Below are 72089 nucleotides of genomic sequence, written 5' to 3' on the forward strand. Positions count from 1 at the left end.
TACATCAACAAGAGTTCTCTTTATCAACAACATATCAATTAACTAGATACAAATGATTTTAACAGCAATAAGCATGGTTCTTAATTCAAGCTTTAATCTATCACACATAATACATTCAATCAATAAGATTACATCCAATACCTTGGTTATTAATCTAGACAAACATTATAGAAACTAGCCAACAATCATGGTAACAGACAACATAACAATCAGATTAACAACTGAAATCATTGTTTTAGAACAAGGAATAACCTACAAGAACAAGGAGTTCTTGGATGATGAAGGTTTTGATCTTTGATGTCTTGATGTTGAGCCTCTTCCAAGAGCTTGGAGTTCTCCAATTTTGCTCCTAAAAATCGTCTCTGTACTCTCTGGTTCGTAAGTTATGAAACAGTCCCTCAAAACAGTAGTTTTAAAGTGGAAAAAGTAGGTAAAAAGCACAAAAGTCGGCTGAAACCTACTACGGGACGGCGTCCAAAAAGGCTGGACGGCGTCCCGTCCTTAAGAGCTAGACGGCGTCTTCAAATCCAGGACGGCGTCCTGTTTCAAGAGGCTGGATGGCGTCCAAAAACCCCGGAAGGCGTCCAGATATGCTGAAATCCACTGTTTCGCTTTCTTTTCAATCCTCTTTTATTTGGACGAAGCCTAACACCTTGGAAGCTTTGTTTTACCATTTTAGAGCACTAAATAGACCTTAAGTCGTATCGGGATCAACCAATGTCATAAATCATCAAAACTCTTTGTAAATCACTCTTCCGTTACAAATTTGCGCATCTTGGATTATCACTTGTAGAAACGCCTTCATTATTCTCGATTCTAGAGCATTTTACACGATATTGCGATAGCTATATATGATATTATTGAGCAATATCAAAACACCCCACACTTAAACCTTGCTTGTCCTCAAGCAATTCTTTCTTTACAAAGTAGAACAATATCAAACATAATCACACAATATAGATTACAAACATTACATGAATCACTCGAAGCACACGAAACACACACGTTGATATGAAACACAACTCACGCTATATACACAATGGAAACACACGCTTTAAGTATAGCACACTTTTATTGAAATCACATGCATGCTATATACACAATGGAAACACACACACACATTTTTGGGAGATTAGAGCCAAGTATCCGAAAAATTTGACCCTAGGGAAAACAGGATCTTATGAAAACGTTTTATGGTTTTGAAAATATCATGCTAGTTTTTAATACTATGCACGTTTTCCGATTTTGATCGGATTTTCTGAATTTTTAAAAATGAGTGCGGGTTTCCCGCTATTGGTCAAGCCAATCCCTCCCACGGTACCTAACATTACGAGATGTCGGTAGAAAATAATGTGCGTTAGGAGGATACACATTACGTCCGGACATCATTGACAATTATGAGGTAATCATCTAATCCGTTAAATCAATCATGAAGATTGAGGTTTATCAGTCTTAAAAGCTGATATTTTACCTTTCTGGAGGTTATCCTTCCGGGGATCTGATAAATCACTAACATTTTGTGTATACATGGTGCCCCCCCGTTTTACTAGTTAATCTCCCTCATTGAGATAAACTTTGACTACCAGTTTCCCTATTTGACGTTGAGGCCTGGTAGATTTCCAGTCGATGTCAGTAATGACTTTTCAAGAGTTTTTGTCACCCTACAACTGGTCTGGAATACATCTTCTGAATTGAATCAGTAAGTGTGTCATTCGGAAGACTTTACTTCCTTGAGGATGGAAAAGATACATCCTATTGGTCATATCAAGTGGTCGGACGCAACATTGTCCTTGTTAGGAGAAACAATGAGGACCGTCCTTAGGGTTTTCGATCTGGCACGAGATCCGGTTTCCGACCACGCTATACAATCACCACTCTCTCACGGTTTACACTCGTTTTGGTACAAGTGACCTACAAGTTAGCTTACTAAACTAGTAGGATTTTCATTCAAATAATTGAATGATAGTGCAACTTCAAAGACTATTAATAATTTAAAATGTAAACCAACATTTATTTTCTAGATTTTAAGATCATAATGCGTATAACATGGTTTTTGGACTTTTAATCGTTTTTAAGGTTACTTGAAAATTTTAAAATTTTTATAATAAACGCCTTAATTTTAGTGAAACGAGTTCCCGATAAATTTCTATTCCCCACCCCACACTTGAGATCATGCAAGGCCCTCATTGCATGAAATCAGAAAAAGGATTAAATTTAGAGGATAAAGCGATAGGGTGATTGTAGAAATTTTCAATTTTTAACCTGCAAATCGTGGAACATGTAGACGGATGCCGCTGAACTTACTGCCAGCATAAGAGCATCGTCCATTCCGCGATTATCATCATACACACATCATAATATCAAATGTCGCTGAACTTAATGCCAGTCTTTGAAGTTCAATCACGCTGCACAAATTAACAAACCACACAATTTATAATAAAAAGAACGGTGTTTTTACAACCACAACCGTTCATAAATCCACACAATTAGCCAGTTATTACAAACCAAATATTGTCTAAAATCACACCACACAAATTAAATTGTCTCAAAACAAAGTACAAAATGATCAAAGGCACGCAGGCCTAGTTATCATACGGCCAAAAATAATTACCCGAACCATCTCTGTACGGGCGTCCCTGTGGATATTCCCGCTCAAATTTGTTCCGAGCATCCTGCAACGCAGCGGTAGAGTTATAAATCAGATGAGGGGGAGGTGGATGTTCAGGATCCGTGTAGTATTGGGGTGTCAGACGTGTCGTTCCATAGTACTGCTCGGGGTTGGAATAAAACAACTCTGAGTTATGGTTATTCCAATCAATACCATAACTGTTCCATCCCGTATTATGTACTTGAGCAATCTGGCGTTGCTCCATTCGTTGCTGACTATCCCACATTTGGTTGTTGTGCGTCCTTTGTTCGTTCGGGCTCAACCTCATGTTATTAACACTACCAACCAAACTGTCCCAACTTGATTGGGACGGATGCCACGGAACCTGATCACCAACGTTAGTCTGTACCTCCATTTCCGCCTCTTCTTCCTGCCGCTGTTCTTGCTGCATGCCACTGCCACTTGCGCCACCTGCGCCACCTGCCTCAAAAGGTACCAAATGCCCATTTCTATCTTTCATAAGAATTTCAGCATTAATATAAGAAACCTTTTTTAATGGTTTCATGATGTTCGTACACTCCTGTAATCTGCTGAAATCTATGTTAAAATGTCGAGCAATTCGGGTGATGTAGTGGCCTCCCAGAAGTGGCTTCTGTTGCCGTGTCTCGGTAGCAATGGCCAGGAAATAATCAACCCAGGAATGTCGGTATAGCAACCCCGCTTTATTTGGTCCATAATCCATAAATCCAACATTTTCACTTTCTCGTGACCCTCAACCCTCGCATTAAAAGTGCATGCGATAAGTCTATGAAGCAGTTTATCATCCCGGGATGCGATTTCGTTGTACATGTGCCTGCTTGATCTAAACTGTGCAGCCGCATTCGGCCTACAAATCCTTCGCCAATAAGAAACATCACTAAATTCATGCCGGCCAACATAATCGGAGGCCCGCAAGTATTCACCTAACTGGGTATCGGTGAGTTCCTCAAAAATACCCAAAACTCGGCATAGCTCAAAACTACTTATACCCCTGTACTCACCCCCTAAACGAAATCGAAGAAAGTCATTTGACAAATAATCGCTGACATTGTTAAACCGCACAGTTGAGTAGAATTCTTTAAGCAGCACCGGATAAATTGGTTCGTTGATGCTGAAAACTTGCTCCCAAGCGTGGGTGACTACTCTACCGTAGGGGATGGCGAGTAAGTTAGAAACATGGCGGCGCATACCCGCCTCTTCCAACGGGCCCCAGATAAAATACCAAGTGGCATTAATAGGCCTACGGTTTATCGTCTCAAATGTTTCTGTGTAGTCTTCGTCGTTTTGAACCTGTGTCAACCAAACTCGAGGATCATTTCGATCCTCCTCTTCTTCTTCTCCTGACGATGATGATGAATGATGTTGCTGTTGTGGTGGTGGTTGTCGTGGTGGAGCCAAACCTGCTGTCCTTCCTCTCTTTGCCGGTCCTCCTCGGCTTGAATGTCCCTGCAAAACATTAACACCAAACCAAAAGAACAAAGAAACCGTTGTGTTAATGTTAGCTAAAACATAACCGAGTAGCAAGAGAACTTAATCATTCCATTTCAAGTTCATAAGTATTATGACTCATTTAAGCAAAAGCGTATGTTCACAATTTTAAACCAAAGTCAACTATAGTCAACATAAACCCGTTAATAACTTTTCAAAAATGAAAATCACAACTTCACAATGTAGCATCAACTTATGACTCAAGGATTCAAGCATGTTGTGTTATAGGTCATAACATTTAAATTTGCATTCTAATGATATTCATCACAAATCATAACACATTTTTCGCAATTTTAGTTCAAATGACCTATTATAACATCATACATTATGGCATTCTATTCCATCAATTTACTTCAACAGGCCCATACAATTGAAAATCAAGCATACATACTTCATAAGTTCATTACAATTCAACAATATGCTAAAAATTCAAGAACATTCAAAAATGACCCGGCCAATTTGACATCAATATCACCAACACAATTAAATACTTCACAAGATTCATTAACATCATACACAAACTCAACATCATGAACTAATCACCCTAAATTCGGATTCAAATTCCACAAACCCTAAAATCATGAACAAACCCTTAAAAGCATGTAATCTTTGCAAAATAAACACATTATGGGCAATTAAACTACTAAGGCATGTTAATCTTAACAATAATCATGCAAATCAAACACCCCACACTTATCCTTCACCAATTTATAGATATAAACATACAATTCAAGTAATTGATAAAGAAAAGTGTAAAAATGGAGTATCCATACCCTAGAAAACATGATTTGAAGCTTGGATTTGAAGAAGAAATCGCGAAATTGAGGTAGAAATTAGGATTTTTGGAGAGTGTTTCGTGTTTGGCAGAGAGAAATGGATAAAAATGTGTTTTTGTGGTTAAGAAATGGGTTGGATAGGTATTTAAAACGTATTTTTTTTCTGAGTCAGTCACTCTAGACGGCGTCCAAGGTTTCATTTTGGGACGGCGTCTAGCGAAAGAGGACGGCGTCCAGGTCTTTAAATGGAGACGGCGTCCAGGAAAATGGGACGGCGTCCCATTGCACTAAAACTCACTGACCTGTTTTTCTGAGCCGCGCGTGTTTAAAGGCCAAACGTAAATCATTTTGTACCAAACTAAAATTTATCGTGCACACATTTCAAACCTATTTACAATTGTGAACCATTTTTTAACGAGTCGTTCACCAAACTCGTCCCCATTTTGATTTATGCTTTGTTCTTGAAGTTGAGGCTAACCTCATCCTCAATTTCTAGGGGACCATCAACATAGTGTTTGACCCGGTGGCCATTCACTTTAAAAGTATCACCCTTCCAGTTCACCATTTCAATTGTACCATAAGGGTACACCTTTCTAACCACAAATGGTCCCATCCATCGGGACTTAAGCTTTCCTGGTGATAACTTGAAACGGGAATTGTAAACAAGGACACGATCTCCTTCCATGAATTCTTTTGGATGTTTCAATCTTTTATCGAGCCATTGTTTGGTTTTTTCTTTGTAAATTAGAGAGTTGTCATAGGCTTCGAGCCTCAACTCTTCTAATTCGTTTAGTTGGGTCAAACGTAACCGACCCGCTTCTTGGTAATCCAAATTGCATGCCCTTAGCGCCCAATGCGCTTTGTGTTCAATCTCCAACGGGAGATGGCATGCTTTTCCGTATACCATACGGAAGGGAGTTGTTCCAATTGGTGTTTTGTAGGCCGTGCGAAAGGCCCACAATGCATCGTTTAACTTGATTGACCACTCTTTTGGATTTGCACCAACGGTCTTTTCAAGTATGTGTTTTAATGACCGGTTGGTGTTTTCTACTTGCCCACTTGTCTGGGGATGATAGGATGTTGAAATTTTATGGATCATATCTCTTCAACACCTTTTCCAATTGCTTATTGCAAAAGTGGGTGCCCCGGTCACTTATAAGAGCTTTTGGCGTGCCAAACCTAGAGAAAAGTTCCATCAAAAAGTTTACCACAACTCGGCCATCATTTGTTGGTAGAGGTTTTGCCTCCGCCCATTTGGAAACATAATCTATGGCAACAAGTATGTATAGGTAAGAATGAGATTTTGGAAAGGGCTCCATAAAGTCAATTCCCCAAACATCGAACACCTCGCATACTTGGATGCTTTGTTGAGGCATTTCATCCCGTTTAGTGATTTGAACAGCCCGTTGGCACGCGTCACAAGCCTTACAAAAAGTGTAGGCATCTTTGAATATTGTAGGCCAATAGAAACCGGCCTCGTAAACTTTCCTCCCCGTGATTTGGGGACCAAAGTGCCCACCTGTTGGACCAAGGTGACAGTCAAGCAGAATTTCGGTGCATTCTTTCCCCGAAACACACCGACGAATAATTCCATCCGCACATCGCCTAAATAGATAAGGGTCTTCCCAAAAATAGTATTTTAGGTCACTAAAGAATTTCTTTCTTTTCTGATGTGACCAACCTGTTTCTAGGTACCCCCCAACAATATAATTGGTGAAGTCAACATACCACAGATCTTCCACCTTCTCTACTCTCATTAGGTATTCACCGGGAAAATCATCTTTAATACTCGATTCATGGAGTACTTCAAGATTGGGATTTTCAAGTCTAGAAAGATGGTCCGCCGCGAGATTTTCAGCACCTTTCTTGTCCTTAATCTCGATATCAAATTCTTGCAAAAGCAAGACCCATCTTAGCAATCGAGGTTTTGCATCTGGCTTAGAGAAAAGGTATTTCAATGCCGAATGATCTGTGAAGACAATTGTCTTCGATAGGACAAGATAAGATCGGAATTTGTCAAAGGAAAAGACGATCGCAAGGAGCTCTTTTTCGGTTGTTGTGTAGTTTAATTGGGCTCCTTGTAAAGTCTTGCTCGCATAATAAATGGGTTGAAAACGTTTCTCAACCCGTTGGCCCAAAACTGAACCAACTGCAAAATCCGATGCATCGCACATTAGCTCGAATGGTAATGACCAATTTGGAGCTATGATTATTGGTGCGTTGACAAGTTTTTCTTTTAAAATGTTGAATGCCTTAGTGCATTCACTTGTGAAAACAAAGGGTGCATCTTTTTCAAGAAGTTTATTTAATGGCGTTGCAATTTTTGAAAAATCCTTAACAAATCGCCGGTAAAACCCGGCATGCCCAAGAAAACTTCTCACACCCTTTACGTTTGAAGGAGGTGGAAGGTTGGCAATGACGTCAACCTTTGCTGGATCCACCTGAATACCAACACTTGAGATTTTGTGCCCTAAGACAATGCCTTCTTTAACCATAAAGTGGCATTTCTCCCAATTTAGCACTAAGTTTGACTTCTCACACCTGATTAGCATTTTCTCCAAATTTAGAAGGCATGAATCGAAAGTGTCACCGAAGACTGAAAAATCGTCCATGAACACTTCCATGCAATCCTCAATCATATCGTGGAAAATGGCCATCATACACCTTTGGAATGTCGCGGGAGCATTACATAGACCAAATGGCATTCGGCGATATGAGAAGGTGCCATAGGGACACATGAAGGTAGTCTTTTCTTGATCTTCGGGGGAGATGGGAATTTGAAAGTACCCCAAAAAACCATCTAGGAAACAATAAAAGCTATTTCCTGCTAGTCTCTCTAACATTTGATCAATAAATGGTAGCGGAAAATGGTCTTTTCTCGTAGCTTCGTTTAACTTTCGATAATCTATACAAACTCGCCATCCCGTAACAGTTCGTGTCGTGATAAGCTCGTCCTTATCATTTGTGGTAACAGTTATACCACCCTTTTTAGGAACACAATGAATCGGGCTTATCCACGGACTGTCTGAGATTGGGTATATTAGACCTGCATCTAGCAATTTAATGAGTTCCTTCTTGACAACATCTTGCATATGAGGATTTAGCCTTCTTTGACGTTGCACCAAGGGTTTGGAATTTTCTTCCATTAAGATCTTGTGCGTGCAATAAGAAGGACTAATTCCTTTTATATCATGGATTTTCCATGCAATGGCCGGTTTGTGGGCCTGTAACAAGGAAACAAGACGTTCTTTTTCATGTTTAGAAAGAAGTGAGGAAATAATTACCGGAAGCTTCGAATCTTCCTGAAGGAAAGCGTACTCAAGATGATCATGGAGCGGTTTAAGCTCCAAAATTGGAGGTTCCTCAATTGAGGATCTACTCCGGTACTCGCTATCCTTGCTCAGTTTTTCTATTTCCTCCTCAGTTGGTTCATACTCATTTGCCATCAAAAAAGTGGCCATCACATCCATTTCTTCTTCAGTAAATTCGTCATCTCCACTTGCCAAATCGTATACACCTGTTTCGTCCGATTTGGGAGATTCTTGCAAGAACTCATAATGCGAATCTATGCTTTGCATAAAATAACAAGTATCATCTAAAGATTCAGGATATTTCAATGACTTGTCAATTGCAAAAGTCGCACTAGCTTCACCAATTCTAAGGGTTAATTGCTGGTCATAAACATCAATGACACATCTAGCAATATTCAAAAATGGCCTACCCAAAATAATTGGTATTCTTTCATCAACTTCCATGTCTAAAACCACAAAGTCAGCCGGAAAAATCAGATTCCCGGTCTTAACCAATAAATTCTCTATTATTCCTCGAGGAAATTTTATAGACCGATCAGCTAGTTGAATACCTATTCGTGTGGTCTTGAGTTCTCCAGGGCTAATTTAAGGTAAATCGAATAGGGCATTAAATTGATACTAGCCCCCAAATCGGCTAATGCCCTCATACAGTCAAGGTCACCCATTAGACATGGAATAGTGAAACTACCCGGATCTTAAAGCTTTTCGGGAAGTGTATTGGACACCAGCGCTGAACATCTAGCATTTAAAGTGACCGATGAAACGCTTTCCATCTTCTTACGGTTAGTAAGTAAGTCTTTTAAGAACTTAGCATACTTGGGCATACCTGAGATCACATCAATAAAAGGCATATTTATGTTTATTTGTTTAAACATATCTAGAAATTTTAACCTTTCGGCTTCGAGCCTTTCTTGTTGTTGTTTTCTCGGGTATGGGAGCGGTGGTTGATATAGTTTCACTACGAGTTTTTCCCGTTCTTCCTTTTCAACCACTTTTTCCGGCTCCTTAACCGGTTCATCATTTTGGTTAAACGGAACACTGAAATCAGAATTTTTGGGCGTTTTTGGAGCATCGTATGCTAAACCACTCCGTGTGGTGATAACATTGGCGTGCTCATTTCGAGGGTTCTTATTGGTATCGCCCGGTAAACTACCTGGTTTTCTCTCACTCAGCAAATTAGCTAACCCACTCATTTGTTTTTCCAAATTTTGAATTGAGGCTTGTTGGTTTCTAAACTGATGTTCATTTTTCTCGTTGGTTTGGTTTATGTTTGTGACAAGCTGAGTTTGTGATGCAATTAACTTTTCCAACATACTCTCCAAATTTGACTTTTTCTCTTCCTGTTGGGGTTTTTGATAAAAACCCGGAGTTTGTTGTTGGAACCCACTACTTGACCCTTGTTGGTAATTAGAATTTTGACCTTGAGGGTTGTAGGGGTTGTTAAAGTTCCGGTTAAATTTGGCTCTTCCTTGAAATTGATTATTATTTCTTTGGCTTATGAAAGCCACTTCTTCTTTTTGAGCCATGGTTAAACCGGCATCACAATCTTTTCCTAAGTGGAGACCACCACAGTATTCACAACCTACTTTCATACTATGGATTTCCTTGGTGATTTTGTCCATGTTTCGGACAACACCGTCTATTTTCACACTTAGGGAGCCTAAGTCATCATAAGCACCGGCGCTTTGGACTTGAGCATTACGAGTAATTGGGCATTCTTGATGCCACTCATGAGAATAATCAGCTAGTTTCTCGATTATCTCATAAGCCTCTTGCTCGGTTTTGTCCATAAGCGAACCACCGGCCGCTTGATCAATGGAAATTCGGGTTGCAACATCACAACCCTTGTAAAAGATTTGGACCTTTTGAAAGGTATCCAAACCATGGTTTGGACAACCTCTTAGCATTTTGGAAAATCGATTCCATGCTTCGTACAAGGTTTCCATTGGCTTTTGACAGAATTGGGTAATTTCGTGTTGGAGTCTCGCGGACTTAGAAGCTGGAAAATATTTCTTAAGAAATTTTTCCAACATACCATCCCACGTTTCTATCGTAGCCTCGGCTAATGAATCTAACCAACTTCGTGCTTCCCCATGAAGTGTCCATGGGAAAAGGCTTAAAAATATGGCCTGGTCAGTTTCTGGTTTAAGTTTGAAAAGAAGACATATCTCTTGAAAGAGACGAATATGTTCATTTGCATCTTCATTTGGACCACAACCAAATTGGCACCTGTTATTAATCATTTGAAGAATAGGTCCTTTAATTTCAAAAGTTACCTCACCAGTAGGCGGAGTAATAGCACTACCTTGTCCGGTCCGGGTTGCTTTCATCCTTGCTGCCATTGATTGGCGCGGTACCAACGGTCTTTCTCCTTCCATTTCAAAATTTGGAGGTTGAACGGGTTTACCAAAGTCTGAATATTGAGGCTTGGTTGTACTTGATTCTGAATCAAAGGTTTCTTTCTTTGATGAAGATTCAAAAATGTCAAGTACTTCTTTTGGAATTCTACCAAGCTTTCTATCAGGTTCTGTAAGTGGTGTAAGCAATGGAGAATCTGAATTTCGGGTATGTGGCATATGCAACCTATAATCTGTCAATCACACAACTAACAAAAACTATTAAACATACCGATTCTACAAAATTAAAATCAAACACTATTAATAATTTAAAAATAATTAAGAAACTACTTAATCACAAATTAGTTAATAATTCTATTTTGACAAAAAACTGTCCCCGGTAGCGACGCCAAAAACTTGATGTGCGAGAAGTGTCGTATAAAATAATATGGAAAAATACCGATTAAAGATTTCTACACACTAACGGGCAGTGTACCCGATCGTGTAGTAGTATAGTAACTGGTTTAGTTCCGTGTATCGTTCCAAGGACAGTTGTATTAGCCAAACTAGAATTAGAAACTATATTATGATTAACTAAGTAAATGAAACTTAAAGGTACAAGTTTTATGTTTTGGTGGCCATTTAACGATTTAGCCAAATCAGAGAAGGTTAAATGTAAAAACAATATTTTTGGTCTTTTAAATTTATAAGATGAAAATAAATGCAAAGAAAGCAAGTAAGATAGTTTTGATTTAAATCAAAGAGATGAAATGTTCATCTAGATATTTTACCCTCGGTATTGGATGTAAGTTTTGATATTAAGGCCTGATTGAATAATTATGTGTGTAAGTTATCTAATAGGTTCACTAAGAGTTCTCTTGAATAAACACGCAAACACAATCACAAGATCAAGGGTTCCCTTTTCACTATGGTTCTTGTTTTTGTAATCAAATAACTATTATAAGCATGCTAATCACCTAAATCGACCCGCCAAGAGTTCTCTTTAGCGAGTACTCAAACTAGAATTACTAAGTGAGGGTTCCCTATTACTTAGACCTTTTCGTTTGTGACTAGTTGATTAGCTAGATTAAAGACTTGAATAACAATTGTCTTTGCGTTCGCTATACACAATTCATTCCTATTTTGTTTAACCATTTTAATCTAGTTTACCCCCTTGGTCCGGTTTAGTAAACAATCAATCTAAGACAAGTTGATTGTAAATCAATATGATACATCAACAAGAGTTCTCTTTATCAACAACATATCAATTAACTAGATACAAATGATTTTAACAGCAATAAGCATGGTTCTTAATTCAAGCTTTAATCTATCACACATAATACATTCAATCAATAAGATTACATCCAATACCTTGGTTATTAATCTAGACAAACATTATAGAAACTAGCCAACAATCATGGTAACAGACAACATAACAATCAGATTAACAACTGAAATGATTGTTTTAGAACAAGGAATAACCTACAAGAACAAGGAGTTCTTGGATGATGAAGGTTTTGATCTTTGATGTCTTGATGTTGAGCCTCTTCTAAGAGCTTGGAGTTCTCCAATTTTGCTCCTAAAAATCGTCTCTGTACTCTCTGGTGAAATGTCCCGTTCTTATTGATTAAAAACGTTCCATATTAATTGATTTCGTTGCGAGGTTTTGACCTCTATATGAGACGTTTTTCAAAGACTGCATTCATTTTTAAAACAAACCATAACCTTTATTTCATAAATAAAGGTTTAAAAAGCTTTACGTAGATTATCAAATAATGATAATCTACAATATCCTGTTTACACACGATCATTACATAATGGTTTACAATACAAATATGTTACATCGAAATCAGTTTCTTGAATGCAGTTTTTACACAATATCATACAAACATGGACTCCAAATCTTGTCCTTATTTTAGTATGCAACAGCGGAAGCTCTTAGTATTCACCTGAGAATAAACATGCTTTAAACGTCAACAAAAATGTTTGTGAGTTATAGGTTTAACCTATATATATCAAATCGTAACAATAGACCACAAGATTTCATATTTCAATACACATCCCATACATAGAGATAAAAATCATTCATATGGTGAACACCTGGTAACCGACATTAACAAGATGCATATATATATAAGAATATCCCCATCATTCCGGAACACCCTTCGGATATGATATAAATTTCGAAGTACTAAAGCATCCGGTACTTTGGATGGGGTTTGTTAGGCCCAATAGATCTATCTTTAGGATTCGCGTCAATTAGGGTGTATGTTCCCTAATTCTTAGATTACCAGACTTAATAAAAAGGGGCATATTCGATTTCGATAATTCAACCATAGAATGTAGTTTCACGTACTTGTGTCTATTTTGTAAATCATTTATAAAACCTGCATGTATTCTCATCCCAAAAATATTAGATTTTAAAAGTGGGACTATAACTCACTTTCACAGATTTTTACTTTGTCGGGAAGTAAGACTTGGCCACTGGTTGATTCACGAACCTATAACAATATATACATATATATCAAAGTATGTTTAAAATATATTTACAACACTTTTAATATATTTTAATGTTTTAAGTTTATTAAGTCAGCTGTCCTCGTTAGTAACCTACAACTAGTTGTCCACAGTTAGATGTACAGAAATAAATCGATAAATATTATCTTGAATCAATCCACGACCCAGTGTATACGTATCTCAGTATTGATCACAACTCAAACTATATATATTTTGGAATCAACCTCAACCCTGTATAGCTAACTCCAACATTCACATATAGAGTGTCTATGGTTGTTCCGAAATATATATAGATGTGACGACATGATAGGTCGAAACATTGTATACGTGTCTATGGTATCTCAAGATTACATAATATACAATACAAGTTGATTAAGTTATGGTTGGAATAGATTTGTTACCAATTTTCACGTAGCTAAAATGAGAAAAATTATCCAATCTTGTTTTACCCATAACTTCTTCATTTTAAATTCGTTTTGAGTGAATCAAATTGCTATGGTTTCATATTGAACTCTATTTTATGAATCTAAACAGAAAAAGTATAGGTTTATAGTCGGAAAAATAAGTTACAAGTCGTTTTTGTAAAGGTAGTCATTTCAGTCGAAAGAACGACGTCTAGATGACCATTTTAGAAAACATACTTCCACTTTGAGTTTAACCATAATTTTTGGATATAGTTTCATGTTCATAATAAAAATCATTTTCTCAGAATAAAAACTTTTAAATCAAAGTTTATCATAGTTTTTAATTAACTAACCCAAAACAGCCCGCGGTGTTACTACGACGGCGTAAATCCGGTTTTACGGTGTTTTTCGTGTTTCCAGGTTTTAAATCATTAAGTTAGCATATAATATAGATATAGAACATGTGTGTAGTTAATTTTAAAAGTCAAGTTAGAAGGATTAACTTTTGTTTGCGAACAAGTTTAGAATTAACTAAACTATGTTCTAATGATTACGAGTTTAAACCTTCAAATAAGATAGTTTTATATATATGAATCGAATGATGTTATGAACATCATTACTACCTCAAGTTTAGTAGGTAAACCTACTAGAAGATACAAGAAATGATCTAGCTTCAAAGGATCTTGGATGGCTTGAAAGTTCTTGAAGTAGGATCATGACACAAAAACAAGTTCAAGTAAGATTTTTACTCGAATTAAGATAGTTTATAGTTATAGAAATTGAATCAAAGTTTGAATATGAATATTACCTTGAATAAGAAAGATAACCTACTGTATATAACAAAGGTTTCTTGATCTTAGATGATTACTTGGAATGGATTAGAAAGCTTGGAAGTAAATTAGTAAACTTGAAGGGATTTTTGAAGTGTTCTTGAAGTGTTCTTCCTATATGATTATAGCTTGATTCTTGAAGTGATTTTTGATGAAGATGATGATTAACTACTGGAAAAATACGTTCATAATAGTGTGTGTGTGTGTTGAGAGAGAATTAGAAAGAGAATTGGAAGTGAAATGGAGTGAATGATGAGTGGTAATTGGTGAGTGGTGAGTGGGGTTAAAAGGAGTTCTAGTTAGTTGACTAGCTCATGGTAGAAGTTAAAATTGATTAGTCATACATGACATAATCCAGAGTGGAATCCCATGCTAGTTCCTATTGGTATATACTCATAGTAAGTACGTTTTGAAGCTGTGTATAATACGGGTAAGAATACGACTAGAATTCTTGATGAAAGAAAAGAAGGGAAAAGTAACTGTAACCATTTTCGTTAAGTATGAGTGTTTTGATATATGTCTTGAAGTCTTCCAAAAGTATTTTAATACATCTAAATACACTACATGTATATACATTTTAACTGAGTCGTTAAGTCATCGTTAGTCGTTACATGTAAGTGTTGTTTTGAAACCTTTAAGTTAACGATCTCAATTAATGTTGTTACCCTATTGTTTATTATATCTAATGAGATGTTAAATTATTATATTATCATGATATTATGATATATTAATATATCTTAATATGATATATATACATTTAAATGTCGTTACAACGATAATCGTTATATATATGTCTCGTTTCGAAATCCTTAAGTTAGTAGTCTTGTTTATATGTATATAACTCATTGTTAATATACTTATGGAGATACTTACTTATCATAATCTCATGTTAACCATATGTATATCCATATATATATCATCATGTCGTTTTTACAAGTTTTAACGTTCGTGAATCGCCGGTCAACTTGGGTGGTCAATTGTCTATATGAAACGTATTTCAATTAATCAAGTCTTAACAAGTTTGATTGCTTAACATGTTGGAAACATTTAATCATGTAAATATCAATCTCAATTAATATATATAAACATGGAAAAGTTCGGGTCACTACAGTACCTACCCGTTAAATAAATTTCGTCCCGAAATTTTAAGCCGTTGAAGGTGTTGACGAATCTTCTGGAAATAGATGCGGGTATTTCTTCTTCATCTGATCTTCACGCTCCCAGGTGAACTCGGGTCCTCTACGAGCATTCCATCGAACCTTAACAATTGGTATCTTGTTTTGCTTAAGTCTTTTAACCTCACGATCCATTATTTCAACGGGTTCTTCGATGAATTGGAGTTTTTCGTTGATTTGGATTTCATCTAACGGAATAGTGAGATCTTCTTTAGCAAAACATTTCTTCAAATTCGAGACGTGGAAAGTGTTATGTACAGCCGCGAGTTGTTGAAGTAACTCAAGTCGGTAAGCTACGGGTCCGACACGATCAATAATCTTGAATGGTCTAATATACCTTGGATTTAATTTCCCTCGTTTACCAAATCGAACAACGCCTTTCCAACAAGGTGCATGACCATCTCTCCAATTTCAAATTCTATATCTTTTCTTTTAATGTCAGCATAGCTCTTTTGTCGACTTTGGGCGGTTTTCAACCGTTGTTGAATTTGGATGATCTTCTCGGTAGTTTCTTGTATAATCTCCGGACCCATAATCTGTCTACCCCCCACTTCACTCCAACAAATCAGAGACCTGCACTTTCTACCATAAAGTGCTTCAAATGGCGCCATCTCAATGCTTGAATGGTAGCTGTTGTTGTAGGAAAATTATGCTAATGGTAGATGTCGATCCCAACTGTTTCCGAAATCAATAACACATGCTCATAGCATGTCTTCAAGCGTTTGTATCGTCCTTTCGCTCTGCCCATCAGTTTGTGGATGATAGGCAGTACTCATGTCTAGACGAGTTCCTAATGCTTGCTGTAATGTCTGCCAGAATCTTGAAATAAATCTGCCATCCCTATCAGAGATAATAGAGATTGGTATTCCATGTCTGGAGATAACTTCCTTCAAATACAGTCGTGCTAACTTCTCCATCTTGTCATCTTCTCTTATTGGCAGGAAATGTGCTGATTTGGTGAGACCATCAACTATTACCCAAATAGTATCAAAACCACTTGCAGTCCTTGGCAATTTAGTGATGAAATCCATGGTAATGTTTTCCCATTTCCATTCCGGGATTTCGGGTTGTTGAAGTAGACCTGAAGGTTTCTGATGCTTAGCTTTGACCTTAGAACACGTCAAACATTCTCCTACGTATTTAGCAACATCGGCTTTCATACCCGGCCACCAAAAATATTTCCTGAGATCCTTGTACATCTTCCCCGTTCCAGGATGTATTGAGTATCTGGTTTTATGAGCTTCTCTAAGTACCATTTCTCTCATATCTCCAAATTTTGGTACCCAAATCCTTTCAGCCCTATACCGGGTTCCGTCTTCCCGAATATTAAGATGTTTCTCCGATCCTTTGGGTATTTCATCCTTTAAATTTTCCTCTTTTAAAACTCCTTGTTGCGCCTCCTTTATTTGAGTAGTAAGGTTATTATGAATCATTATATTCATAGATTTTACTCGAATGGGTTCTCTGTCCTTCCTGCTCAAGGCATCGGCTACCACATTTGCCTTCCCCGGGTGGTAACGAATCTCAAAGTCGTAATCATTCAATAATTCAATCCACCTACGCTGCCTTATATTCAGTTGTTTCTGATTAAATATGTGTTGAAGACTTTTGTGGTCGGTATATATAATACTTTTGACCCCATATAAGTAGTGCCTCCAAGTCTTTAATGCAAAAACAACCGCGCCTAATTCCAAATCATGAGTCGTATAATTTTGTTCGTGAATCTTCAATTGTCTAGACGCATAAGCAATCACCTTCGTTCGTTGCATTAATACACAACCGAGACCTTGCTTTGATGCGTCACAATAAATCACAAAATCATCATTCCCTTCAGGCAATGACAATATAGGTGCCGTAGTTAGCTTTTTCTTCAATAACTGAAACGCTTTCTCTTGTTCATCATTCCATTCAAATTTCTTCCCTTTATGCGTTAATGCAGTCAAGGGTTTTGCTATTCTGGAAAAGTCTTGGATGAACCTTCTGTAGTAACCAGCTAGTCCTAAAAACTGGCGTATGTGTTTCGGAGTTTTCGGGGTTTCCCACTTTTCAACAGTTTCTATCTTTGCCGGATCCACCTTAATACCTTCTTTGTTCACTATGTGATCGAGGAATTGAACTTCATCCAACCAAAATGCACACTTTGAAAACTTAGCGTACAATTCTTCCTTCCTCAATAATTCTAACACCTTTCTCAAATGTTCACCGTGTTCTTGGTCATTCTTTGAGTAAATAAGTATGTCATCAATGAAAACAATGACAAACTTGTCAAGGTATGGTCCACACACTCGGTTCATAAGGTCCATGAACACAGCTGGTGCATTAGTTAAACCAAACGGCATGACCATAAACTCGTAATGACCGTAACGTGTTCTGAAAGCAGTCTTTGGAATATCATCTTCTTTCACCCGCATTTGATGATACCCGGAACGTAAGTCAATCTTTGAATAAACAGACGAGCCTTGTAGTTGATCAAATAAGTCGTTGATTCTCGGTAGTGGGTAGCGGTTCTTGATGGTAAGTTTGTTCAACTCTCGGTAGTCGATACACAACCTGAATGTACCATCTTTCTTCTTGACAAACAAAACAGGAGCTCCCCACGGTGATGTGCTTGGTCGAATGAAACCACGCTCTAAAAGTTCTTGTAATTGGCTTTGCAGTTCTTTCATCTCGCTGGGTGCGAGTCTGTAAGGAGCACGAGCTATTGGTGCAGCTCCTGGTACAAGATCTATTTGAAATTCAACGGATCGCTGTGGGGGTAATCCCGGTAATTCTTTCGGAAATACATCGGGAAATTCTTTTGCAATGGGAACATCATTGATGCTCTTTTCTTCAGTTTGTACTTTCTCGACGTGTGCTAGAACAGCATAGCAACCTTTTCTTATTAGTTTTTGTGCCTTCAAATTACTAATAATATGTAGCTTCGTGTTGCCCTTTTCTCCGTACACCATTAAGGGTTTTCCTTTTTCTCGTATAATGCGAATTGCATTTTTGTAACAAACAATCTCTGCTTTCACTTCTTTCAACCAGTCCATACCGATTATCACATCAAAACTCCCTAACTCTACTGGTATCAAATCAATCTTAAATGTTTCGCTAACCAGTTTAATTTCTCGATTCCGACATATATTATCTGCTGAAATTAATTTACCATTTGCTAATTCGAGTAAAAATTTACTATCCAAAGGCGTCAATGGACAACTTAATTTAACACAAAAATCTCTACTCATATAGCTTCTATCTGCACCCGAATCAAATAAAACGTAAGCAGATTTATTGTCAATAAGAAACGTACCTGTAACAAGCTTCGGGTCTTCCTGTGCCTCTGCCGCATTAATATTAAAAATTCTTCCGCGGCCTTGTCCATTCGTGTTCTCCTGGTTCGGGCAATTTCTAATAATGTGGCCCGATTTTCCACATTTATAACAAACTACATTGGCATAACTTGCTCCGACACTACTTGCTCCGCCATTACTCGTTCCGACACCATTTGTTCCTTTCGTTCTATTAACCCCTGGTCCGTAGACCTCACACTTCGCCGTGCTATGACCATTTCTTTTACACTTGTTGCAAAATTTGGTGCAGAACCCCGAGTGATACTTTTCACACCTTTGGCATAGCTGCTTCTAATTGTTGTTGTTGTTGCGGTTATTATTATTGTTGGGATGATTGTTGTAGTTGCTGTTGTTGTTGTTGTTGTTGTTGTTGTTGGGCCATTTGTTGTAGTTGCAATTGATGTTGCGATTGTTGGGATAATTGTTGCGATTATTGTTGTAATTGCTGTTGTTGTTGTATTGGTGATTCTTATCACTGTTTTCCTCCCACTTTCTTTTGACTTGCTTCACATTGGCCTCTTCAGCAGTCTGTTCTTTAATTCTTTCTTCAATCTGGTTCACTAGTTTGTGAGCCATTCTACATGCCTGTTGTATGGAGGCGGGCTCGTGTGAACTTATATCTTCTTGGATTCTTTCCGGTAATCCTTTCACAAACGCGTCGATCTTCTCTTCCTCATCTTCGAATGCTCCCGGACACAATAGGCATAATTCTGTGAATCGTCTTTCCTACGTGGTAATATCAAATCCTTGGGTTCATAACCCTCTAAGTTCTGTCTTGAGCTTATTGACCTCGGTTCTGGGACGGTACTTCTCGTTCATCAAGTGCTTGAATGCTGACCACGGTAGTGCGTACGCATCGTCTTGTCCCACTTGCTCTAGATAGGTATTCCACCATGTTAACGCAGAACCTGTGAAGGTATGCGTAGCGTACTTCACTTTGTCCTCTTCAGTACACTTACTTATGGCAAACACCGATTCGACCTTCTCGGTCCACCGTTTCAATCCGATCGGTCCTTCGGTTCCATCAAATTCCAAAGGTTTGCAGGCAGTGAATTCTTTGTAGGTGCATCCTACACGATTTCCTGTACTGCCAGATCCAAGGTTATTGTTGGTATGTAGCGCAGCCTGTACTGCGGCTATGTTTGAAGCTAGAAAAGTACGAAATTCCTCTTCATTCATATTCACGGTGTGTCGAGTAGTCGGTGTCATTTCCTTCAAAATAGTCAAATGGAACAAGTTAATCATACAGAATATTAAGAGTAGTTAATAGTATTTCATAGCATAATATGAACTCATTTATAAAAGCTTTTTCTTCATATTAGCGTTTTATAAGTTTAAATTCGGGTAGTACCTACCCGTTAAGTTCATACTTAGTAGCTAATATACAATTCAACTACTACAATTCTATATGAAAAACTGATTGTAATAATATTTCGCGTTCAAACTTTTATACAATATTTTACAAACTTACAATACCGCTTATTTTACATAAAGCATGAAATATAGCACACAATAACTTTGATACAAGATAGTTGTGAAGATAATTCTAGCTAGTACACAAGTCGTTCAGCAAAGGCAATAAAGACACGTAATTCATACGTCCAGAAACAAGTCATGCATTCTGGTTTTACTAGGACTACTTCCCATCCTTGGTCTTGTGGAACATAACCGTTATGGCCGTTGATAAGACAGCGTGTTGTAACGTCGTCAAAGGGATGAGGGTTACGTAATGACCAACAGTCTCGTAATAACCTAAAAACCTCATTTCTTACCCCAATTACCGACTCCGTCACTTGTGGGAACGTTTTGTTTAATAGTTGTAGCCCGATGTTCTTGTTCTCACTTTGGTGAGAAGCGAACATTACTAACCCGTAAGCATAACATGTTTCTTTATGTTGCATGTTAGCCGCTTTTTCTAAATCACGAAGTCCTATATTCGGATATACTGAGTCAAAATAATTTCTTAACCCGTTGCGTAAAATAGCATTTGGGTTCCCCGCAATATATGCGTCAAAGTAAACACATCGTAACTTATGGATTTCCCAATGTGATATCCCCCATCTTTCGAACGAAAGCCTTTTATAAACCAAGGCATTCTTGGAACGTTCTTCGAATGTCTTACAAACTGATCTCGCCTTAAATAGTTGTGCCGAGGAATTCTGACCGACTCTAGACAAGATTTCATCAATCATGTCTCCGGGTAGGTCTCTTAAAATATTGGGTTATCTATCCATTTTGTGTTTTTATACTGTAAAATAGACAAGAGTTACATTCATAAAAAAAATACTTATTAATACAAGCAATTTTTACATATATCATAAAGCATAAGCACACTATATTACATATATTACACCACACAAATACAACTATCTTATTCCGACTCGCTCGTTTCTTCTTGTTCGGTTTTGGTTCGTTTTGCCAAGTTTCTAGGGATATATGATGTTCCCCTAATACGAGCCGTCGTTGTCCACATTGGTTTAGAAAAACCTGGTGGTTTAGAGGTTCCCGGGTCATTGTTACAACTTAAGGACTTCGGGGGTTGACGATACATATAAAGTTCATCGGGGTTGGAATTAGATTTCTCTATTTTTATGCCCTTTCCCTTATTATTTTCTTTTGCCTTTTTAAATTCAGTTGGGGTAATTTCTATAACATCATCGAAATTCTCGTCGGAATCCGATTCATCGGAGAATTGGTAATCCTCCCAATATTTTGCTTCCTTGGCGGAAACACCATTGACCATAATTAACCTTGGTCGGTTGGTTGAGGATTCTCTTTTACTTAACCGTTTTATTATTTCCCCCACCGGTTCTATTTCTTCTTCCGGTTCCGATTCTTCTTCCGGTTCCGATTCTTCCGGTTCTGACTCTTCTTCCGGTTCCTCTTCGGGAACTTGTGAATCAGTCCACGAATCATTCCAATTTACATTTGACTCTTCATTATTATTAGGTGAGTTAATGGGACTTGTTCTAGAGGTAGACATCTATCACATAATATCAAACACGTTAAGAGATTAATATATCACATAATATTCATATGTTAAAAATATATAGTTTCCAACAAAAATGTTAAGCAATCATTTTTAAAGAAAACACGGTCGAAGTCCAGACTCACTAATGCATCCTAACAAACTCGATAAGACACACTAATGCAAATTTTCTGGTTCTCTAAGACCAACGCTCGGATACCAACTGAAATGTCCCGTTCTTATTGATTAAAAACGTTCCATATTAATTGATTTCGTTGCGAGGTTTTGACCTCTATATGAGACATTTTTCAAAGACTGCATTCATTTTTAAAACAAACCATAACCTTTATTTCATAAATAAAGGTTTAAAAAGCTTTACGTAGATTATCAAATAATGATAATCTAAAATATCCTGTTTACACACGACCATTACATAATGGTTTACAATACAAATATGTTACATCAAAATCAGTTTCTTGAATGCAGTTTTTACACAATATCATACAAACATGGACTCCAAATCTTGTCCTTATTTTAGTATGCAACAGCGGAAGCTCTTAGTATTCACCTGAGAATAAACATGCTTTAAACGTCAACAAAAATGTTGGTGAGTTATAGGTTTAACCTATATATATCAAATCGTAACAATAGACCACAAGATTTCATATTTCAATACACATCCCATACATAGAGATAAAAATCATTCATATGGTGAACACCTGGTAACCGACATTAACAAGATGCATATATATATATAAGAATATCCCCATCATTCCGGGACACCCTTCGGATATGATATAAATTTCGAAGTACTAAAGCATCCGGTACTTTGGATGGGGTTTGTTAGGCCCAATAGATCTATCTTTAGGATTCGCGTCAATTAGGGTGTCTGTTCCCTAATTCTTAGATTACCAGACTTAATAAAAAGGGGCATATTCGATTTCGATAATTCAACCATAGAATGTAGTTTCACGTACTTGTGTCTATTTTGTAAATCATTTATAAAACCTGCATGTATTCTCATCCCAAAAATATTAGATTTTAAAAGTGGGACTATAACTCACTTTCACAGATTTTTACTTCGTCGGGAAGTAAGACTTGGCCACTGGTTGATTCACGAACCTATAACAATATATACATATATATCAAAGTATGTTTAAAATATATTTACAACACTTTTAATATATTTTGATGTTTTAAGTTTATTAAGTCAGCTGTCCTCGTTAGTAACCTACAACTAGTTGTCCACAGTTAGATGTACAGAAATAAATCGATAAATATTATCTTGAATCAATCCACGACCCAGTGTATACGTATCTCAGTATTGATCACAACTCAAACTATATATATTTTGGAATCAACCTCAACCCTGTATAGCTAACTCCAACATTCACATATAGAGTGTCTATGGTTGTTCCGAAATATATATAGATGTGTCGACATGATAGGTCGAAACATTGTATACGTGTCTATGGTATCTCAAGATTACATAATATACAATACAAGTTGATTAAGTTATGGTTGGAATAGATTTGTTACCAATTTTCACGTAGCTAAAATGAGAAAAATTATCCAATCTTGTTTTACCCATAACTTCTTCATTTTAAATCCGTTTTGAGTGAATCAAGTTGCTATGGTTTCATATTGAACTCTATTTTATGAATCTAAACAGAAAAAGTATAGGTTTATAGTCAGAAAAATAAGTTACAAGTCATTTTTGTAAAGGTAGTCATTTCAGTCGAAAGAACGACGTCTAGATGACCATTTTAGAAAACATACTTCCACTTTGAGTTTAACCATAATTTTTGGATATAGTTTCATGTTCATAATAAAAATCATTTTCTCAGAATAACAACTTTTAAATCAAAGTTTATCATAGTTTTTAATTAACTAACCCAAAACAGCCCGCGGTGTTACTACGACGGCGTAAATTCGGTTTTACGGTGTTTTTCGTGTTTCCAGGTTTTAAATCATTAAGTTAGCATATCATATAGATATAGAACATGTGTGTAGTTAATTTTAAAAGTCAAGTTAGAAGGATTAACTTTTGTTTGCGAACAAGTTTAGAATTAACTAAACTATGTTCTAATGATTACGAGTTTAAACCTTCGAATAAGATAGTTTTATATATATGAATCGAATGATATTATGAACATCGTTACTACCTCAAGTTTAGTAGGTAAACCTACTGGAAGTGACAAGAAATGATCTAGCTTCAAAGGATCTTGGATGGCTTGAAAGTTCTTGAAGTAAGATCATGACACAAAAACAAGTTCAAGTAAGATTTTTACTCGAATTAAGATAGTTTATAGTTATAGAAATTGAATCAAAGTTTGAATATGAATATTACCTTGAATAATAAAGATAACCTACTGTATATAACAAAGGTTTCTTGATCTTAGATGATTACTTGGAATGGATTAGAAAGCTTGGAAGTAAATTAGTAAACTTGAAGGGATTTTTGAAGTGTTCTTGAAGTGTTCTTCCTATGATGATTATAGCTTGATTCTTGAAGTGATTTTTGATGAAGATGATGATTAACTACTGGAAAAATACGTTCATAATAGTGTGTGTGTGTGTGTGTGTTGAGAGAGAATTAGAAAGAGAATTGGAAGTGAAATGGAGTGAATGATGAGTGGTAATTGGTGAGTGGTGAGTGGGGTTAAAAGGAGTTCTAGTTAGTTGACTAGCTCATGGTAGAAGTTAAAATTGATTAGTCATACATGACATAATCAAGAGTGGAATACCATGCTAGTTCCTATTGGTATATACTCATAGTAAGTACGTTTTGAAGCTGTGTATAATACGGGTAAGAATACGACTAGAATTCTTGATGAAAGAAAAGAATGGAAAAGTAACTGTAACCATTTTCGTTAAGTATGAGTGTTTTGATATATGTCTTGAAGTCTTCCAAAAGTATTTTAATACATCTAAATACACTACATGTATATACATTTTAACTGAGTCGTTAAGTCATCGTTAGTCGTTACATGTAAGTGTTGTTTTGAAACCTTTAAGTTAACGATCTCAATTAATGTTGTTACCCCATTGTTTATTATATCTAATGAGATGTTAAATTATTATATTATCATGATATTATGATATATTAATATATCTTAATATGATATATATATACATTTAAATGTCGTTACAACGATAATCGTTACATATATGTCTCGTTTCGAAATCCTTAAGTTAGTAGTCTTATTTATATGTATATAACTCATTGTTAATATACTTATGGAGATACTTACTTATCATAATCTCATGTTAACCATATGTATATCCATATATATATCGTCATGTCGTTTTTACAAGTTTTAACGTTCGTGAAACGCCGGTCAACTTGGGTGGTCAATTGTCTATATGAAACATATTTCAATTAATCAAGTCTTAACAAGTTTGATTGCTTAACATGTTGGAAACATTTAATCATGTAAATATCAATCTCAATTAATATATATAAACATGGAAAAGTTCGGGTCACTACATCTGGTTCGTAAGTTATGAAACAGTCCCTCAAAACAGTAGTTTTAAAGTGGAGAAAGTAGGTAAAAAGCACAAAAGTCGGCTGAAACCTACTACGGGACGGCGTCCAAAAAGGCTGGACGGCGTCTCGTCCTTAAGAGCTAGATGGCGTCTTCAAATCCAGGACGGCGTCCTGTTTCAAGAGGCTGGACGGCGTCCTATAACCCCGGACGGCGTCCAGATATGCTGAAATCCACTGTTTCGCTTTCTTTTCAATCCTCTTTTATTTGGACGAAGCCTAACACCTTGGAAGCTTTGTTTTACCATTTTAGAGCACTAAATGTACCTTAAGTCATATCGGGATCAACCAATGTCATAAATCATCAAAACTCTTTGTAAATCACTCTTCCGATACAAATTTGCGCATCTTGGATTATCACTTGTAGAAACGCCTTCATTATCCTCGATTCTAGAGCATTTTACACGATATTGCGATAGATATATATGATGTTATTGAGCAATATCAATCCCCACTGTAATTAAGTGTAAACTTTGTTTTAACAAAACGTTGACAGAATGGTAATCTTTAGTCAACACTTCCTATTAATTAAAGTTCATACATTTCACATTTCAAATCTTAAAAAGTGTCTTGACATATCTGTTATTTCCTTGAATGATCTTCGCATTAATTGCACTTCCCCGAAAAACCTATAGAAGTTCTGGATCATGATGTTAAATGTTTGAAACAAAGCTCTATTCTTGTTGTTAAAAACCATTGGAATTCACGAAGAGGCCCCGAGTATAACTGGGAAAGAGAAGACCAAATGAAACGGAAATATCCACATCTATTCTCAACTGTTGGTGCATCTGAGAAGTCCACCTAAAACTTCGGGATGAAGTTTAAATTAACGGGGAGGTACTATGACGACCCTCAATTTTTCATTTCTGTTTTAACTGTTCAATTAATAGGACTACTTGTACTCATGAACTTTATTTAATAAACATTGATTAAATAGTAAATTTTGATCAATATCTCCGTTATATAAAGTTTATGTATTCGAGTATTTTCTTTATTATATAAACTATATGTTAATACTTAAAAGTGACATTACTTAAACTTTAAAAGTTAATATATAAACTAATATGAACCAAATCAACAACTAATAAAAGATTAGGGTCTAATAAATAAATAAAATGTAATTAAAATAAATATAACCTTAATATTAATAATAATAAAAAAAATATATATATAATACATAAATAATTAAGTATGCCGTATAAAAAAAATCATATGTATCACAATATAATTGGCTGTTAAGGTGTAGAGGATAAAAACTTGATCCCTAAGTAAGATACAATCCCAGTTTAACTCACATTAGTATCCTTAATCTCCAAGAATTAGAGTACAATTAGGAAACCTCCAACAACTATATAAAGCCATCATGATTTCCAGATTAATCACTACAAACTTAACCTGCATCCAGTCGACATAAACCTCCTGTATTCCCTCAAATATTCTGTAAACCAAATAACCCTCAACAACCCCTTCCTGCAGTCGGTTTCTGTCCAGCTCTTTCTCCTTGCTGTGCAGTCGAGTCACACCTCTCAAATCTCCTATCTGCAATCGTAAAACACCATCATCATTCGCCTGATTTGCTGCTGCTGTACCTTCTGTCTTTCTGTCGATCAAACAGCCCCAAGAAACCCTTTAGTTTGATCGAATTGTTGCTGCGTTTTTGTTGGTTTCTTTTCTGTTTCTGCCTGCTGCTGTACGTGACCCAAAGAAGTTCAAGAAACCTCTTCTTGATCGAGTATTGCTGCTGTGTGTTCTCAGTTTCCTATCGAGCTTATTCTGACCCAAAAGACCTTAATTGGGTCATTGTTTACTGCTGCTTGGTTTTCTGTTTTCTGACTCGCAAATCATCACCAATCCTTGGATCATTAACCGTAAGGTATAACTAATAAACCCTAGTTCATTCCTACATTAAATCTATTAAGTTATAGTTGTAAGTATTATGATAAAAGTTTATGATTTTATGTACGAGATAAGATTGGTAAATAATAATGATAATGGTACACATGCATGCATGCATGCATACGTACGTATGTGCATGTATACACTGTATGTATGTGTCTGTGTGTGTGTGTATATGTAAATATATACATACGTGTATATGTATGTGTATATATGTATGTATATCCACGTGTGTATGTGTGTATGTATGTATGAATGTGTATTGTGTAAGTTCTATAAGTTAGTAAATAATAAGAAAAGTAATAGGTATATATATGTATATGTACCATCTTACACTATTATATATGTAACACATACACCTACTATATATATATATATATATATATATATATATATATATATATATATATATATATATATATATATATATATATATATATATATATATATATATATATATATATATCATATAGTATTGAACACATACATGTATAATAATAAGTAAAAGAATATATATGTATGTATCACATAGATATAATTATACACGTAGCATATAATGATAAGTATATACAATAGTTGATTAATTAAATAATAATACTATAATTAGTATAACCTATACACGTATCTATATAGTGACACTTAAGTACACTAAGTATAATATCACTTATATAAATATAATTTTTCTCGAGAACGGTCACTGTTAATATAGTTTGCTATATTAATAAACAAACATTATGTCTATTAGACATTAACTAATCGAACATAATATCTCTAGGTTGAGATCTCCGTGTTCAACACTCCGATCATATAACCTGCGTGGAATATCTATCTGCTATTAAGGTGAACTTCATAGCCCCGCTTTTTAACTTTCTCTATTACTTATTTTAAACTTTTGGGGTGAGACACATGCTTGCTTTCAAACTGTTTTACGCTTAGACATAAGTACCTGAAAACTGTTTAACTGTGATGACATGCTTTGATTCATGCTAAATCCCTACCATGATATAGTTAATTACTGGAATTTTGGTAAGCTTAGTTATTGTGAATAGCGCTATTGAGAGTGACGTCTCTAACCATTTGACCGTTGGTCTTTGGTTACATAATAATGATTACGAAACTGACAGTTCAAGGTGTCCAGGGGTAACTTTGTTTATGCTTCGATATCATAACTTCAGCATTTACTTTTGATAACTAAATCTTGTGGTCTAAAACTATATATATTAAACCTATGTTGTTCACTCAACCTTTTTGGTTGACACTTTAAGTATGTTTTGTCTCAGGTGAAAATTTCTAAAGATTTGTGTGTGATAAGGCTAAAAAGGAACATATATTTCATAGCAATATCCCTCCTAAATAATAGGTTTTCATATGTAATTGTATTATATTTTCATTGTAATTGTTTAAATAAATAAGTGCGAAGACAAAAGGCGAAAACGAAGATTTGAAGACACAAACGTCCAAAAAGCTCAAATGTACAAGATACAATTCAAAAGGTTCAATTTATTGATGAGAAACGTCTAAAAATGACAAAAGTACAAGTTGCGGAACGCAAAGTACAAGATATTAAATTATACGAAAAGGCATTCGAAAATCCGGAACCGGGACATGAGTCAACTATCAACGCCCGACGCAACGGACTAAAAATTATGATTCAACTATGCACAAGAATAAAATATAATATATAAATAATTATATAAATTATTTATATATTATAAATATATATATATATATATATATATATATATATATATATATATATATATATATATATATATATATATATATATAATCATGTCGACAAGCTATGAGACAAAGGATCCTGAGCTGGATTTTCAAACTCCACGACTCGCGGAGTTTGCAGGCATAAAACTCCACGACTCGCGGAACTGTCAGAAATCAAAATGCCTATAAAAGGCCATGCATTCGTTCGATTTTAATATATATAAAAATATATATAAATAATAATAATAATACTAAATAATAAATAAATATATATATAATATATATATATATATATATATATATATATATATATATATATATATATATATATATATATATATATATATATATATATATATAGTATAGGGTAGTTTTATATTAGATTAGTTCAGGTTATGTAAAGGTTATTTTACGGGTTTTGAAGTCGAAATTCTGTCCGTGTACCACTACGCGATAAATAATCAATGTAAGCTATGTTCTCCTTTTTAAATTAATGTCTCGTACTTAAGTTATTATTATGCTTATTTAAGACGAAGTAATCATGATGTTGGGCTAAAATATTAAAATTGGGTAATTGGGCTTTGTACCATAATTGGGGTTTGGACAAAAGAACGACACTTGTGGAAATTAGACTATGGGCTATTAATGGGCTTTATATTTGTTTAACTAAATGATAGTTTGTTAATTTTACTATAAAGATTTATAATTGGACGTCCCTATAAATAACCATATACACTCGATCGGACACGATGGGCGGGGTATTTATATGTACGAATAATCGTTCATTTAGCCGGACACGGGAATGAATTAATAGTCTATGGAATTATTAAAACAGGGGTGAAATTATGTACAAGGACACTTGGCATAATTGATAACAAAGTATTAAAACCTTGAGTTACACACAGTCGATATCCTGGTGTAATTATTAAACAAAGTATTAAAACCTTGTTACAGTTTAAGTCCCCAATTAGTTGGAATATTTGACTTCGGGTATAAGGATAATTTGACGAGGACACTCGCACTTTATATTTATGACTGATGGACTGTTATGGACAAAAACCAGACGGACATATTAAATAATCCATGACAAAGGACAATTAACCCATGGGCATAAAACTAAAATCAACACGTCAAACATCATGATTACGGAAGTTTAAATAAGCATAATTCTTTTATTTCATATTTAATTTCCTTTATTTTATATTTAATTGCACTTTTAATTATCGTACTTTTATTTATCGTTATTGTATTTAAGTGCACTTTTATTTATCGCAATTTCATTATCGTTATTTACTTTACGCTTTAAATTAAGTCTTGTATTTATTTTTAATATTTTACATTAGGTTTTAATTGTGACTTAAAATATAAAATCGACAAACCGGTCATTAAACGGTAAAAACCCCCTTTTATATATTATTAATATAATATATTTTGTACAAATATAATTGTTTAAAAATATAGTGTGCAATAAGCCCGCTCCCTGTGGAACGAACCGGACTTACTAAAAACTATACTACTCTACGATTAGGTACACTGCCTATAGTGTTGTAGCAAGGTTTAGGTATATCCCATCTGTAAATAAATAATTAAAACTTGTGTAATTTGTAACGTATTTCGTAGTAAAAATAATAACTATTTCGTACCCCTTCGCTTTAACATCAAGTTTTTGGCGCCGCTGCCGGGGAACTCGGCGAAACGCTATATTTTTAATTTATTTTTGTATAAATATATTTATATATCATTTTAGAAAAACAATATAAAATTTAAAAAAAAAAAAACTCCACGACTCGCGGAGTTTGCAGGCTTAAAACTCCACGACTCGCGGAGCCGCCCTGTCAGGCCACAAAGAAACCCTAAAAAGCATTAATTACGGGGTATTATTAATTATTATTATTATTTAACCCTAATTACTTTATTATTATTATTATTTAGTTTAAGTTTTTAAATTAATTAGTTATAATTAATTATATTTAGTTTTAATATATAAAAAATTAATACTTTTATAAAATATAAAAATAAAAATAAAAATATAAAAATAATATTTTTTTATAAAAATAAGTAATTTTATCAATTTTTATAATTTGTATCCTTTTATTTAGTGTAATTGTAATATTTTGTATATTTTTCGTTCGCAATTAGTTTTAAAATTAGTTTTTCCGTAGTTATTTTATATGTATAGATTCTTAGGCTTTGCCGTAAAATCCCTTAAGTGCTTTTTCTTTAGATTAAGATTTAGGCGCTTTGGAATTTTACGACGCCGTTTTTCGCTTTAGTTTTAAATAGATTTTAGTGCCTTTAAGTAATTGACGTTTTTTGAATAAAATTGCATTTACCTTTAGACCTTTACGCGCAACTTTTTAGATATAATTTTTAAACTTTTAAGTTACGACGCGCTATTTTCTTATTTTTATTTTTCGACGTTTTTCGACGCGCATTCTTTTCTTTCTTATTTCTCGACGCTTTAGTTTTTAGGACTTAGAAATTTTCTCTATTTCTTATCTAATATCTCAAACGGAAAGAAAAATTATTTAACTGGTTAAATTAATGGACGTTGACAATTTTCGGCTTCGTAGTAATAGTTAGATTTGTTAGTGGCTGAGTTGTGAGCTTCCGATTTAAAGGGTTCTGGCTCCCTGCTGCATCTTTTGGCTATTCGAAACGTGGGCAAAAGCAGAAAAGTCTATTAATTGGACAACTTATATAAGTTTTTCTATTTTTATAACTAATAGGATAATTAGTAAATGCACCACATTGTAGCTAAAATTTGGCCATCGCAATAAAATGGAAAATTTTGAAAACAAGGCTATGGAAACTCTTTTTGATATCCAAAATCAATTAAATCAATACTCTCAAATGAGTGTTGATGACAATTCGTTCGGTCAATCTTGGATCACGAATGGCGAAACAATAACTGGTTGTGAAATCTGTGGAGATTATCACTCAACATGGGAATGTTATTATTACGTTCCTATGAAAAATTACGCACCCACGGAACCTGAATGGAATGATTATGAGGAATACAATTCTAATTGGGATTATTCCCAAGAATATATCCAAACTCAACAACCAGTAGACGAGGAAAATTACGTGTCTGAAAATTTATTAGACAATATGAAAATCAAACTCGAAGAACTCGATGCTCAAAATGAACAAATGAGAGAGTTTGTAAATCGGCAAGCTGAAACTCTATCAGATTACACACCTGTTGATCTGAGGAGTATTGTGCAAGAAAATCTCATATCATCGAATTTTGATGAATTCGAGAGCTCCGAAATCACCAACTATCCCGATGATACTTTTTATTCAGCTTTACCAATTTCACAACATATCGACACATTAGCCTCTACCGACGAAATCATCGATCCATCAATGGATGAAGAAGAAGTAAGGAAAACAAATTGGTACTCTTGGGAAAATGATAACGTTGAAAATTTTACCCTCGAGGCCAAACCGAACTTCACCATTACACAACCTTCCAACCCAATATTCTCAATAGACGAGTCATCTACCGAAGATGAACTACGAGCTGTAATAGATAATGACACCTCGGATTTCACCCAATCGGGTAATAGAGGTGAAAAATTTGATCACGAGAATAAAAGGAAGGAAATATTAGGAATTGTCCACCCTATAGAAATAAGTATGTCGGTGTATGTCGATCCATTTGACCAAGAACCAGAAAAGAGACATATCCATTTACTAAAAGCTACACTTAAAAAAGAATTAGGTAGTGACGATCGGGTGGGTCTAAACTTTAAACCCATTGATATAATATATACCACCCGAGATGTAAATAACTGGCTCACTATTTTAATTCGTGGAACTTATTCTACCGACTTCACATGTCGTCAGCTAAGTGTGGGGAAGTCTAACCCCACTTAACGTTAAATTAGGGGTTCGGGTTAGTGCATAACTCGTTAATAAAAATGCATGATTAGGGTAAAAGACGCTTTTTCAAATATTAGTAAACAGTTCAGAAAAGCAGCCGTTTTTGAAAGAAAAAAAAAGCATGTGTGATAAAACAAGAAGGAATGAACGATGAGGCGCGCCATCTATCATTCGACAAGCTTTGTAATTACAAACTGGGTATTTTCAATCACTTTTCTACACTAATCACCCTCATGAATTTATAATTAGAGTCTGATTTCATGCAAATGAGGGCATTGCATGATCTCAAGTGTGGGGAAGGGTTATAAATTCTCTCGGGTTTATACTTGGTTTATTTGCCAAATTTTATGAAAATTTGAAAAAATTTCAACTAAATGAATTTAAAATCATGTTTATATATATTTATGAACGGTGAAAACTAGGTGTTAATACCGAAATTATCGTTACCTCGGAAAGGACATAAATTGAGAAATACTCTAAAACGATTGAATTCATTTAAAATGGAATAAAGGAGAATAAAAAGGCAAAGAAAGAAACTAAGTGTGGGGAGAATGTGCCAAGTTATTCAATTAAAAACTATCTATCACATATTTCTGTAAAGTTTATTACAGGTGCTTTTATTTTGGACTAAATTAACTATTTTACCCGATGAAAGAAAAGAAAAGATGGATCTACACGATGAATCAATTCCATCATTAAAAGGAAGTAAAGTCTTCCGAAAAAGACACGCGCTTCTTGATTTAGGTCAAGAAGTTGTCGTCCAGACCAGTTGTAGGTTGACGAAAAATCTAGAAAAGTCATCACTAAAATCAGCAGGAAATCCACGGACCTCAGCATCAAAAAGGGTCACCAAGTGGTCAGACTTATCCTAACCATGAGAGGGTCTGTCTCGTAAAATGGGGAGGGCGCCGTGCAAATTAGCTTGATAAGACTAATGAATCAGATCCCCAGAAAGGATAATCTCCTTAAAGATTAAAAATCAGCTTTTAAGCCTGATATTACTCAATCCTTGAGATTGACTTTAAAGATTGAGAATTACAAACTCATGGAATTCAATGATATCTAAACTCGAGCTTGAACGAGAAAATATTTTGATCAAAATTAAAACCGATTTGTTTTCTGAAAACCTATTTTCAATGCGTTCATTACCATTGAACGTAAAATCCTAGGAATTCACCTGTAATTCATTAGGTCACCTGAACCAAATCGGGTGTCAACCGTAAGAACGGTGGTTGCATAGCATGGTCGAAGACAGGACCTTGTGCCAGACCGAAAAATTATAAGGGTGAGCTTTACTATTGCTCCTACCAAGGATAGTAATTGCGTCCGACACATTATAGACCATAATTAAAAGCATGTCAGGGGACATTGCCTTAACAGTTGCTTGTTCAACGCTTTCCTTTACAACTGGACGGTAGTTTACCGAAAGGTAATATACGGAGCAAGTATACTGGACGTGTTGCTTTTCTAATACAAGGTTAGCAAGTGGGTGACACAAAACCATAAGTTTTGAGCTAAAATTTTCAAATCTGAAACTCACAAAACCCACAAAAATTTTTTGCAACACCGGTGAAGGGTTATTCCGGAAAACTTATCTAGGGTAAAAGCTAGATTGAATTTTCAAAAGATCAAATATTTTCATAAAGATCCAATTTCCTTAAGGATCTACATTTTCATAGTCATGTGAGACTGTAAACCGCCTTTTAAATGTGCACTTTGCTTTGGAAACTGAAAGTAAATCGGCTATTTGATTGCAAGTGTCGTTGATCTAAACCCGAGGTAACTGTGGATGACACACCCACCTTTAACCATGGTTCTATCGTCACTATCATTGTTTATACCACCATATCAAAATCACTAATGTACAAAGTGTGATGAATAAAAAAGTGATTCATGTATGTTTTTATTTCAAGTTCTGTATTGCTTGAGGACAAGCAACGCTCAAGTGTGGGGATATTTGATAAGGCTAAAAAGGAACATATATTTCATAGCAATATCCCTCCTAAATAATAGGTTTTCATATGTAATTGTATTATATTTTCATTGTAATTGTTTAAATAAATAAGTGCGAAGACAAAAGGCGAAAACGAAGATTTGAAGACACAAACGTCCAAAAAGCTCAAATGTACAAGATACAATTCAAAAGGTTCAATTTATTGATGAGAAACGTCTAAAAATGACAAAAGTACAAGTTGCGGAACGCAAAGTACAAGATATTAAATTATACGAAAAGGCGTTCGAAAATCCGGAACCGGGACATGAGTCAACTATCAATGCCCGACGCAACGGACTAAAAATTATGATTCAACTATGCACAAGAATAAAATATAATATATAAATAATTATATAAATTATTTATATATTATAAATATATATATATATATATATATATATATATATAATCATGTCGACAAGCTATGAGACAAAGGATCCTGAGCTGGATTTTCAAACTCCACGACTCGCGGAGTTTGCAGGCATAAAACTCCACGACTCGCGGAACTGTCAGAAATCAAAATGCCTATAAAAGGCCATGCATTCGTTCGATTTTAATATATATAAAAAAATATATAAATAATAATAATAATACTAAATAATAAATAAATATATAATATATATATATATATATATATATATATATATATATATATATATATATATATAGTATAGGGTAGTTTTATATTAGATTAGTTCAGGTTATGTAAAGGTTATTTTACGGGTTTTGAAGTCGAAATTATGTCCGTGTACCACTACGCGATAAATAATCAATGTAAGCTATGTTCTCCTTTTTAAATTAATGTCTCGTACTTAAGTTATTATTATGCTTATTTAAGACGAAGTAATCATGATGTTGGGCTAAAATATTAAAATTGGGTAATTGGGCTTTGTACCATAATTGGGGTTTGGACAAAAGAACGACACTTGTGGAAATTAGACTATGGGCTATTAATGGGCTTTATATTTGTTTAACTAAATGATAGTTTGTTAATTTTACTATAAAGATTTACAATTGGACGTCCCTATAAATAACCATATACACTCGATCGGACACGATGGGCGGGGTATTTATATGTACGAATAATCATTCATTTAACCGGACACGGGAATGGATTAATAGTCTATGGAATTATTAAAACAGGAGTGAAATTATGTACAAGGACACTTGGCATAATTGATAACAAAGTATTAAAACCTTGGGTTACACGCAGTCGATATCCTGGTGTAATTATTAAACAAAGTATTAAAACCTTGTTACAGTTTAAGTCCCCAATTAGTTGGAATATTTGACTTCGGGTATAAGGATAATTTGACGAGGACACTCGCACTTTATATTTATGACTGATGGACTGTTATGGACAAAAACCAGACGGACATATTAAATAATCCATGACAAAGGACAATTAACCCATGGGCATAAAACTAAAATCAACACGTCAAACATCATGATTACGGAAGTTTAAATAAGCATAATTCTTTTATTTCATATTTAATTTCCTTTATTTTATATTTAATTGCACTTTTAATTATCGTACTTTTATTTATCGTTATTGTATTTAAGTGCACTTTTATTTATCGCAATTTCATTATCGTTATTTACTTTACGCTTTAAATTAAGTCTTGTATTTATTTTTAATATTTTACATTAGGTTTTAATTGTGACTTAAAATATAAAATCGACAAACCGGTCATTAAACGGTAAAAACCCCCTTTTATATATTATTAATATAATATATTTTGTACAAATATAATTGTTTAAAAATATAGTGTGCAATAAGCCCGCTCCCTGTGGAACGAACCGGACTTACTAAAAACTATACTACTCTACGATTAGGTACACTGCCTATAGTGTTGTAGCAAGGTTTAGGTATATCCCATCTGTAAATAAATAATTAAAACTTGTGTAATTTGTAACGTATTTCGTAGTAAAAATAATAACTATTTCGTACCCCTTCGCTTTAACATCAGTGTGCTATTTGGACTTTGCTGCTTTTGGAGTCCGCATATTATCATTTACAATATTGCATTAAAACAATTTAGTTTACATTTACTTTTGTTAAGGATTCAATCGTAATGACTTAATACATTTCACTGCGTTAATACATTGGTTTTTAATTAAAACGTCTCATATAGAGTCGTTCTCACTTTATACATACTTGTGTTGTGATATTGTGAAGTCATATTTCCCCGGCCCTATTTGGGGGTATGACATTTTCTGTCATTGACCGTTTTTTAAGCGTTGACCGTCTTTTTTGCCATTTCAAGGCCCGTTGCAACGATACTAAGGCAAATCCGTTGCGGCGTCCGTTGCGGCGCCCGTTTCGGCCGTTTTTTACAACCCCGCACTTAGCTTTTGGAGCATTTTCAGGTCGGGTATCGTGGAAATTTAAAAAATGTCTTTTGATAAATCTAGTATTGATAGGCTAGATTATGATGTATTTGTATTTGTACTACGTCTGTATTTGTATTTTGTAACCACGATGTACCAAAAACTAAAAAATAGAGACCGTGATGTAATAATATTTATGTTTCCGCTGCTACGTTGACTATAACCTGGGACACTATGTTAAAGTTCACACCACGTCTTGGGAAATCGAGACGGGGGTAGTGACAGAGATGGTATCAGAGCTTAGGTTATAGGGAATGTGGACAACATTAGTGTGTCTAGACCTGACCAACAAGGATTGCATTAGTGTGTCCCACCTATAACCGAGTCAAAAAAATTTCCGGTCTCTACTATTTTTCGAGCCATATATTATTACTTTTACTCGTTGGAAATTCTATAGGCTAACTTTTATGTGTTGTGTATGTTAAGATGGCTTCGTCTAGTTCTATGGGATCCAACACCGTGACTGCACCTATCATTGTTAGTGATGATTCAGACGACAACTCTAATAGGAATGAGTTTGAGATGTACCAACCATTCTGGCAACGATGGATATGGGTTCGGGAAATTCTAGGTAGATGGAACCAACAAGAAGGAACCCCGTATCATGAACATAATGTGCCTCCGACCATTAATTGCAGGGATGGATTAATGGGTCAATCACAACAGGATACGATTTATACCTTGTTTGCTAGGATGTTTAGGCATGAGAGATGTATCGAACAACTTCAAGGGACGGTTGATTATTTGTATATCCAGGAGAATCGGGCTGGTAACTATTCCCGTTTTAATGAGATTGAGGGTGTTCAGTGTACACAGCAGGAGGAGATTCAGTTGTTGAAGCATCGTGTGGATGATTTATCGGCTAGGAATCGTGACCTTACGGAGTAAGGGACTTGTTTGAACATTCGTTTGAATGAAGTGATTTCGGTGGTTAACACCATTGCACCACCTTAGACCTATCGTTTGTGATTAGGAGTGTTGATTTTTTAACACTCTTTAGATGTTCATATTTTGAATATTATAGGTTAAGTAACTAATGTAATAGTTGTTTATATGTATGAAAGGAACTAACGGGTAGGTTAGTTACCCAAATTTTGTAATATTGAAAAGCCTATCTTAATCGATAACTTTTATATTATGATTGCTTGAGTTCATTTTCATATTATGAACAATTATATATATGTTACTTATAATATCTCAAGTATTTGAATTGTCTTTTTTTGTTAGAAAAATGCCCCCGAAGAGAAATCCAAACACGGGAATGAATGCTGCTCAAATCGAGGAGATAGTAACTCAAAGAGTAGCCGAAGTGGTTGCTAACGCTGAAGCAGGACGCGCAGCAAATACCACGAATGAAAGGAGACCCGAAGTGGCAAACGTTCAACTGCGACGCAATTACAAGGCATTTATGTGTTGCAAGCCCCAGAGTTTTTCAGGAACGGAAGGACCCGTAGGGTTAATGAGATGGCTTGAAAAACTAGAATCGTTATTCAAAATCAGTGAGTACGCAGACAATGATCGAGTGAAGTTCGAATCATGTACTCTTTTGGATGAAGCCTTAACCTGGTGGAATTATTTTGCCAAGTCTGTGGGTATTGATGTTGCATATAATACGCCATGGGAAGAATTTAAGCAGCAGATGATCGATGAGTAGCCTGAGGAGTGAGATTCAAAGGCTAGAAACCGAGTTATGGAACTTAAAGTTGGAAGGAACTGATATCTCAGGATATACTAATCGATTCCTTGATTAGCTTTAATGTGCCTAACCATGGTTACTCCCGAATATAAGAGAGTTGAGAGATATATTTGGGGTTTGTCAGAAAACATTCAAGGAAATGTTCTGTCATCGAAACCAGAAATGATCCAGAGTGCTATTCGTATGGCGCATGATTTGATGGTGCAAGTAGTGCGATGTCAACCAATCAATGCTAAGACAGATGTGAAGTTTACGACTGAGAAGCGTAAGTGGGATGGTAACCAAGAAGGTAATTCCAAGAAGCAAGGAACTGCCAAGGTTGTGAGTAAGAATAGTAAGTATGCAGGAAAGAAACCCTACTGCAGCAGGTGCACGAAACATCATTTTGATGTTTGTACTGTATTTTGTGAACTATGCAAGAAACAAGGACATCTCTCAAAGGATTGTAGAGTTTGTTTATCAGGGAATGATAAAGGCGAAAAGAACAATCAAAATGTTTGTTTTGGATGTGGTCAAGTAGGTCATTTCAAGAAAGAATGTCCTAAGGCTAAGAAGGGTGAAATGGCTAAGGGCCGAGCTTTTCAGATCACAACGAAGGAAGCTCGTGAGGACCCAGAGTTAGTCACGGGTACGTTCCTCCTCGATAATCATTTAGCTTCTATTTTATTCGATACCAGCGCTGATAAAAGTTTTATAGCTAAGGATTTTAGTGTTGCGATAAATAGGCCTTTAACTGCCTTAGACATTAGATATGCTGTAGAATTGGCAAACGGTAAGTTGATAAAAGTAGATACGATTATGCGAGGTTGTGCCTTAAATTTGTCAAACAATTTTTTCGAGGTTGATTTAATGCCTGTTGAGTTAGGAAGTTTCGATGTTGTTATTGGTATGGACTGGTTATCTAAGAATCGTTCGGACATTAATTGTGCGGAAAAGCCTATCCATATACCTCTTGAGAATGGTGAGAACTTAGTCATCCAAGGAGATAAGAGCAAGGTAAACCTTAATATTATTTCCTGTATGAGAGCTCGAAGATATCTAAAGAAGGGATATCCTTCCATTCTCGAGCACGTGAAAGAACTCAAAACCAAAGAGATTGGATCGGAGGATGTTCCAGTTGTTCGTGAGTTTCCTCAAGTATTTCTAGAAGATTTGCCAGGACTACCTCCGCATAGACAAGTTGAATTTCAGATTGATTTAGTTCCCAGAGCCGCACCAGTTTCCAAATCGCCTTATCGATTAGCTCCTTCAGAACTGCAAGAACTGTCAAATAAACTCCAAGAATTATTAGATAAAGGATTCATTCGATCTAGTGTTTCTCCGTGGGGTGCACCAATCTTGTTTGTGAAGAAGAAGGACGGATCTTTCAGAATGTGCATTGACTATCGAGAGCTGAATAAGCTTACAGTCAAAAACCGTTAACCGTTACCAAGGATAGACGATCTATTTGACCAATTGTAAGGGTCAAGTGTTTATTCCAAGATCGATCTCAAATCAGGGTACCATCAATTGAGAGTCAAAGAGGACGATGTGCCTAAGACAGCGTTTAGAACACGCTATGGCCATTATGAATTTTTGGTAATACCGTTTGGTTAAACCAACGCCCCTGCAGTATTTATGGATCTGATGAACAGAGTCTGCAAACCGCATCTAGATAAATTCATCATAGTATTTATCGATGATATTTTGATCTACTCCAAGAATAAGGAAGAGCACGAGCAACATTTGAGATTAGTTTTGCAACTTTTGGAAAATTGCAGTTATATGCTAAATTTTCAAAGTGTGGTTTTTGGCTCAATTCAGTCCAACTTTTGGGTCATGTGGTTAATAGAGAAGGTATCCATGTTGATCCTACCAAGATTGAGGCTATTAAGAATTGGGAAGTGCCTAAGAACCCGTCTTAAATTCGTCAATTTTTAGGACTTGCTGGATATTATAGAAGATTTATTTAGAATTTCTCCAAGATAGCAAGACCATTAACGGTGTTGACGCACAAGGATAAGAATTTTGAATGGTCCTCAGCACAGGAATCTGCTTTTCAAATGTTGAAACAGAAGTTGACAACCACACCTATATTATCACTACTGGAAGGAAATGAAGATTTTCTTGTTTATTGTGATGCATCTCGACAAGGGTTATAATGTGGTTTAATGCAAAGAAAGAAGGTCATTGCGTATGCATCTTGTCAACTGAAGAACCATGAGCAGAATTATACAACTCATGTTTTGGAATTAGGAGCTGTTGTGTTTGCATTGAAAATATGGAGACATTATTTATATGGGACCAAGTGTACCATATATACAGATCACAAGAGTCTTCAGCATATTTTCAATCAGAAATAGTTAAACATGCGACAAAGACGTGGGTAGAGCTTATAAATGATTACGATTGTGATATTCGATATCATCCAGAGAAAGCGAACATTGTAGCTGATGCATTGAGTCGCAAGGAAAGGGTTAAACCTCTGAGAGTTAGGTCATTGAATATGACTATTCAGACAAACCTTGTATCTCGTATTCAAGATGCACAATTGGAAGCTATGAAGGAAGAGAACGTGAAGAAGGAAGGAATTAGTGAGAAGGATAAGAAGTTTAAAGTCAAGAGTGACAGAACCTGATATTTTGCAGACAGAATTTGGATTCCAAAGTTTGGTGGATTGAGAGAGCTTGTGATGGATGAAACACACAAGACAAGATATTCAATTCATCCAGGGTCTGGGAAAATGTACCATGACTTAAAGGAATTCTATTGGTGGCCGAACATGAAGTCTGAGATTGCAACTTATGTTGGGAAATGATTGACATGTTCGAAGGTTAAGGCCGAAAATCAGAAACCATCAGGGTTATTGCAGCAACCTGAGATTCCGAAATGGAAATGGGAAGGAATTACGATGGATTTCATTACGAAATTACCGAAGAATGCAAAGGGTTATGACATTATTTGGGTAATAGTGGATCGACTTATGAAATCTGCACATTTCCTACCCATGAAAGAAACCGACAAGATGGAAAAATTGGCTAGCTTATACATCAAAGTGATTGTCTCTAGGCATGGAGTTCCAGTTTATATTATCTCTGATAGAGATAGCAGATTTACTTCAAGATTTTGGCAATCTTTGCAAAAAGCCCTAGGTACTCGTTTGGACATGAGTACGGCTTATCATCCCCAAACCGATGGGCAGAGTGAGAGAACTATTCTGATATTTGAAGATATGCTCCGAGCATGTGTAATAGACTTTGTAAATGGATGGGATCAGTATTTACCTTTAGCCGAGTTTTTGTATAACAACATTATCACTCGAGTATTAAGGCTGCACCATTTGAAGCTTTGTATGGAAGGAAATGTAGATCACCATTGTGTTGGAGTGATATTGGTGATTCACAATTGACAGGACTAGAGATTATCCATGAGACAACTGAGAAGATCTTTCAGATTCAAGAAATACTAAAGACGCCGAGAAGTAGGCAGAAGAGTTATGCCGATGTCCGAAGGAAATTTTTAGCATTTCAAGTGGGTGACAGAGTTATGTTAAAAGTTTCTCCATGGAAAGGAGTAATAAGGATTGGGAAGCGAGGAAAGCTGAGCCCGAGATATGTAGGACCTTTTGAGGTTATTAAAAGGATTGGTCCAGTTGCATATAGATTGAAACTACCACAGGAGCTTTGTGGTATTCATAATGCTTAGTGGTATTGAAACTACCACAGGAGCTTAGTGATTCCTTTGGAAGAATTAAGTATCAATGACAAATTACATTTTGTTGAGGAGCCAGTAGAGGTATTGGATCGTGAGGTGAAGAAGCTGAAGCATAGTAGAATCTCAATTGTTAAAGTTCGTTGGAATGCACGGAGAGGTCCAGAGTTCACGTGGGAACGCGAGGAACATATAAGGCAGAAATATCCCCATTTGTTCGATAATCGAAGTACCTCCTAAATTTCGAGGACGAAATTTTTCTTAACGGGTAGGTAATGTCACAACTCTAGCTTTTCGACTTAAGTTGTCTAGTTTGACATCTTTAAGTTACAATTTCCGACATGACGAGTAAACTTAATGATCTCTGTCTTGGGTTGTTTATAGGGATTGTATAACTCTGAGGATGCATTTTAGGTTTTACTTGATAGAGTGTTACCTCACACATTTTGCATAATGTCCTAAAACCCTAGCTTACTACTTTGAACCCTAGCTCATTCACTACTACATTCCGGCTCTTTTAGACGTGTGAAAAAAGGCTTTTAGACGTGTTCCGCAACACGTCTATATGTGAGGGTTCCAAATGAGTGTACTCATATAGTGCGGTTCAAGGAGCCGCTCTAAAAACTAGTAATTAGACCTGTTGTCAAATCGTTAGATTAGGCTGTTCCGTTAAGTCTTTTAGACGTGTTCCGTTATTTACAATTAGACGTGTTCCGTTAGTTGCAATTAGACGTGTTCCGTTAGTTGCAATTAAAGGTGTTCCATTAGTTGCAATTAGACGTGTTCTAATAAATTTTAACCATGGTTAAACTCAAATATTTTAAATAATACCTGCCAAATACCGCCAAATAATTTCTAGCGCCAAATAAATTAAAATATCAAATATTTCAAATAACACCCGCCAATACAAAATACATCAAATATACCAAATTAAATTTACTACAAAACCAAACTATATATATAAATATCATATATGTAATTTACAATGGATGAATTCTACACTAAAAAACACTAATAAAACACTAAACAAATATAAGGTAGCTATGGTTGGTTCTTTTCCATCCCTCTGTCAATCTTGCCTCCCTCTCCCCCTGCCAACAACATTATAAAATAATTTCACATGTTTAGTTATGTAATGCTTTGTACTTAGAAAGAATATTTAAGATACCTTGAACGAGAAATTGTTAACTAGAACTCTTTTTTTGTGTTGGGTTCTCCTACTGCAACTGTCAAATTCAGCTGCTATACAATTGAATCACTTCTACATGGAAACATGTCCAATTCAGCTGCACTTACTAGTGAACAGTTCAACATCGTTTAATTTTGCACCATAAGTTGAAAAAAGTAATAATAATGTATCCAACAATACTACTTACATATGTATTTATCAACTCACTCATAGGCAAAGTATATACTATCACCTGAAGAAAGATGAAGTTGAACCAACCCATGTGTTTGAATGTTCTTGTGAAGTTTGGATAGTTTACACAGTGAACTTCACGACCATTCAAAATTGAACGATCATGAATCCAGGCATCATTCGTACTGAATCTTGAGTTGTGGATGGAAAGATTCCATGATCTACACATCAAATCAAATATGTTACAGCCCGTTACTTTTATGAAGAAATGTTAAGGATTTTCATAATTGCACTCGCAATTTGACATGCAGTTTAAATCATCATGTTAAGGATCTTCAAAGCCTTCCCATAATCTCTTATTGTAATCTGCAATAGTACCAGAATATTAATAAACCATTAGTTTCACCTCAATGTGCCCATTACCATTACCATTTATCATATTTAATAAAAATAACATATTAACTATAATAATACTTAATGTTATAGAGAAAAGAGATAATTCGATGCTAAATATTTTAAAACAGGTACATAAATATATTGTTTTATGTCAGTTGTTTAACATCTTATCTATAATACTAATTAGATTAACATCTTAGATAACTAAATCTTTAAATCTAAGACTTAACCTCGATTGACACCAAACTCATTCCAAATTCATATCTACAATACTAATTAGATTAACATCATAAGTAACCAAATATTCAAATCTACGACTTAACCTCCATTAAATTAAAATCAAACTCATTACAAACTCATAAATACAAATGCAAAACACATGTGGTCCAACCCTGATTGAAATTTTCCTACTGGAATTGCCGAAAAATATTATTCAGTAGGTAAAAGACCAGAACAAAATCTCAATATCCTACGTAAATCCACTAACTGCACTTATTGCAATTCAGTAATTACTTCTTCCCTAGTAGTAACCGTAATCAATTTTACCATTCTAAATGAAAACAGGTTGAACCATAATCAGTTAAGACCCAAGTAAGTAGCTTACGTATGCACACTCTTAATCAATTGGAACGGCATATATTAACTGTTAAAAAACAACTCAAAACATTCATACCTATATGGGCTGAGATTGTTAGCTATACTAAAAAGTGAATGAACACACCAAGTTAGCGTCGATACACATATGCAAAAGATACTCATCAACGGACTAAAAATTGGGCATACACAAACTCTAGAGAATCAACAATAAATGAACGGACTAAGAATAGTAGCTTACAACTTCTTCGGGGATGTTGCCCCATAATGATCAGCATCCTTGTGTTCAAGAATCGAGTTTTGAACACAATTACTAAACTAAAAATGTAGAGATGAATAAAAAATTACTGAAGAAAAAAATCAAACATAGTGAAATTATAAAATCAAAAATTACCTTAGTTCAGCACTCACAATCGATGACTGAAACCCTAATTAACCGATTGAGAAGGACAACAATTACCTTCAATAGTTTGTTCTTGACCAATTTTGAAAGCGAGATTGCTGACCTAGAAGATAACATCGTACTATCATTACCAAAAACAAATGTATTATCTAACGAACACAAATCAAAATTTTATCAATTCAAGAATAAAGATAAAGATACAAAAATAATACTTCATAAACAAATCAAAAAATACTAACCTTTTGATATAAAGTGCTGTAAAACTTGACACATGATGTATCTAATTGCACACCCTAGGATTAATTCTTCATGGTAGCTAATTAAAAGAGTGGAAGTGGTGGTGTTGGCGGGTTGTGGAGAAATCGGTTGAGTGGAGGCGGTGGTGTAGGTGGCAAAGGCAGCGCTGGTCGTCGGCGGTGTTGATGGTGGCGACGACTGTGGAGTAAATTGGGGGTGTGTGAGGTTTGAGGAGGAAGGTTTTTCTTTGGTGTTATAGATGGTTGATGAAGATGGAGGTGGATGAAGAAGAAAGATGGGTGGAGTTATTTGATTTGGGAAGTTTTTGGGAACAAAGTTCCGGAGGAATGAGGGACGAATGAAGAGGTAGGTTTTTATCTTTTTATTTTGAGAGCAGATGCCGATTCTGGAAGTTAGTATATACTTTAAGATATTACCTTCGTCCCACTGCAAGTGTCTACTTACTTTTTACACACAGTTTTAGAAAATTCCACTAACTCCATTCTCAACCAATCAGAAATCTTCTCTCTCCAGAATAACCTCTTCTCATTGGTTGAAACACAAAGTGGACACTTGAAATGGGACATCCCAAAATGGAAATGTGGACACTTGTGGTGAGACGAAGGGAGTATAAGATAATTATAAATATAATTATAATTATAATTATAATAATAATGATAACGATAACGATAACGATAATAATTAAGATGAGGGAAGGTTAAAAAGTTTAATTAGACGTGTTCTGTTAACTTATGTTAACAGAACTGTAAGGGTTAGGTTGATTAAACGGAGCTCGTTAACTTATATAATCCGTTAACTTATTTAAACTTATTTAGACATGTTTCAGTTAACAGTCGTTTGTTGCAAACTAATTAGACGTTTTTTTGTAACTTATTAGACGTGTTCGTCATTTAGACGTGTTCCCGGCAAAACTTAATAGACGTGGTTACCAATTAGAGGTGTTATACTTATTTAGACGTGTTGCAGATTTCTAATTAGACGTGTTGCTACTATTATTTAGACGTGTTCCGTGTTTATTTTTTGTAAAAACCTTAATTAGACGTGTTCCGTTTGATAAATTAGACGTGTTATGTAGTGAACACGTCAATATGAAGGGCTCTAAATGAGCCGAAATGTAGTAGTGATTATCATAAACCCTAAACCTATAAATTATATCTTATATATATATATATATATATATATATATATATATATATATATATATATATATATATATATATATATATATATATATATATATATATATATATATATATATATATCAACTTAATAATTAAACTTATTAACCAAGTATTTAGATTAAAGACTTGAAGCAATTTCATTTGAACATTTGATCATAAGATAAAAATATTTCTACACTTCATCATTTTCACAACTAGTCTTGATTACTTTGTACTTAGCCATTTCTTTCATTTAACCAACCTTAACCTATCTTGATTAAAACCTAACCTTAGCTTACTTCCTAAACTCTAAACATACAAGTAAACATCTAAGAATTATATATTAGAAAGCCTACACAAGTACATGTACAATTGGAAACCAAAAATTGACTAGAACATCTACACCATCATCATCATCATCGTTTTTCATCATCGTCATCATCCATATCATCATATCAGCTCTACTAATACTTCCTCCCTAAGCAAAAGGCCATGCAAAACATCATCATGACTTCCATTAATGGCAAGAAGGTGAGTCATCCCCTCCTTCCTCCTCCTTGTGCCACGTCCAACACCACCATGAACCACCATCTCTATATAAACCCACCTCTACCTCCCATTCTCTCATTTGATCACTCTCCTTTCTCTCTCACACTTTTATACTCTCTAAATACAGATCTAAATACCTCTCTTGATCATCTTCTTTTTAGGATCACATATCATCAAGGTATAACAAACTAACTTAATCTATTCATCATTTCTAGTCATAATAAAGAACTTTCATGGTGTAAAAGCTTGATCTAGAGTGTTAAATCACTCAATGATGACTATATAGCTAACCATGATCTTGACTCTAGATTAGTAAACTTAAGATCTCTACATGTCCTATGTCTTAAAATGAAGCTAAACCAAGAACTAAAGTGGTTAAACTTTGTAAAACTGTTTTATCTTTGATCTGTCCAAATTTTTACTTGAAGTTCATGACCTAAACACCAACCTATGGTTTCTATCTGGAACTCATGAATTTATATGATGTTCATATATGTGTTTTAGACTTCTAGTAAAGATTTCATGATTTATCTCAAAGAACATGTCATTTTTAATTTTTATTTGATGAGACAGGTTCAGATTCAAAGTAATCTGACCAAGTGTTAAAGAATCATGTATAAATCAAAATATAAGATAGATATTGAACCAAAGGCTTCTGATTTGAAAACTATACTTAATAAGGAAACCATGGATAGCTAAATCACTAAAAACCATTAAGAAATCATTGAGATATAGTACCATCAAGTTGACCTAAGATGTTGTTGAACAGAAATTGGTCTAAAACCTTATCTCAAACAACAAGATTAATGAAGACCTGGAGACTATTCATTTTGAGAATAAGCACTTTTATATGTTCTAAGACTTCAGTGAAACTCTTGAGTCAAATAAATAAGTTTTTCTATTTTTAAACTCCCCTAGGAACTCATAGTGTAAAACTGAACTGTTTTGCACACTTGTAAAGAAGTAAACCTTTGACCAAATTTTATTTTGAATCTCAAGCAGAACCTTACATTTTTGAAAATTTAACTTAAAGATCTTTCTAGAGATGGTAATCTCACTTAAAATGGATGTCTAGATTAATAGAAACACCTACACTTATGTTATGATAAAACTAGTCAAAAACGGTCTACACTCAAAACTATGAATTAGTAACTTTTGAAACCGAGAACCGAATTGGACATGTAAGATTACTTAAGGGATTGATCTTAAACCTAACCTAAGTACTATATTAGATAGTATGACCTCTGACCTTATAAAATTTCATTAGGTCTTAAGCCCGGAACACCGAACACAATCTGACCGATTACCGTGAACGCTTTGCACCGCATCACTTGTGAGTTCGTAGTCCCATTTTTAATCAATCTTTTATACTTTTGGGATGAGATAATACTTGTTTACTGTTTTACATATTGGATCCAAGTACTTACAACTATATTCTATGTTGAGTAACAAAGGTCAATTTAGAAAGCCCGATTTTGATATCGTTAATTACCGGTTTGGTGAACGCGAATACTATGAATAGATCTATTTGAGGGTGACTCCTCACATCAGGATAGGCCTTCTAGGCTATCGAATGCATAACCTTCGACCATATGCACTTAGACCTTAAGTGAAGCTTGTTTTCGGGTACTTTTACGTTAACGTTCGATATCGAAAGCTCATAAACTAGAATAACTTTTCAACTGTTTTATACATGAAATCTTGAGGTCCAATAACTTATGCATTATAACTAAACCTATGAACTCACCAATATTTATATTGACATTTTTAAGTATTTATCTCAGGTACTTAGCTTTTGAAGCATTTTCAGGTCGGGCATCGTGGAAGTTTAAAAATGTCTTTCGATAAATCTAGTATTGATAAGCTAGATTATGATGTATTTGTATTTGTACTACGTCTGTATTTGTATTTTGTAACCACGATGTACCAAAAACTAAAAACAGAGACTGTGATGTGATAATATTTATGTTTCTGCTACTACGTTGACTATAACCTGGGACACTATGTTAAAGTTCACACCACATCTTGGGAAATCGAGACGGGGGTCATGGCAATAATAGTATTTAATATTGTTAGGCTTAGTCGAAGATCCTCTGTTTAGATGTGTTTGATTAATGATTACATGAAAACCAAGTAATAATTGACTTTCAGCTAGTAACTTGAGTTGATCTACTTGATGTTTAATAGCTTATATAACTTGTCAGTATATTTGCATGTTGATCTGCATCATAAGGTTGATATGTATCATGTAATTGAATTGAATACTATAAATTGAGATGTTAGTCATGCACATTACGTGTCTAACATATGCTTTAAGTCCTTCTTATTAAATGATATGCAACACTGGTCTTAACCTACTTAAGGATAATAATTGGTCTATGATTGTTATCTTGATTTATGTTAATATAAGTTATGAAACTTGCCTAATATGGTTCTCGTATGAGTTATTCGCTCATTTAACTGCTTTTATTTATAATTGTTTATTTTGAATCTTCATGCGCTTGCTTGTTATTTTATTATTTTGTTTACTTTAAATCATCTCTTTCCTAAGAGATTAAAATCTATAATCTTAAAACACATAAAAATCTATATTTAGTTCTTTAATAACAACTAAGCTATATAATAAACCAACTAAAAATGCAACTACGCTCTCTTGGGACGATAACCTAAAATACTACATCTGATAGGGTCTTGTTGCTCGTTAGGGTGTTAAAAGTGAATTAAAAAGGTTATATGAATTTAAAATTTTGAAAAGGAAAATTAAGCACTGCACACTTTTGCACATCACCGACCACGAGGATTCTGAGGAGGAAGAGGATTCCGAGGAGGAAGAGAAACCGAGAAAGATGTAGAATCTGAGGAAGCACACCCTATTGCGCCGAGTTCTCAACACTCGATTTTTCCTGATACTTCACCGGTGTCACACCGTGGTGTTCACCATTTTCCTACTACACCATCCTCTAGTGTTGCAAAGACTTCACCCTCCCTTGCTGATGAGGTTGGAGAGTTGAAGAAGATTGTGGAGAAATTCTCAGCCAGAGTTGCGATTTTATAGAAGAAACGTAAGGCCGCAACATCTGTTCGGTGAGACTATAAACGTCTCAGGTGTAGTTATGTTGATGTACAAGATGAGTTGACTGCTTTTAAGTCGCGTGTTATGCCGCGCTTACTTAGTCTAGAATGAAGGTTTCCAGAAAGTGATGATTCTGATTAATATAGCTTAGTATTATTATATCTTATTGTTGATGATTACTTTGTTTTGAGTTATGACAAATGGACGTGTTTAGTCCTTTATTTAGAGATACACAACTTACTATTCTTCGATCTTATCGTTTATTTTTATATTTTGGTTATTATGTTATTCTTATTTTATTTATGTGTGAGTTTGTCTTGCGTTATTATTATTATCACCATTATTGTTACTTGAGTGATATATATATATATATATATATATATATATATATATATATATATATATATATATATATATATATATATATATACTGATGTTGACTTCGAACTTAAAATACTATATAATTTTGTCATCTTTAATACTTAGTTATGTATGACTGTTAATCTATAAAATAGTACGTAAATTCGTTGCTTAAAATTCATTAACTATAAATTAATTTCGTTGATGTGAACTTATGAAGTAATGTCGAAATTAACGTATGAGTTAGGGTAATATAATGATCAGGATTATATTACGGAGCTAATATAGAAGTTCCAACATCATGACAAAGGGGATTAGAAACGGGACAAAGAAAAATTTAAATTTGGTCAATATAACTTAAATGTGATCACTTGATAACTATCATTTGTAACCTATTATCTATGTGTACACCCGTCATTATTTAACACTACAAAGACACTATATAGACCTACTCACTTTCACATACCACTACTACTCATTTCTTATTTACCACTGTTTTCACTACTATTACTCCACTTCTATTGTTTTCCCTAATACTACTACACTAATGTTACTTACTATTATCCTTAATGATTACTACTGTCATTCACTAATACCTATCACTAATATTGACCATCCATATCATCACTACTTGTCACTCTCAAGAATTCTTACTATATACTATCAATTACTACGTAATACTACTCGTTGCTAGTATACTTTTATGGCATTGTTTTCATTGAATCTAACTTGGGGTACCACCTTCTTTTGAAGGAAACATGTCGGATAAGGGAGTTATCGATGCTCGAATTGAAGAACTCGTTGATCAGAAAGTGACAGAAGTGCTGGCTAACATAGGACTTGACGGCATTACCGAGAACTATGGTCCCAGGCAAGAGCGAATGAGATGGGAAAATGAGCTTTTGGGTTTGAGGGTAACCGGATCTAACATTGCTAGTTATAATGCCCAATTCAGAGAACTATACATATTGTGTCCGTGTTTGGTCACGCCTGATATTGTTGGCATTGCGAGGTACGTGTCAGGGTTTCCTACTGAGGTACTAGGTTACGTTGCTTACCATAACCCAACGTCAATCCTAGGTGTAGTGACCCCGAACTTTTTCGAACCTTTCTATGATTATATGTTTAATGAAAACTATATTTACATGATTAAATGTTTCCAACATGTTAAGCAATCAAACTTGTTAAGACTTGGTTAATTGAAACGGAAATTTTGTAAATGTCTGATTACCCAGTTTGACCAATGATTCACGAACGTTATAAGTTGTATATGACATGATGATACATAAATGAATAAATATATATGTTTAACATGATATAATGATCATCAAGTATCTCATTAAAAATAGTAACAATAAGTTATATACTTAAAAAGGAGACTATTGACGTATGAAACTCGAAACGATACATATAGCGATTATCGTTATAACCACGTCTTACTAAATATATATGAAGCATATTAATACATGGTTATATTATATATAACATTATAATATGATAATTAAATATATCATTAAGTGTATTAACAATGAACTACATAAGTAAAAACAAGACTACTAACTTAAGGATTTCGAAACGAGACATATATGTAACGATTATCGTTGTAACGACATTTAAATGTATATATCATAATATCATGATAATATAATAATTTAAAATCTCATTTGATATTATAAACTTTGGGTTAACAACATTTAACAAGATCGTTAACCTAAAGGTCTCAAAACAACACTTACATGTAACGACTAACGATGACTTAACGACTCAGTTAAAATGTATATACATGTAGTGTTTTAATATGTATTCATACACTTTTGAAAGACTTCAAGACACTTATCAAAATACTTCTACTTAATAAAAATACTTACAATTACATCCTTGTTCAGTTTCATCAACAATTCTACTCGTATGCACCCGTATTCATACTCGTACAATACACAGCTTTTAGATGTATGTACTATTGGTATATACACTCCAATGATTAGCTCTTAGTAGCCCATGTGAGTCACCTAACACATGTGGGAACCATCATTTGGCAACTAGCATGAAATATCTCATAAAATTACAAAAATATGAGTAATCATTCATGACTTATTTACATGAAAACAAAATTACATATCCTTTATATCTAATCCATACACCAACGACAAAAAACACCTACAAACACTTTCATTCTTCAATTTTCTTCATCTAATTGATCTCTCTCAAGTTCTAACTTCAAGTTCTAAGTGTTCTTCATAAATTCTACAAGTTCACTTCCAATCTTGTAAGGTGATCATCCAACCTCAAGAAATCTTTATTTCTTACATTAGATTATCATTCTAATACAAGGTAATAATCATATTCAAACTTTGGTTCAATTTCTATAACTATAACAATCTTATTTCAAGTGATGATCTTACTTGAACTTGTTTTCGTGTCATGATTCTGCTTCAAGTACTTCGAGCCATCCAAGGATCCGTTGAAGCTAGATCTATTTTTCTCTTTTCCAGTAGGTTTATCCAAGGAACTTAAGGTAGTAATGATGTTCATAACATCATTCGATTCATACATAAAAAGCTATCATATTCGAAGTGGTAAACTAGTAATCACTAGAACATAGTTTAGTTAATTCTAAACTTGTTCGCAAATAAAATTAATCCTTCTAACTACACTTTTAAAAATCAACTATACACATGATCTATATCTATATGATATGGTAACTTAATAATTTAAAACCCGGAAACACGATAAACACAATAAAACCGGATTTACGCCGTCTTAGTTACAACCGGGGGCTGTTTTGATTTGGATAATTAAAAACTATGAAAAACTTTGATTTAAAAGCTATACTTCTGGAAAAATGATTTTTCTTATGAACATGAAACCATATCCAAAAATCATGGTTAAACTTAAAGTGAAAGTATGTTTTTCAAAACAGTCATCAAGATGTCGTTCTTTCGACGGAAATGACTACCTCTTTCAAAAACGACTTGTAACTTGTATTTCCGACTATAAACCTATACATTTTCTGTTTAGTTTCATAAAGTCAAGTTCAATACGAAACCGTGGCCGCTTAAATCACTCAAAACGGATTAGAAACGAAGAAATGGCGAGCAAAACAAAATTGGTAAAAACTACTCATTTTAGCTACGTGAAAATTGGTAACAAATCTATTCCAACCATAACTTAATCAACTTGTATTGTATATTATGTAATCTTGAAATACCATAGACACGTATACAATGTTTCGACCTATCATGTCGACACATCTATATATATTTCGGAACAACCATAGACACTCTATATGTGAATGTTGGAGTTAGCTATACAGGGTTGAGGTTGATTCCAAAATATATATAGTTTGAGTTGTGATCAATACTGAGATATGTATACACTGGGTCGTGGATTGATTCAAGATAATATATATCGATTTATTTCTGTACATCTAACTGTGGACAACTAGTTGTAGGTTACTAACGTGGACAGCTGACTTAATAAACTTAAAACATCAAAATGTATTAAAAGTGTTGTAAATATATTTTGAACATACTTTGATATATATGTACATATTTTTTATAGGTTCGTGAATCGACCAGTGGCCAAGTCTTACTTCCCGACGAAGTAAAAAATCTGTAAAAGTGAGTTATAGTCCCACTTTTAAAATCTAATATTTTTGGGATGAGAACACATGCAGGTTTTATAAATGATTTACAAAATAGACACAAGTACGTGAAACTACATTCTATGGTTGAATTATTGAAATCGAATATGCCCCTTTTTATTAAGTCTGGTAATCTAAGAATTAGGGAACAGACACCCTAATTGACGCGAATCCTAAAGATAGATCTATTGGGCCTAACAAACCCCATCCAAAATACCGGATGCTTTAGTACTTTGAAATTTATATCATATCCGAAGGGTGTCCCGGAATGATGGGGATATTCTTAAATATGCATCTTGTTAATGTCGGTTACCAGGTGTTCACCATATGAATGATTTTTATCTCTGTGTATGGGATGTGTATTGAAATATGAAATCTTGTGGTCTATTATTATGATTTGATAATATATAGGTTAAACCTATAACTCACCAACATTTTTGTTGACGTTTTAAGCATGTTTATTCTCAGGTGATTATTAAGAGCTTCCGCTGTCACATACTTAAATAAGGACGAGATTTGGAGTCCATGCTTGTATGATATTGTGTAAAAACTGCATTCAAGAAAATTATTTCGTTGTAACATATTTGTATTGTAAACCATTATGTAATGGTCGCGTGTAAACATGATATTTTAAATTATCATTATTTGATAATCTACGTAAAGCTTTTTAAACCTTTATTGATGAAATAAAGGTTATGGTTTGTTTTAAAATGAATGCAGTCTTTGAAAAACGTCTCATATAGAGGTCAAAACCTCGCAACGAAATCAATTAATATGGAACGTTTTTAATCAATAATAACGGGACATTTCACTAGGAGCCATTAATATGGAAACTAACAGGATGAACTGTGACATTCAAATGAGAGAAAAGGAGCTGCCTACTATCATGAAGAGGGTAAATAGGAAAAGGAAGTGGATTGAGGATCGCGCTGGTAACCTTACTCCAAGTTCAAGCAAGATACTAGGAATGTTTCGCAACTATCAGATGGGATCTACTTCCAAGACTAACCCCAAGTGCAAGAAACCGTTGTGTACGCGATATGAAAAACACCATGTTGGCTTTTGCACCGTGAAGTGTAGGAAGTGCAGTAAGAAGGTCCACATAGAGATACATTGTAGGGCTACCTCCTGTAAGTGTTTGATTTACGGGTAGATGGGTCATCTTCTAAAGGACTGTTCGAAAGGGAAACAGAATGTTGGACCTTCCAACACTGGAGCTAATAATCTCCAAACTAACGAGGCCCATAACGATAAGGAATTTTTCACTGGTAAGTCCTCGCTAACCATCTTTTTATAGTCTCACATGTTTTGTGTATCGTCTTGACTTCATAGTACCTTTACCTAAGCTAACCGAATCTCAGGATGAGATTTTCGTTAAGGGGTCGGTAATGTAACAACCCGACTTTTCCGTTAACTCTCCGTTAAGTATTAGCCAATCGTTAGTTAAAAACTATGTTTTTCTACGCCAAAATATTTTTAGATCATTATGGGTTATGACACATATATAAACTACTCTCTAGTTACGTTGTTGGTATTATTATATATGTATATATCCATTTAGGTGACTGCGACTTAATTGATTATATTTAACTTTCATTAATTTGCATCATTGTCACATTACTTCTAAATGATTAATTCTATTCTATATAATATAACTAATATTTATTTATTCAATGAAAGTGTGTGATTATGTGTTAGTATGTTCCTAAGTGTAATGATTATATTCGGTGAATCATCTTGGTTTCCTAACCCACGATTATATATTCGTGTTTCTCAAATCCAAATTCTTCTGTGTGACATTTCTATGTCAATTGAAATAATAAAATATTCTTATATTTTAATACTTACGTTATTATTCTTGTCGCATATTGTAACATCCTTATTTTATATATATATATATATATAGAAATATTATTTATTTCATTTTAATTTTTTTATACTAATAGTATATTAAATGATGCTAGAACATTCTATACTATTACTTAGACTAATACTACGTAATAGATAACATGCTGACTGTATGAGCGGATCATAAAATTGGTGAGTTGGAATACTTGTTAACAAAGTATTGAATACAAAGTTGACATGTATACATACTAATGATTACCTACTATATATAGAGTAATGACAAGCTGGTTAATTTTTGACTATAAATACCATGTAAGCCTACTTCACTTTTATCCCATCAACTCTCAAAAAGTAAAATATACATTCACACAAATCGGCTCATCTAGTGGATAGCAAAGTCAAGTAAGATTTCTTACTTATATTTTATCTATTATTATTATTATTATTATTATTATTATTATTATTATTATTATTATTATTATTATTATTATATTATTATTATTATTATTATTATTATTATTATTATTATTATTATTATTATTATTATTATATTAATATTAATAAATAAGGAATGGCCATGATAGTAGTAATGTTACTCCGTAGTACGAATTCATGATAGTAATAAGGAATGGCCATTTTATCTGTTATTAATATATTAGAAACTCATAATGATTAAAATAATTATGTATAGGTTGAACTGATTACTGAAGAATATCGTAACCTAAGCTAGCAAGGTGAGTTTCGTGTTATTTTCAAAACTGGGATATATGCAATGTATTACGTGATTACCTGGCTAAATGTTTAATTTCATTTAAATAGCATGTGTGACAACCTAGAAATTTCTGACCAATTTTAAACTTTATCTTCATATTATTCCGACACGGTAAGCAAAGTTTGTTAAGTTGAATCTCAAAAATTTTAAACTATGTTCATACATTCATTTAACCTCGATCAAATTCCGACGATTCACGAACCATTATATAAATGGATATGATTATATATGTATGTATGTATGTATGTGTGTGTGTGTATATATATATATATATATATATATATATATATATATATATATATATATATATATATATATATATAACTTAAAATGTTAACAAAGTATTAAATGTTTAATACTTTACACGAATGTATTTGTTTCGATATATGTTTAATATATTTATCGACGGAATTAAATGATAATATCAAATGATTGATTTATCAGATACATTGAGATATGATTAGGGGTCTCTGTTATGAGGTCCACATTGATTTGAGAAATGGTTCCTTTTTAACGGTATTCGAAATAATTGGTAAAGTGATCTACATATGAGAACAAAGTGTCAAATAACAAAAATTAGACAAAAGTTAGTGGAAGACTAAATTTCATAATAATCAATTGATTTAGTTTCAAATGTACCAAAACATTTTTTGATATAATAGAACTCGATTATTAAAATGTCCTTGTTTAAAAACGTGAGTTGGAATATTAGTTGTCAGATATATAAATAGCTTGCAACATATATTTAAAACGTGTTTATGTATATTAGATATATATGATTTCAAATTAATTAAGTAAACGATAGTAACATTTGTTTATTGATTCGATGTAACGACCCGGATTTTTCCGATCGTTTTATACTTATGAGATTAATATTTACATAAAATAAACCTTACCAACATGATAAGCAATCCAAACTGTTGAGACTTATGTTTTTGAAAGGAGTTTCACACAACGTTTGACCGTCCAATTTGACCGATGATATCACGAACTATATAACACATGATAATTATACAATTATGTATATGTACATATCTATACATATTTAACATGATTTAAGGATGGTTTAACATTTCATTGTGAACTAACAACAATGAGTTATAAGTATACTTTGAGACCACTAACTTAAGTTTTCAAAACGATAACTATATGTAACGTTCTTTGACATATATACTTACAATCTATAATGTGTTGGTGATCTATGTCACCAATATGATTTAAGTGTAATGGGATTAATTTGTAACCAAAATAATCTTGATAAATATCGAACAAGTTTGGGGAAGTGTGGAGTGCATACTTGTATGAACTTATCTTGATTATGACGAGGGTTCGGGGGCAGCGCCCCCGATAAGCGGGGTCCAAGGGGTGGCAACCCCTGGCGGGGTCCAAGGGGCAGAGCCTCTTTTACAAAAATGTCTTAAAATTTTATTTTGGCCCGGTTTGACCCAAAAATAAAAGCCCAGTTTTGAGCCTCTTTTACAGTTATAAACCCGTCCATATTTGAATTCTCGTTCCGATTCCTCAAAATTTCTACAAGTATATCTAGGGTATATGTAACCGTATCATACCCAGCTTCTATACGTATTTACTATTGGTATATACCAACAATAAACTTCAATGATCAGCCACTTGACATGATGTTACATGTGGGAACCAGCCATTTAACCTCATGTGTGACTTTTGTGCAAGAAAACAAACTAAATCTCCTATATATCCATCCCATAATCATGCTATTTTGCACACACACACACATACAATTTCATTTCCAATTTTCTTTCAAGTTAATTCACTCCCTAATCTCTCTTCATTTACCTACTCAAGAACGTATCAATATAGTCATCCGATTTCAAGGAGATTACTTCCAATCTTTCAATCCCACTCCACCACTCTTTTGATTCCAAGATTTTTCTTACCTTTTCCAGTAGCTTTGTCCAAGTAACTTGAGGTAGTAACCTTATTCATAACCTTATTCGATTCATATTTATATAGCTATCTTATTTTGTGTTGTAAAATTTTAACAATAAGAACATAGTTTGAGTGATTTCAAACTTGTTCGCAAACTAAATAGATCCTTCTAATTTGATTTTTAAAAACACTTCAAGACCTGTAATATATCATATTATGACAAAATCGGATTAATCATATCTTGGCTAATTAACATAATATTTAATATATATTTACTTATGATTTGATTTTATATATTTCAGGACCACCCGTAAACAACACGAGAAGATTAATCATAAGACCTCATGATTGTACGCAACACGTCATTTGACAACACGGTACTTTATGTACGCAACACGTTACTTGACAACATGGTACCATGGGTCGAGATTAATTCTGATCAATACGAATACGATGGGGTCTTTATTTATTTTATTTAAGCAACTAATTGTGGACCACTAACATCGGACTGCTAACTACGGACTAAGAAAATATTAAAAGTATTAAAAGTATATATATATATATATATATATATATATATATATATATATATATATATATATATATATATATATATATATATATATATATATATATATATATATATATATATATATGTATATATATGTAACAATTACTTAAAAAGAAAATATGTTGACATATTATATATATGGTTAGGTTCGTGATATCTATCGGAGACCAAGTCGAGTTAAATACCTTCAAGACAAAGGTGAGTATATAGTCCCACTTTTAAACTCTAAATATTTCGGGATGAGAATATATGCATTTTATGATTTACGTTATGGACACAAGTGATTAAAAATATATATTCTACGTTGAGTTGTACCACTGGCATACTTCCCTGTAACTTGGTAACTATTATTTACATGAGGTATTGTAAACGCGAATCCTGTTGATAGATCTATCGGGCCTGACAACCCCAACCGGACTGGACGACCAGTATTCAACGGTTGCACAGTACTTCGTTTCGGTGACTACACTTGGTACGGTGTAGTAAGATTTCATAATAAAGGGAATATGCGACGTTGATTAAATGTTAAGTATGGTTATCAAGTGCTCAACAACTTTGAATATTTTTATTAAAACGTTTATATATGAAATCTTGTGGTCTATATTTATAACGCTGCCGGCATTAAACCTATATCTCACCAACTTTATGTTGACGTTTTACGCATGTTTATTCTCAGGTGATAACTAAAAGCTTCCGCTGCAACATGTTGAATTTAAGCAAGATCTTGAGTATGCATATTTGTGTCAAAAATAAAACTGCATATCGGAGGATTTGTAATGTAAAATATGTTGGAGGTCGTATTGTTATTATCACATGTAAAGTTTGTAAGTCTAAGATTATCACTAAACGATAATCATTATTAAGTTGTTTAAACCTTGTATTTGTAATAAAAGCTATGGTTTGTATTGTAAAAACGAATGCAGTTTTTGAAAAATGTCGCATATAGAGGTCAATACCTCGCGATGAAATCATATGTTATTGTATTCGTCCTTATGGTTAAGGTCGGGTTATGACATGTGGTATCAGAGCGTTGGTCTTAGAGAACCAGAAAATTTGCATTAGTGTGTCTTATCGAGTTTGTTAGGATGCAGTAGTGACTCTGGACTTTGACCATGTTTGATTTCGAAAACTATTACTTATCCTTGTTGGTTAAAAATTAATATGTAAATATTATGTGGTATTAACGTGCTAGTTGTTATGTGATAGATGTCTGGCTTAGAACTTATTATCACATTCAGCGACTCCGAACCAGAATCTTCAGATGGTGTTCCAGTCATTAACCTATCCGATGATGAAAACGACACCTTTGGGGAAGACTCACAAGTTCCGGATGAATCAATTGAAGAGGAACCAGAAAGTGATCCTGAGGAGGAAAAAATACAGGAAATTACGAAAGACAAGTTCGAACGAGGAAAGAAACGAAAGGCTACTGAAATGGAAAATCCAAATCCCGAGTCTAGAGAGGATGTTGTGGCACCAACTCCACCAGATACTTCCAAACCTATTCCCACTATTCCTATTAGTTCTACCCCGACATCCAGTTCTTCGGTTCCTCAGCCAAAATGCAGGGAGACAACCAGGATAACCTTTAAGCGATTTCTTTGAACACAAACGCTTTGGGTTAAATGATGCGCTGTTGTTTTAAACCATATGATCATATAATGTTTTGTATAATATTACTAGTGTGGTTTGCTTAATGTTTGATGTAAGATAAGCATATGTAAAATAGTGAAGTGTGAAATGCAATAATTTTTCATGGTTAAGTATTATTTGGGTGGTAGTAATTGATTTTCGTACTAAGCTATTAAGTATGAACTTTAACGGGTAGGTACAACCCTAGATATAATTATAAAACGCTAATAAGAAGAAAAGGCTTTTATAATAATAACTGGTTCATATTATTAATAAGCTACGATGTACTGTAAATACATACTACATCTATAATATTCCATGTGAATAATTATTTTTTTCATTCTTGTTGAAGATTATGGCGCGATTGAACCGAATGACAGAACAAGAAATCCAGGAACTCATCAATCAGCGAGTGAACGACAGAATGTTATGGGTCGAGGCTGCAAGAAGTGCTGCATTTAACCCAAATCCTCGTGTGGGGTGCACTTACAAAACTTTTCAAGGTTGCAAGCCCTCATCATTCAGTGGAACAGAAGGACCGGTTGGTTTAACCCGGTGGATCGAAAAGATTGAGTCTGTGTTTAAAATCAGTGGTTGTATTGAGAAAGACATGACCAAGTATGCATTGTGCACCCTACAAGATAGTGCACTCACGTGGTGGAAAAACTATTTGAAGGCCGTAGGAGGAGATGTAGCTTATGATACTCCTTGGGAAGAATTCAAAACAATGCTAATAAACGAATATTGTCCAAGGAACGAGGTTAGGAAGTTGGAAGCTGAATTACGAAGCCTGAAAGTTGTTGGTACTGAACTCACCAACTACAATCAGCGATTCATGGAATTAGCTTTGCTATGTCCCGAAATTGGTACCAACCGAAGAACGGAAGATTGAACTGTACAAAGACAGTTTGCCTAAAAAGGTCAAGGCAAATGTTACAGCATCCAAACCCAAGACTATTCATGAAGCTATCACCATGGCGAACGAGTTGATGGACCAGATTATTCTGGATAAGAACACCGATGTCAAGACATCGGGAAATAAAAGAAAGTGGGAAGGTAATCATCAACAATCCAACAAGAAACAAGAAACCACGCAAGGTGCGGGTAGCGGTTCAAACTCAGGTTACAAAGGATGAAATCCTTTATGTAACAGATGCCACAAACATCACTCTGGTTATTGTAATGTGGTGTGCAACAATTGTAATCGAAAAGGTCATCTTGCTGAAGATTGTAGGGTTCCCGCTACAAATACAAACGGTACCAAGACTCCTGCCACCAATGCAAATAGAACTACCTTGGCCACTGTTACTTGTTATGGGTGTGGGAAACAGGGTCATTATAAGAGTCAGTGCCCGAATCCAGAGAAGAATAACGGATCTGCACGTGGAAGAGCATTTGTTATTAATGCTAGAGAGGCGTATGAAGACCCGGAGCTTGTTACAGGTGCGTTTTCCATTAATAACTTATCCACATCTATTATATTTGATACTGGTGCCGATAGAAGTTACGTGTGTAGAGACTTTCACGCTAAATTGAATTGTTCATCATTACCTCTAGATGCTACGTACATGATTGAGTTAGCTAATGGTAAACTAATTAAAGCCGATAAAATTTGCCGTGATTGTAAAATAAATTTAGCCGGAGAAACATTTAAGATTGATTTGATACCCGTAGAATTAGGAAGTTTTGATGTAATAGTCGGCATGGACTGGATGTCCAAAATAGGAGCTGAAGTTGTGTGCGCCAAGAAGGCAATTCGCATTCCTCGTAAGGATAGAACGCCATTAATGATTTATGGAGAGAAGGGTAACTCAAAGCTAAAACTCATTAGTTGTTTGAAAGCTCAAAAGTTCTTGAAGAAAGGGTGCTATGCTATCCTAGCACATGTTAATAAGTCGAAACGAAGGAAAAAGTGAAGAGCATCAACGACGTGCCTGTGGCAAGAGATTTTCCTGAGGTATTTCCGGAAGAGTTGCCGGGATTACCTCCATTTAGATATGTAGAATTTCAAATAGGTCTAGTACTAGGAGCTGCACCAATGGCTCATGCTCCATATAGACTTGCACCATCTGAGATGAAAGAGTTACAAAGCCAGTTACAAGAATTACTGGACCGTGGTTTCATTCGACCGAGCACTTCACCGTGGGGAGCTCCGATTTTATTCGTCAAGAAGAAAGATGGATCTTTCCGAATGTGTATAGATTATCGTGAATTAAATAAGTTAACTATCAAGAATCAGTATCCACTACCGAGAATTGATGACTTATTTGATCAATTGCAAGGATCATGTGTTTACTCGAAAATCGACCTAAGGTCGGGCTATCATCAACTACGCGTCAAAGAAGAAGATATTCCAAAAACTGCTTTTCGGACATGCTACGGTCATTATGAATTTTTGGTCATGCCGTTTGGGTTGACTAATGCGCCAGCTGTATTCATGGACCTCATGAATCGAGTTTGTAGTCCGTATTTAGATAAGTTTGTTATCGTTTTCATTGATGATATTCTTATCTATTCCAAGAGTGAGCAAGAGCATGAGTAACATTTAAGATTGGTATTAGAATTGTTAAGAAAAGAACAATTATACGCCAAATTTTCTAAGTGTGCGTTTTGGTTAAAAGAAGTGCAATTTCTTGGTCATGTTGTTAGTAGCAAAGGAATTCAGGTTGACCCAGCTAAAATTGAGGCCATTGAAAAATGGGAGACTCCTAAGACACCAACGCAGATACGCCAATTTTTGGATTTAGCCGGTTATTATAGAAGGTTTATTCAATATTTTTCCCGAATAGCTAAACCATTGACAGCGTTAACACAAAAAGGGAAGAAGTACGAATGGACCTCTGAGCAGGAGAGTGCATTTCAATTACTCAAGAAGAAGTTGACCACGGCACCTATTTATCGTTACCTAAAGGGAACAATGATTTTGAGATATATTGTGACGCTTCGCGACAAGGTTTTGGTTGCGTTCTTATGCAACGAAAGAAAGTTATTGTATACGCATCCCGACAATTGAAGATTCATGAGCGGAATTATACGACGCATGATCTAGAATTGGGGGCAGTAGTGTTTGCATTGAAGATATGGAGACACTATTTATATGGAGTTAAATGCACTGTGTTTACTGATCATAAAAGCCTTCAACATATTTTCGATCAGAAACAGCTGAACATGAGGCAACGTAGGTGGGTTGAGCTGATAAACGACTACGATTGTGAGATTCGCTATCATCCCGGGAAAGCGAATGTAGTGGCCGACGCTTTAAGCAGAAAGGAACGAGAACCAATTCGAGTACGAGCGATGAACATAAAAATTCGTATGAATCTCAACTCACAAATCAAAGAGGCTCAACGAGAAGCTCTTACTAAAGAAAACATAGGAAATGAAATAATGAAGAAGTATGAGAAGCAACTCGTTATACGAGAAGACGGAATTCGATATTTTTCAAACCGTATTTGGGTACCGAAGTTGGGTGGATTAAGGAAGTTGATATTGAATGAGGCGCACAAGACAAGATACTTGATACATCCTGGAGTTGGAAAAATGTACCAAGATCTTAAGACGCATTATTGGTGGCCTAATTTAAAGACAAATGTTGCAACGTATGTTGGGGAATGTTTAACTTGTTCTAAAGTTAAAGCAGAACACCAGAAGCCGTCAGGGTTACTTCAACAACCAGAAATCCCAGAATGGAAATGGGATGGTATTACCATGGATTTCATCACAAAGTTACCTAAGACTGTATGGGGTTATGACACTATTTGGGTAATAGTTGATCGTCTCACCAAATCTGCACATTTCTTGCCTGTAAAGGAAACAGATAGAATGGAGAAACTATTACGACTGTACATAAAGGAAATTGTTTCAAGGCATTGAATACCTATTTCCATTATATCCGATCGTGATAGTAGATTTACATCAAAGTTTTGACAATCACTACAGGAGGCCCTGGGAACCCGTTTGGATATGAGCACCGCATATCATCCGCAAACTGACGGGCAGAGTGAAAGAAGAATTCAGACTCTTGAAGACATGCTCAGGGCATGTGTGATCGATTTTGGAAACGGATGGGATAAATATCTACCATTAGCAGAATTCTCGTATAATAATAGTTATCATGCGAGCATTAAAGCTGCACCATTCGAAGCACTGTATGGAAGGAAGTGTAGATCCCCTTTCTGTTGGAATGAAGTAGGAGATCGACAATTAACTGGTCCCGAGATCATCCATGAAACTACTGAGAAGATAGTGCAAATCAAGGAGAGATTGAAAACAGCCCGTAGTCGCCAAAAGAGCTACGCGGATGTCCGAAGGAAACCATTAGAATTTCAGATCGGTGACATGGTTATGCTAAAGGTGTCACCTTGGAAAGGTGTAATACGTTTTGGAAAAAGGGGTAAACTGAACCCAAGGTATGTAGGCCCGTTCAAGATCATCGAACGCATCGGACCGGTAGCTTATCGACTCGAGTTACCATAACAACTCACCAGGGTACATAATTCATTTCACGTCTCAAACCTCAAGAAATGTCTTGCAAAGGAAGATCTCACCATTCCTCTTGAAGAAATCCAAGTCGACGAGAAACTACAATTCATAGAAGAACCAGTCGAAATCATGGACCGTGAAGTTAAACAACTCAAGCAGAGCAACATACCAATCGTCAAGGTTCGTTGGAATGCTCGAAGGGGTCCCGAGTTTACTTGGGAACGAGAGGATCAGATGAAACAAAAGTATCCACATTTGTTTCCCGACAACGCAAAATAGGTACAACTTTAAAATTTCGGGACGAAATTTATTTAACGGGTAGGTACTGTAACGATCCGGATTTTTTCGATCGTTTTATACTTATGAGATTAATATTTACATAAAATAAACCTTACCAACATGATAAGCAATCCAAACTGTTGAGACTTATGTTTTTGAAAAGAGTTTCACACAATGTTTGACCGTCCAATTTGACCGATGATATCACGAACTATATAACACACGATAATTATACGATTATATATGTACATATCTATACATATTTAACATGATTTAAGGATGGTTTAACATTTCATTGTGAACTAACAACAATGAGTTATAAGTATACTTTGAGACCACTAACTTAAGTTTTCAAAACGATAACTATATGTAACGTTCTTTGACATATATACTTACAATCTATAATGTGTTGGTGATCTATGTCACCAATATGATTTAAGTGTAATGGGATTAATTTGTAACCAAAATAATCTTGATAAATATCGAACAAGTTTGGGGAAGTGTGGAGTGCACACTTGTTTGAACTTATCTTGATTATGACGGGGGTTCGGGGGCAGCGCCCCCGATAAGCGGGGTCCAAAGGGTGGCCACCCCTGGCGGGGTCCAAGGGGTAGAGCCTCTTTTACAAAAATGTCTTAAAATTTTATTTTGGCCCTGTTTGACCCAAAAATAAAAGCCCAGTTTTGAGCCTCTTTTACAGTTATAAACCCGTCCATATTTGAATTCTCGTTCCGATTCCTCAAAATTTCTACAAGTATATCTAGGGTATATGTAACCGTATCATACCCAGTTTCTATACGTATTTACTATTGATATATACCAACAATAAACTTCAATGATCAGCCACTAGACATGATGTTACATATGGGAACCAGCCATTTAACCTCATGTGTGACTTTTGTGCAAGAAAACAAACTAAATCTCCTATATATCCATCCCATAATCATGCTATTTTGCACACACACACACACACATACAATTTCATTTCCAATTTTCTTTCAAGTTAATTCACTCCCTAATCTCTCTTCATTTACCTACTCAAGAACGTATCAATATAGTCATCCGATTTCAAGGAGATTACTTCCAATCTTTCAATCCCACTCCACCACTCTTTTGATTCCAAGATTTTTCTTACCTTTTCCAGTAGCTTTGTCCAAGTAACTTGAGGTAGTAACCTTATTCATAACCTTATTCGATTCATATTTATATAGCTATCTTATTTTGTGTTGTAAAATTTTAACAACAAGAACATAGTTTGAGTGATTTCAAACTTGTTCGCAAACTAAATAGATCCTTCTAATATGATTTTTAAAAACACTTCAAGACCTATAATATATCATATTATGACAAAATCGGATTAATCATATCTTGGATAATTAACATAATATTTAATATATATTTACTTATGATTTGATTTTATATACTTCAGGACCATCCGTAAACAACACGAGAAGATTAATCATAAGACCTCATGATTGTACGCAACACGTCATTTGACAACATGGTACTTTATGTACGCAACACGTCACTTGACAACATGGTACCATGGGTCGAGATTAATTCTGATCAATACAAATACGATGGGGTCTTTATTTATTTTATTTAAGCAACTAATTGTGTTCCACTAACATCGGACTGCTAACTACGGACTAAGAAAATATTAAAAGTATTAAAAGTATATATATATATATATATATATATATATATATATATATATATATATATATATATATATATATATATATATATATATATATATATATATATATATATATATATGTAACGATTACTTAAAAAGAAAATATGTTGACATATTATATATATGGTTAGGTTCGTGATATCTATCGGAGACCAACTCGAGTTAAATACCTTCAAGACAAAGGTGAGTATATAGTCCCACTTTTAAACTCTAAATATTTCGGGATGAGAATACATGCATTTTATGATTTACATTATGGACACAAGTGATTAAAAATATATATTCTACGTTGAGTTGTACCACTGGCATACTTCCCTGTAACTTGGTAACTATTATTTACATGAGGTATTGTAAACGCGAATCCTGTTGATAGATCTATCGGGCCTGACAACCCCAACCGGACTGGACGACCAGTATTCAACGGTTGCACAGTACTTCGTTTCGGTGACTACACTTGGTACGGTGTAGTAAGATTTCATAATAAAGGGAATATGCGACGTTGATTAAATGTTAAGTATGGTTATCAAGTGCTCAACAACTTAGAATATTTTTATTAAAACGTTTATATATGAAATCTTATGGTCTATATTTATAACGCTGCCGGCATTAAACCTATATCTCACTAACTTTATGTTGACATTTTATGCATGTTTATTCTCAGGTGATAACTAAAAGCTTCCGCTGCAACATGTTGAATTTAAGCAAGATCTTGAGTATGCATATTTGTGTCAAAAATAAAACTGCATATCGGAGGATTTGTAATGTAAAATATGTTGGAGGTCGTATTGTTATTATCACATGTAAAGTTTGTAAGTCTAAGATTATCGCTAAACGATAATCATTATTAAGTTGTTTAAACCTTGTATTTGTAATAAAAGCTATGGTTTGTATTGTAAAAACGAATGCAGTTTTTGAAAAATGTCGCATATAGAGGTCAATACCTCGCGATGAAATCATATGTTATTGTATTCGTCCTTATGGTTAAGGTCGGGTTATGACATTCGATTGATATTTAAATAAGTTAATTAGAATATTTGAGAAATCAGAGTAAACGCTAGTACATAAATGATTCATATCAAATTATGTTTTATTATGAATACGATTTTAAATTATATAAACTCTGAAATATAATTAGTTTTGAAAAACTAAATATTATATTTAAATAGATATTTCTAATATATATAAATTTATATTTCCAAATGAATATATATATGTGACGACCCGGAAATTTCCGAACAAATTTAAACTTTATCTTTAAATAATTTAATGTTTTCGACACGATAATCAAAGTCTGTAATGTTGAGTCATGAAAGTTTTGAAACTATATTCATATAATCAATTATTCTTTGACTGTTCTCGACGATTCACGAACAATATATATATATATAACTTAATGTGCTTATATATATATGATTTCAAGTTATTTAGTAAACGATATTAACATTCGATTATTGATTCAATTAATATTTAGATAAATTAACTAAAACGTTTAAGATGAACCAGTAAAACACTAATTTGCTACAGTATTTTTGAATTGCTACAGTTCCCGAAAAGCTACAGTGTTTTCGAAAATCACTATTTGCTACGGTAAAAAAAATTTGCTGCAGTAACTTTGCTGCAGTAACTTTGCTACAGTAAAACACTATTTCAAAATGAAAATGTATATATTATATATATATATTAGCATATAGTGAGACGATGACTTATAGAAGTAAATGACCAAAACACTCGAAAGTTTAAGATATACTTTGAGTGGTATAGTTTATGGATAACTTAAGTCTATATTTTGACAAAGGTACGTGACACGAAACGTAAAATGCAAGTTTTCTAAATGTACGAAAGAACGTTCGAAAAACCGGAACCAAGACATAAGTCGAGTGATGACGTACGACTTATCGGAACTAAAATTACAAATCAACTATGCACGTGAATTTAATATAATATATAATTAATTATTTAAATTATATATATTATATATTTATTTATATGTCGACAAGCTAGATTACAAAAACAATTTGAGCTGGAAATTGATCTCATGTGATCGCATGAGTATTGCACTCCAGAGTCATGCGATCGCATGACCACAGGGATCAGCAAACATCTATAAATTCGAGCGAGTTCAGGCTTAATCACACACACATATATATTCATTTTTACTCCGTATTTATTTATTTTATTTATATTATTATTATTATTATTATTATTATTATTATTATTATTATTATTATTATTATTATTATTATTATTATTATTATTATTATTATTATTATTATTATTAATATTAAGATTAATATTATTATTAATCTTATTATTATTAGTAGTATTAATATTATACATAAAATACTACGACGAGGTCTTGAGCGTGTCACTTTCAAAATGGGTTTTCAAGCGGGATAGAGCTAAGGAAATTATGGCTAATGTTCGGGGGTATATTTATGAATCAAACCTAGTGTTTATCATCTCCGTTACGTCTACGTACTTTCCTACAATATTGAATCTCAATATTGATACGTAAGCACTCATATTTTATCTTTTACATATTAATTGTGTATCCATGTCTAGTGCTCGAGTATATATATTTATACATACGTGTATGCTAAATTTTGTCGTTAAACAGTTTATAATAGATCACGAATTAAATACATATATTATTGGTAAAAGGTATATGATATACATATTTTTGAAAAGCTGGCGAAAAATCAATAACTTTTCATTTAGATATCGAATAGTTTCGATGAACGGATTAAAAGATATGATCAACTAAATTATAATTGACGTTAATTGGAATTTCTTTTGAATCTACAATTAATATTTAAACAACTTGTTTGTAAGATTGATAAATTTGATTTTTGAATATTATCAACCGAGTAAATGAATCCTTATATAAGGTACGTCTCGTTTTGTTGAACTATTATCAAAAATTGACTTTTTGAAACGACTTTGGATAACTTTTGTATGTCGATCTCGAGCATTAGGATTGTGATACACTATGACCTGACCTAGCTTGATAAACATTTATTGACCAACATATGTTCTCTAGGTTGAGATCTACGGTTATTTGGTAATCCGAGTTTCAGTCACATTTTGATGAACGACTTTATATGCTGCTAAAGTGAGTTTCATTTGCTCCCTTTTTAAATGCTTTAAATATTTTTAGGCTGAGAATACATGCACTTTATTTTATATGCAATGGACACAAGTATTTACATACTTAATTCTACACTGAGTTTGAACCAAAAATCCCTTAGCTTTGGTAACTAGTAACTGCCGGTTAGAAGAACTGGTGGGCGTGAGTAGTTATATATGGATCCATAGGGCTTGACATCCCCGTCTATTCCAGGTATAGAAACCCTAGCCTGAACTATAAAACAGACGTATACTATTTGAGTTTAGTACATGCTGGATTGCGTGTATGGTACATGTTGGTTGCATGTATGTTTAAACAGGGGTACTTATTATAACGTTAAAGCTTAGTTACCAGGGTGCTCAATCTTGTAGAATATTTTGATAAACGTTTCTGGATGAAACAACTGAAATCTTGTGATCCACCTTTATGTACAGATTATAAAATTACATTAAAACTATGAACTCACCAACCTTTGTGTTGACACTTGTTAGCATGTTTATTCCCAGGTTCCCTAGAAGTCTTCCACTGTTTGCTTATATGTTAGACAAGCTATGTGTATGGAGTCTTACATGGCATATTTTTCAAGGAAACGTTGCATTCACCAAATCATCACCATGTATCTTATTTTGACTGCATTGTCAACGGAAGTACTAATGTAAACTATTATATTACGATGATTGTCTATATGTAGAAATCATCAGATGTCGAAATCCTTTGATTTAAATATTCATTTATGGTGTGCCTTTTCAAAAGAATGCAATATTTACAAAACGTATCATATAGAGGTCAAATACCTTGCAATGAAATCGATGAATGACGAGTTCGTCCATATGGATTTGGAGCGATCGTCACAATATATATATATATATATATATATATATATATATATATATATATATATATATATATATATATATATATATATATATATATATATATATATATATATATATATATATATATATATATATATATATATATATTATAAAATGATAAAATATAATATTAACCTTGACATAAAATGTTTTGATTTAAAATAATACTATTATATATATATATATATATATATATATATATATATATATATATATATATATATATATATATATATATATATATAGCGAAACAATGATTTAAAGAAGCAAATGACCAAAACACTCGAACATTCAGGTTACACCTGAGAGATATAAGTTATTGGCGAATTAAGTCTAATTATCAATAAAGGTACATGTCGCGAAATGCAAAGTGCTAGTTTTCTAAGTGTACGAAACGTCGTTCAAAAAACTGGAACCGGGACATTAGTCGAGTGACAATGTACAATTAATCGGAACTAAATTTACAAATTAACTATACATGAGAATATAATATAAT

General features: G+C 34.2%; 1 long non-coding RNA gene across 3 annotated transcripts; it reads right to left on the reverse strand.

Moving 5' to 3' along the window:
• Positions 1-43499: 43499 nt before the first annotated feature.
• LOC139869272 (uncharacterized) lies at positions 43500-45974 on the reverse strand. 3 transcript variants are annotated; one of them, XR_011766035.1, is made up of 4 exons: positions 45600-45974; positions 45352-45463; positions 43776-45275; positions 43500-43698 (listed from the first exon to the last, which is right to left on the reverse strand). It is a non-coding gene; the product is annotated as an uncharacterized lncRNA (long non-coding RNA). The 3 variants fall into 3 exon arrangements; XR_011766034.1 differs by having other exon boundaries at positions 43776-44333; positions 45199-45463; XR_011766033.1 differs by having other exon boundaries at positions 43776-45463.
• Between the last annotated feature and the right edge of the window lie 26115 nt (positions 45975-72089).

Source organism: Rutidosis leptorrhynchoides, chromosome 1, assembly GCF_046630445.1.
Source record: "Rutidosis leptorrhynchoides isolate AG116_Rl617_1_P2 chromosome 1, CSIRO_AGI_Rlap_v1, whole genome shotgun sequence".
Classification (NCBI taxonomy): Eukaryota; Viridiplantae; Streptophyta; class Magnoliopsida; order Asterales; family Asteraceae; genus Rutidosis; species Rutidosis leptorrhynchoides.